We start from the raw sequence: 72,089 nt of genomic DNA on the forward strand, positions 1-72,089 counted from the left end.
TGAGATTTGCTCCTTCTACAAAAACTGGAAGGTATACCTTGGCACCTCTGCTAAGGTTTTTTATGTCACAATTTCCACCGTTTTCTCGTCCTGGTATTGTTCTTGCGGCTTCCTTTGCAATCTTATCCCATTCACTAGTGCCTTTTCGAATCTATAACCATGTCAAGAAAAGGGTTTTAAAATAACACAATGGAAATCTTGTTTTGATTTCTCAGCATGCCAACGAAGCATTGGTGAAATTCTTAAATAGCTTTTGTGAACTTGGATCAAGATTAGTGTGTTCTGTTGAGTATAAAAAATGTTATTATTTCTTGAACTACTCATTCCGTTTTGTTTTTTATTTTTATATTTAAGACTGTAATGTAAGAATTTTTTTTTACAGCATTTTAACAAAAGAATTAAAAATATAATAATTATTATTTTAAATTATTATCTAACTTTCTATTATGATTTTATTTGATAGATTATTGTTCTAACATTTATTGTTTTTTATTTCTCTCAATTTTGTAATAAATGTCTAAAATAATTAAAAATTAGGTCACGATAAGATTACAAATAACAAAATCATAATTAGATTATCTTAAATTTTTAAACGATATTTTTTAAAACGATAAATAGAAAATAAAACAATATTTTTCTAAAAAAAATCAGCACCAGGCAGGTTACTATGCAAATATGCATGTCGAAAATCTAAAATAATGCTGGAATTTGGATTCAATGTGTGGTAAAGCTGAAGGAATATGACTTATGATCAGATTAAATTTAGAGACATTATCTTGATCAATAAATTATTACCTTTCCAAGGAGACAACTTTTTGTTAAGGGTAAGCTTGCCAAGGGTCGTGAATGCAAGACCTCACAAAGTTTGAAAGACTTAATGCCATTTTCTTCCACATCTCTCTCCCTTTCATTCCATATGTTCAGGAGTTCCATCGATGGTGCAGTTCCAATTATCCCGGGGTGTGTTAAACCTGGAAATCGTACTCCTATCCAGCATATATAAACAATTATGGGAGCAGCAAAACATGCATGTTGAAAATGCCTTGTATATGTATCCATCCCAAGCTTGTATATATTATAGGACAAAATTTAGATGCAGTATGTTTGGTATTTGGTTTCTGATTAGAATTGGTGTTTTACTTTGATAATTTGCATAATAGAGACATATGAATAAAAGTCAATGTAGATTATAAAAATAAAACTTCAATTTAATTGGAGAGCAACACAAAAATATGTATAAAATTGTATTATATTATTAGATTAAAATGATCCATTATTATGTTCACCTGGTATCTGAGGCGAATGAGCATATATTCCCTCAAAGTACCATATAGCTTTTGTGGCACAAGGAAAATGGTCTGTCAAGAAGCCACCACCATTTTCTCTGTCAAATGTTGCTGTAAAACCCCATTCATCTCCTGGTAGAGGACCTAAGTTGCATATTTCAACAGCAAGCAGATCTCCAGGCTGGGCTGGGACCCCATCATTATCCAGAATTCTGATTGGCCCACTAAGATAATGGACCTGGCCCATTTACCCCAGCATATTCAAAATTGATTAATTACATAAAATCATTTAGTGTTACTTGAAAAAAAAAACATACAAATATAATTCACTTCATATGCTATAAAGTGTTTGGTTTCTATAATTTTGTTGGGTCCTCTTTGTTCATTTCTATCCAACTAAAACCAGGTTTAAGAATTCAATTTCTTTTTTGACATCAAGAAGCTCATTATTTCATTCATAAATATAGTATGAATTCAATATGGAATGAAATCAAAGTAACATTGAGGAGGCTTAGTGGATAATATACGATATATTTGTGAGAGAAAATTTAAATTTGATTCTCGCAAAATATACTTTTAGAAAGCTGATAATTTTAGATGTGACTAAGTTTCAAACTAAGAAATTTCATAATCAGATAGAAACTTAAAAAATACACCAGGATCTTGTGGGAAAATTAAAGACCTTAATTATAGTTGCTAAAAAAATAACACAGAAACATAAAATTCAAAAATACTAAGAAGTAAAAGGACGACTTGATTAATTTGTGTACGAACAAAACTCATATAGGAGTTGTGTAAAGAATTCAATTTCTAGCATCCACATCACAGTGGTGATGACATTTATACTTACAGTTGAGAGGTCTAGAAATTTTATGTCTAGTGCTGAATCGTTGTCTTTAATAGCACCTCCTGTCCAATCTACCATCTCTACCCTGAAGACTTCACCGGTATTAACAGCCGCCACGTGCGGTATGTGAGGGTGCCATCGGTTATGGAGAGGAGCGTTTTGTTCCCATGGATTCTTCTTCAAGTCTATTGGCACAACAAATCTTGGAGTTGCTGGCGCCATGGGTCATGGATCGGACAAACACTCTAGATAGACAGTGTTAATTAGAGTAGCATTACTGTGAGGAAAGGGATCGGTTTTCCACTTGTGGATGGATCACACTTTGGTCACCGATGAAAGGCGTGCATTCATTTGGCTCATATAAGAAAACTACACTTTGGGATAGAATAAATAAAAGAGTTTAATGTTTATGTATTAATATTAAAAAATATATTTATTATTTTTAAGATAATTGTTTTAAAATTCTATAAACTTACTTATTATATCTTGAGGATTATGATTAAGATGTTATTAAATGATTGTATAAAGTTTTTTATAGTGTCAATTATAACCTTTTTTTTTCTTATAAATAAATAATTGGTCTAGATACTTTTTTATATATTGGAAGTGAAATATTCTATCCTTCTCTTTTATAAGCAAAACAATCTAAATTAGTTAATTTTAGAAAAATAGTTAATTTTATTAAATTATGTTATTTTTAATTAAAAAATAATTTTTTTCTTAAGTTATTTTTCATTGAAATTTGATATTAAGGAGGAGGTATTGAATTAGGATTTTAAAATATTTATAAAAAAAATCTTATAGTATTTAATTATAATTTTTAAATAGTATAAATAATTTTTATAATATTTAATTAAGACTTTCAAGATTTTTTATGGAAGATAACAAAATCTCTTGGTATTCAATTAAAATTTTTTATAATTTATAAAGAGTCTTTTGGTATTAAAAAATATACAAATTTTAATGAATTATTTTTTATGAAGAATTTCAATGAATTTCATTAAATTTTTTAGTCTAAAATATTTATCAAACAATCTTACTGGACTTTTTTCTTTTTTTTCATTGATTACCAAACTTTCTTTTTTCTCTCATCACACGTACTCTCTTCTCTCTTTAATATTCTACAAGATAATGTTTCACGTATATTTCCCTTATTCTTTTGGAATAAAATAATATTAAATTTACTTCTTTCCTTTACACTTTTTCCTTTATTTTTTAAATTAAATTCATGTTTGTCTTATGAATGAACACTAATCATATTTTCCTTATATTAACTATGTTCATTACCTACTCACACAATATTTGTGATTGTCACCCTTAATTTTGTCGTTCATATAACTCATTAACCCCCTACCACTTTTTCATTCTCAGTAGTATTCTCTTCTAGTACATGTTTATTATTGTATCTCATTTAAGAATGTCATTAGATTTATCATAAAATAATTGTAGTAATTAAAAAAATTAGAAAACCAACATATAATTTTATGTCTATTGTTCAAATACAAAAGTGAGGATGAGAAAACGTTATTGCAAGAAAGGTTAGTATAGGAAAGTTAGAATCAATATAGCTATTAAAAGATTAACAAAATTATATTGGTTTTATCATTTTTTTTAAACCTCGTCATTACTTATTATTTTTTTCACTAACTCTTATAATTTTCAATATATTTTTAAAAATTCAACGAATCCTTTCAAATCTTATAAATCTATAAACTCCTTTCAAATTCTTTAAATTCTTATGATACCAATTCACTAAAATCCAAATTATCATAAAAGTCTTTAAATAAATATGATAAGTCATAATATTCCTACATAATCTTTAAAATTCACAAGACCTTTTTTTGCTAAAATTATCTTTTAAAATCCTAATCCAATACACCCCTAAGAATAAATATTTTATTAAAAAAAAGGTATTTTAAACATAATTTCATTAAATGAAAAAAAATAGTAAAAAATGCTTATAAAAAAGAAAAAAATATTTTTTCTTATAAAAAGAGAATGGAGGAAGTAATAATTAAGTAAATATAATTTATATTTAATAGGTATAAATAATACATTAAATAAATAAATAAAAATGTGTAGATTTCTACTTAGAGAATGCATATAGTAAACAAATAAATTATAAAAGAATATTCACTATTCAGTAAGTTTGTATAAGAGATAGTATGAAATGAAGTGGACAACGTTGTACTAAAAAAATCATATAGAAAATAATAGATTTTGTTAATATAATAACATTGAAATACAAAATATATTGCTTTAAGTTTCTAAAAAAAACAAATATAATGAGTATAAGATATACGTAACAACTGTGAACATTTATATAACACAAAATTAAAGAACAAGAACTACAATTGATTAAACATGTTATAAAACAAAAAAAATGAACCAAAAAATAGTTAAGGAAATATTATATTACAATAACATATTTCAAATACAAGTGCACATATTTTTAATAATATTGTGATATTTAAAATATATTTTAAATTATTACAAAGTTATGGTCACACATTTTTTGTGAAAGATTAAATACAAATTTTTAAAGACTTTTCAATTATTGAAAGTAATTAGCGTTAAATTAATTATTATAAAGCCATGGTCACACAATTTTTTGTTAAAGGTTAAATACAAATTAATATTAGAAGACTTCTCAATTATTGAAATTCCTTAGTATTGAATAATTTAATATTAAAATAGAATCATTAATTACAACAATGAAGACTTTTTTTTTGAAGAAGCAATGAAGACTTTTTAGTAAATCATTAAACAATAAAATACATATTAATCATGGCATTTGAAAAAAAAATTAAAATAATTGTTTTTTACGGGATTAAAATAATTGTTGAAAATGGAATAAATTAATTGCAATCATGAAGACTTTCCAATGACCCATTAAACAACATGCCAAGAAATATTCAAACAATAATTTACTTGATTTTATTTTAATTTAACCAATTAAAACATTCCTTTTATTTTATTTTTTCATCAAATTTGATTATCTGAAGAAAAAAAACACAAATATCATAAATGAATTTATATATTTGAACATTATAATTATAAAAATATGTTTTTATTTGGATTTTTATTAATAAAGTTAGTAAAAAAAAGTATTTTTGTTTTATTGTATATGTTATCTTGATTTTTTTAAATAAAATATGTAAATATAATAAATGAAGGCATAATAGTAACTAATAAATGAATTCACAAATATAAAAAAAGAAACATTAAAATTTATGAATTTAATATTTATATATTGATAGTGTAAAATAATTTTATGGTATCATTTAATCACAAATCATATTTAAATTAATTTAAGATAATTATTGTAAAAGTTAACAAAATCCTACATCATAAATTATAATGGGACGATACAGTAAAACTTTTTCGATTGTTACTTCATGACACTTATTTTCAAAATGTATTATCCATCTCCCAATACATTTTTTAGAGACTCTCAATACTTAATAATGGGAAAAAATAAAAATAAAATATTTTACTCCATGTATAATGTATGCATTAAAAGATCATTATCTATTAAATGTCCTTGTAATTAATACATAACTAAACATGAAACGTTGAAAGTGTTTCTAATTTGACAAGATTTTTTTATTTTTACATTTAATGATAATAAAAATATTATTTTATTTTACTTTAACTTTAATTATTTTCAAAATTAAAGAATAAAAATATTTTTAATACGATACTATTTTTATATAAATTAAAAAAATAATAAATGAATACATGAATTTGAAATACTAGTAATTATAAAAAAAAAACATATTACTTTATTTTTAAAATTAAATTCATAAATATAATAGATAAATGCACAAATTCTAGTACTTATCATTAAATTAACTCTTCAAAAAAAATTAAATTAACAAAAAAATCATCTCAATATAATTATTATTTTAATACTATATAAAGTATATTGCCTTCGTCTCGTTATAAATGCACAAATTGTAGCTAAGAAGAACATATTTAGAACTATATAAAGTATACTCTCTCCGTTTAATTATATTTATGTGTAAGAAAAAAGTTCATAATTTCAGTCTTTTTTTATTGAGATATTTCATATCGAACTCTTAAAATTATTGTAATCAATTTTAAACGTTGATTCATATATTCTGTAAAACTGATATATGTCTATTTATTATTCACATGACAAATATTTTTACTTAATTATTAAGAAGCTTAATTTATTAAAAAAAATTAGAAAAGTATATAGTAAAATCTGAAATTGACAAAGAGAACTAAAATCATAGATATTTAAGAATGAGGAACGAGATGTCTCAGTTAAAAAATTGAGAGACTAAAATCATAATTTTTTTAAAAGTGAGAAATAAAATCCAAAATCGCATTTAAGTTTTTTTTTTAAGCAAAACAAAAATTTGTTCTCAATAGTTTATAATAATATATAAAAGGGATATCTCCTTTTGGTGTCCACCTTCACTTACCCGATTTTGCCCATAAGTTAATCAAAAAATTTAAATTTGGTAAATAATGAGTAACTACACATTGTTAAAGAAGTGGGATAACTGCAAAATCATTCTCTGAATATGATATTTGTAATTGTACACTTCATTATTTGTATTGTTTTTCATCTGGTTTAACATTTTTTTCTATATTTCCATCTCTCTCACTCTATCGTTTTCTTCCCTTCATTTTTTTTAATTCTATTTCCACAACATCTGGAGTCATTCTCACTATTTTTGTTTTCAATTCATAAAGGTTTTTCATGATGAATTCTGAAATGAAAATCCTATGTAAGTATTATTGTAGCATGTCAACATCTCCCTAATTTTGGTTTCCCTTTTCTTCTATAATTCTATTGCATGTCATTAAGGTGCTTAACATTATTAAACTTTATATGAAAAACCCTGAGGTGTGAATAAGGTTTTCACATGAAGCTTATACCTTGACTTTTGTATTCTCCTCTGTGTGTACGTGGTATTTAAGTATGAAATCTGCAAATATAAAGCTTATACTATGACTTTTGTTCTATTGTATTAAATATTACAGATTCATGTTCATCTTTTTCAATTGAACTAAAGTTTTAGGATTTTTTTTATCTACATTGTGATTCACCAAATTAAATATGATCTTTAGATTCATTGTTTATTCACGTTACTAGGTTTTCTATATCTTATTGTCTACTAATCTTTTGTTTTGTTTATATGAACTATATCAGCTTTTCCAACTCAAAAGAGATCAATCAAGGCAAAAGAAGTTAATTCGGATTCAAAGACCATGAAATCATACAAGTAATTCAAACAAATATGTTTATTCTTCCATAAGAGTATGAATGTTGAACATTTAGGCAGAAGAGTATTACCTGAATGTCTTTTTCTAATATTTTATTTTTCTGACTTTTCAGTATAATTAATTTCATTTTTTCTTTTAACTCCTCACATCGTGGTGATAGATTAATGCAAAAGGAAGTTTGAGACAGAAAGCTTGCTACAATCAGAGAATGTTTGATAGGCTCTGAATGCGTACTGGAGGTCCAACACCTCCAAGAGAAGCAGAGAAGACAAAAGGCAAGGAAGAGGAAGGTAATATGGATATTTGTATTATTATCTTGCTTGTCATTACATAGTATATTTATAGATATTCCTCCTACAATTTTGTGCTGGTGTGTGCCTCGAAGGAATATTTTCCTAACAGAATTTGGTTATCCTTATCCCCTAGGATCGACAATTGCAAAACCGAATTCAAGGGAATCAAGCAAGATTGCATTGCACTGTTGACTGGCTGGTTTGTCTTTTTCCTTTTTCCTTCAAACGTAATCTCCAAGATATGCAGGTTTGGTAATTTGTCTTTTGGGCCTATTTGTTGCTTGCACCTCCTTTTCTGCTTTTGTGTTTATTGCCTGAGTCATTTCCTTTGTTGCCCTTGTATCATCCCTCAGCCCTTGTAGAGTCACCTTGTCCTCAAGGTGAAAGTCCCGACACAATTGAGACCAATCCTCCCAAGAAGTGTCATCTGGGGATAAGCCTTGTCACTGCACCAAAACCTCCCACGGTGAGTTTGGCTCTGAAGATGTGCGTCGTCGGCCCAAAATTGCTAAAGGAGAAAGAAGGGGTTGCTCATCAGCAAAGTTTGGGGGTAGCTCCGCTGGTTTGATATTTTCCGGTGATCCTTTGAACGACTTGAGCATGAAACAATGAAAGATTGGGTGAATTCGCGCATTCTCTGGCAGCTGCAGGCGATAGGCGACTGGGCCTATCCTCTTCGTGATCTGAAATGGCTCGTAGAAACGCTTGGCCAACTTGCCGATAATTGCCTGACTTCCCTTAGCCGAGGTCTGTCGGTGAGGGCGAAGCTTGAGCAACACCCACTCTCCACATTCATAAGTGACTTCGCGTCGTTTCTTATCAGCATAAAGCTTCATGCGTTCCTGAGCCTTTATGAGTTTCTTTCGAATGGCTTGGAACGTGGTTTCCCTGTCTGAGATGCTCTCTTCAACAGCGTCGATCTTCAAAGTCCCGACAACATATTTTGGAAAATTGAAAGGCTTACGGCCAAAGGTAATCTCAAAAGGGGTGGTGCCGGAACCTCCATTCAACGAAGTGTTGTGAGACCACTCCACCCATGGCAGCAGCTTCCCCCATATGTTTGGCCGACGATGCACAAAGGCCCTGAGATACTATTCAATCACCCTGTTAAGGACTTCGGTCTGACCATCACTCTGTGAATGGTAGGCAAAGCCCATCCGTAATTGTGTGCCACTTGCCCGAAAAAGTTCTTGCCAAAATCGGCTGACGAACAGAGGATCCCTGTCAGAAACCAGAATTTGAGGGATTCCATGTAGTTTGACCACAATGTCAAAGAATAAAGAGGCTACTGTGAGAGCGGTATGTGACATAGGTAACATACCCAAATGGATTCCTTTAGAGAATTTGTCTACTACCACGAGGAGCACTGTTACCATGAAAAAGGGGCAAATCGACAATGAAGTCCAATGATAAATCCTCCCACGGGCGGGAAGGAACAGGAAGTGGGCACAACAACCCTGTGAGCCTCTTAGTTTCATATTTAGTGACCTGGCAATCCACGCACTTGGCGAAAAATTGAGCAACATCATTGTGTAACCCCTCCCAATAAAAATTTTCAGATACGCGGACAATGGTTTTAGCAACGCCAGCATGGCCTCCTGTGGGTGTTGCATGAAATTCAGTGAGTAGTGTGGAAATCAAGGGTAGTCCTCGTGGTAACCAAAGTCGACCCTTGTACATGACAAGGTCCTGGGAGATGGAGTATCCCTGGTGGTCATCTAGGCAGGCACGAATTTGTTGGGACAGAAGTTGGTACTTCTGATGGTCCAAGAGTTGGCGGCGCAATTCCTCAATGAAAGTCAAACATGGCATCGATAGGATCAAAAATGTCACGGATTCCTGCTCAGGTAAGCAAGACAGTGCGTATGTAGCTCGATTATAATTGCCAGAACGATATTGAATAGTGTAATCGTATCCCATTAGACGCGCCAAGTACATATGTTGTTCTAGAGTTTGGATGATTTTGGTTAAAAGCTCCTTTAAGTTGCGATGGTCTGTGATAATGGTGAAGCGGTGGCCGAGGAGGTATTGTCGCCATTTCTTGACCGCCGAGGTGATGGAAAAGAGCTCTCGAACATACGTGGAGGCTCGAAGAAGCTTTGGAGTAAAAGCTTTGATAAAGAAGGCGATGGGATGTCCCTATTGTGACAAAACCGCCCCCATTCCGACTCTCAACGCGTTTGTTTCCACTGTGAATGGAAGGTTGAACTCAGGCAAGGCCAGCACAGGCGCCGTCGACAAGGCATGTTTGAGATTGTCAAAGGCCAATTGAGCTTGTGGGGTCCAGTGGAAGGGATCAACAATGGTGAACTTGACTAACGGAGTTGCGATCGTGGCATATCCACGAATGAAGCGACGATAAAATCCTACCAGACTAAGGAAGCTTTGCAAAGCTTTGATGGAGCGTGGTTGGGGCCATTGGTGGATTGCAGCGATTTTCGAAGCAACAAGTTCTACTCCTTGGTGCGAGACCATGTGACCCAGGTACTCCACCTGAGATCGAGCAAACAAACACGTAGATAATTTCAAAACAAATTGGTTTGCGAGAAGCACCTGAAAAGTGGTTTGTAAGTGCTGGAGATGTTGCTCAATTGAACCGCTATAAACAAGGATGTCATAAAAAAAACAATGATGAATTGCCGGAGATATGGTCGAAAAATGAGGTTCATCGTCGCCTGAAAAGAAGAGGGTGCATTACACAACCCAAATGGCATTCCTTTGAATTCATAATGGCCATGATGGGTTCTAAAAGTTGTCTTAGGGATGCTCGCCGCATGCATTTGAATCTGGTGATAGCCCTGTAACAGGTCCAATTTGGAAAAGCAACGTGCTCCGCCCAGTTCGTCCAGAAGTTCATCAATAGTGGGGATGGGGAACCTGTCTTTAATGGTGAAGGCATTCAGGGTGCGATAATCCACGAAGAAATGCCATGAGCCGTCATGTTTCTTGGCCAACAGCACCGACGACAAGAACGGACTCGTGCTGGGCTGAATGAGGCCTTGTTGTAGCATAGAGTCCACCTGAATCTCAATTTTATGCTTCTGGTAGTACGGGTACCGATAAGGCCGTATGTTGACAAGGGTTGCTTGCGAAATAAGGTGGATATAGTGATCAGTATCCCTCACTGGCGGTAAACCTTGTGGAGGTTGAAACAAAGCATCGAACTGGATGAGGAGAGCTTGAAGTTCAGGGGAAAGGTGAGTGGTAGTGGTAGTAGGCGTGGTGGCCTCAGAGAGAACGAAAATGTGAAAGCAAAGGCCCTAGCTCTGTTTGCAACACAGTCGCCGGAACTGGGGAGAGGTTAACAATGCTGAATTCGTCGCATGGTTTCCTCAGAGTTCGATTAATTGACCATCATGAAAGAACTGCATGCGAAGTGTATTATAATCTGTAAGAACGGGTCCCAAGGACTGGAGCCATTGCACTCCCAAAACGACATCAGTGCCTACGATTGGTTAAACATGGAGGTCCATCGTAAATAAGGTCGCCTGAATGTCAATGGTAACTGCCTTGCAAAGATAGGAGCAGTCAAGGTGTTGACCGTTGCCTACCATGACTCTCAAAGGAGAAGTGGCTCGACAAGGAAGACCAAGCTGAGTGACGAGGGCCTGCTATATAAAATTATGAGTGCTCCCTCCGTCAATTAACAAGAGGATAGCATGGCCAGCGAGGGTTGCCACCAACCTGAGTGTTTCAGGTGCGACGTGGCCCGTGAGAGAATTAAACTTATCTGGGCCAGGTACGGGTCAGGCCCATCAGGGGAAACTGGAGCCGGGTCAGTGCCATCTATTTTAGAGGAGTCTGGGTCTGGCGGGTCATCATCCTCAACAATTAAGAGATGAACCCTAGGGGCACAACGATGGCCCCTATGGAACTTCTCATCGCAGGAGAAACAGAGCCCATGCTCACGGCGTGAGGCAAGTTCCTCGGGAGTCAAGCGTCTCACGGTCGGATCTGGGGAGGGTCGCGATGGAGAGGGTTACAGTGGCAGTAAGGGTGAGAGACGAGGGGAGGAAATCACGGGTGGCGGCGAGGGTGATGGGTTCACAGGGTGAGACCGTGGCGGCATGCGAGGATCGTGAAGCTTCTCCTCCTGCAAGCACGCGAGCCCGGCGGCCTGGACCAAGGTCATGGGCTGGAGGGCCTGTACCTCGCGACGAATATCAAGCGCAAGGCCAGACACGAAACAGCTCAAGAGGAACAGGGTCGGAAGTCCAACGATGCGATTAGCCAAATCTTTAAACTCCGACAGGTAATTGGCGACTGAACCTCTCTGTGTAAGTTTAAATAATGAGCCTGTTGGGTCCTCATATTGAAACGGGACAAACCTTATTTGCAAAGCTTGAAGAAAAACAGGCCAGGAAGTGAACTGGTCGTTGCTTGTCATCCATTGGAACCAAGCAAGGGCCCTTCCTTCCATGTAGAACCCGCAATGGTGAGTCTGTCGTGGTCACTGGTGCCATGATACTCAAAAAATCGGTTGATCTTAAAGATCCAACCAAGTGGGTCGGTGCCATCGAATCTTGGCACTTCTAATTTCATTTTGTGGTTGGGTGCAGGTGCAGGGTGACGGGGAGGGAAGGGTGGTGGGGGTGGTGTAGGGGAGAAAGCTGGTGTGACATGGGTGAGGAGTTCATCAATCTTGGAGGTGAGATGGAGTTGTTGTTGGGTGAGGCGAAGAAGAGCCTCCTCAAGGCGGTTAGGGGGAGGCATTGTGTGCAAGATCGGGCATAATGGCGACAACGAGAGCACCAAATGATAGGCTCTGAATGCCTACTGGATTCGAGATCCAGTACCTCCAAGAGAAGCAGAGAAGAGAAAAGGCAAGAGAAAGATCATATGAATATTTGTATTATTATCTGCTTGTTATTACATAGTATATTTATAGACATTCCTCCTATAATTCTGTGCTGGTGTGTGCCTCGAAGGAATATTTTCCTAACATAATTTCATAATTTGGTTATCCTTACTCGACAATTGCAAAATCGAATTCAAGGGAATCAAGCAAGATTGCATTGCACTCTGACGGGTTTGTCTTTTTCCTTCAAACGTAATCTCCCATATGCAGGTTTGGTAATTTGTCTTTTGGGCCTATTTGCTGCTTGCACCTCTTTTTCTGCTTTTGTGTTCATTGCCTGAGTCATTTCCTTTGCTGTCCCTGTATCAATCAATGTTAATTGGACTTTTTACAAGGCTGATCCACCATTATATTTAACAAGAGTATAACATAAATTAAAAATGGTTTATGTATTTCTATTTTGAAACCATCGTGACTATATCATTTATAATGCTTGATTCTCGGGAAAAAAAAATGTAATGTTTGATTTCAATCTCCATGGCTCGGCACCTTAATAAAATGAATTAAAATGTTCCGAAATTTAGAACAAAATATTTATTTATTTAAATTTCATTTTACAGGTTTTATTTTTTCTTATTGTGCTCATCTCTTTTAATTTATGTCATACTCTTTCTCTATTACGTTATACTCATCTACCTTATATTTAACAAGACAATATAATAATTGCATAAATCATATTTCATTTTATGTTATACTTTTCTATTGTTTTTATAAATTTTATTTTATTAATTTCTCTTCATCTATTTAATTTTATATTTCTTTATTCAATTTATAAGATTGTTATTGCAAATTGCTTGATTGGATAAAGAAGTTTTTTTTTCCACCATTTTTCAAGATCTATCACGTAAAATACTGTTTAATAATTGTCATTTTTTATTTTAAAATTCCAATCTACCTTGGTACTTTTTTGGCTTTTCTAAAAAAACCTCTATTATTTAAAAATTGTCATTTTTTTATTATTTTAAAATTCTAAACTACCGCCATTATTCTATTTATTTATTTAAAACAAATAAGAGGTTTTCTTTGGTTTATTTCTTTCTTTGAATAATGTTGTTTTTCTTCTGATGCAGCCTACCAATTAATGTGTACTACTATATTTTAAGGATCTACCACTTTCTAAGGATAAATAATGTAAACCACGATATTTAAAAATATTCTTTTATTTTTCTAATTTAAAATTCCAAGTTACTCCACTACTCTCTTTTTGACAAAATATTTTTTTTTTAATTTTAAAATTTTAAACTACCTCTCTCTAATTAGCATTTTTAAATAGAGCATATTAAGGTTTCTCCAATCATCCAATGTTGTTTTTTGAAAAAATACAACATTTTTTTTAGTTTTTTTAGGTGTAGTCATCTATGTCGTTGAAGATGCATATGTATATTTTGTCTTCATCAAGATATATGCTTCCTCAAAATGGTGAGAGACCATTAAAGGAATGAATGTACTGTTCAAACTAATTTTATGGTTACAGGACAAATTTCACTTATTTCCATCCATGAGCTATAATTCATTCTCATATGTGAGAGACCATTAAAGCAAGCCAGTTATCATCAACCTTCTCCACACAATAGGTAAATCATTTGAGTTGAACATTGTTAGACATTGTTGCACATTATTATAATCTCTCCCTTTTAATTGGAATACATTATATCTATTGCCGCAAAAAACAGGATGCTCATTGCAACCAAAAAATGAATAATTGGATACTCTGTCATGACAATATTTTAGGTTCATGTTTTAGTGTACACATGTAACTGATATACTCATATATAAGTGTATGTAGAAATTGCAAAACAAAATTCCCAATACATCTTTACTATTCCTTCTCCATTGCAACAATCATGATTAGTTTCTCATTTATTTATTGACTCTAATATTTTTCAAGTGAAACCATGCATATATTATTTTGTTATTAGTGTTGTGTTTTCTAAAATTCTCAATGGTTGTTTTTTTGCATGCTTTCTTTATGGAATGCTCAATTACCACAACAAATCACGTCTTGGAAAGGATGGACACATAATAAAATAATTCAAAGGAAAATTACCTCAGTTTCACTTCATGCGGGAATTCTAATACGTCCTTCATTTTTTTTCTTTGAAATTATGTAAACCAATATGAAATTACAATAAATTTAGTTGCCTCAACAACCATGATTTGGAAAGGGTGGACAACTCTAATATTTCATTCTCTTTGTTCTGTTTCTTTTCATCTATTTAATCATATATTATTTATTCATTTAGAACATAGAAGAGATTTTCTTCTTCAAAATTTATGTAAACCAATATAAAATTACAAACAATTTAGTTGCCTCAACAACCATGTTTTGGAAAGAGTGAACACACGTTATAAGAATGAATTCAAGAGAAGATTATAAAAAAAAAATTGGCTCACTTTTTGCTTCATTTTGATATTTTAATATTTCATTCACTTATAATCATTGTTTTTATAACTTTTGTTTTATTGTTTTATTTCCCTTCATCTATTTATATTAAACATTTATTAACACCTCTCAATTTCAATTTTTACATAAAATAAAAAAGCTCTAAATTTTTTTAATAATAAAATTCTAAACCACCCACTACCAAATAAAACTACCGCACGCTATTCTCTTCTGTTTATTTTTTATTAAACCACTGCTTTTCAAAAAAAAAAAAATATCAATTTTTTAAATTTTAAAAGTTTAAACTACCTCACTTTTCTCTTCGGCTTTTAAACTATTCAATGTTTTTAATTTTAAAACCTAACAGTTAACAATTTTTAAACTAGTTTCTTGACCAGTAGTTTTTCTCCCACCCTTTTAAAGATCAATAACATAAACTAACAAAAAAAACAACGTAAAATAAACTAGTTATTTAAAAAAACTATTTTTTAATTTAAGATTTCAAACTATCCCACTATTTTTTTAACTTTTTTTTAAATAAATCGGTATCACTTAACTATTGTCATTTTTTATTTTTTTTTAAAAAAAATTCCAAACTATCCCACTTACAATTTCCTTTAATTTTATTTTTATTCTAAAAAACTTGAAATGTATTTTTTGAAAGAGATGTGAAAATTATTTTTTCAACAATAAAACAAATATAGACAATGTCTGTGTTTTTTTTTTCCTTTAATTTATATCTAATTTAATACAATAAAAATCCGACACACATTTATGTTTCCGCTAGTTGAAATAAAAGGAAAACAAAAATATAAACTAAAAATATATATCGTGGAATTCTGTGTTCCAATTCGACTTTCTATATTTTATATTCGTTGAAGTTTGAATGACATGCCAACGCAGATGAAGCAAATGCAACATCTTCCTTTTAAGATAAAGTAAACATTAGCCAATCCCACAATGCCCCCCAAAAAAATCCCCAAGATAAAATAACGGTGCTCGTTCATTTATTGAAACGTACGTGGACTTGATTCTACCATTTGCGTAAGACAACATTTAATAAAGAATGGAATAAGTTAGAATTAGCACAAATTAGATCAAGGAATCTTAGAAATAATAAGCATGATAGTGAAACTAAATAGCGACAGCACGATAAGCTAAGCTCGGGTGACAAGATAGATGAAAGAGAGGTGAAGAGACACGACGGGACATAGGTGAGAGAACACGGGCAACAAAATGGGTTTGGCCCAAAACTTTCTTAAGCAGGTTGGGTGGGAGAGGGGATTTGAATCCTGCACCTCCTAATTCGTATTACCTATCTCTCATTTTATGTATGTAGATAAAAGTAGTCCTTTTATCAGCAACTTTCATTCTAAAAGGTAATTTTTTTTTAGAATAGTTTTGGAGCATTATTATCTTCTAGAATGATCATTCTAAAATAAAAATAAGTGATTCAAAACTATTATAAAATAGCTATTCCAAAAGGTAATTTTATGTTTCGAAATAGATATTATGAAATAGAAATTATGTGGCCAAAGAGAAGACTATTGAGTAAAGGGTAAGTGCATGAAGATGAGGATGAAGACGATGAAACAATATTTGTAAAATAATGAGGAAACTTAAACTTATGTCCAACCAAAATAACAACAAAAGAGTTGAAGAAGAAAAAGTGGAAGGCAGCAAAGTAGAATGTATTCAATCGTCTTGGCATAATTCCATTTTGTGCAAGTGTAAGTGTAAGGGTGCATAGAGGATAAACACAAGTGTGAGGAAGAGACACAGTTCTGCAAACCTCATATTTGATACAATGTAGCATATGCAAATGGTTTCCTCCTGTAAGTGAAAGGTGTGTTTCCCTCATCAATTGAAGTCATAGATGACACATGAACCTTTGCTAGTGTTGTGCTTACATGGTGGGGGCTTGGGGATTTGGTGGCGCACAAATGAAAAAGGGGGAAGGAGGTGTTAGGAATGGGAAAGGAAGGTGTTGAGACTTGGTGAGACATATAGTCACCAAGGGCAGTTTTGTCCACACATATAAAATGGGAGGTGCAGGATACAAATGTCGCGGTAGAGATATTCAACCAATTGTTAGCCCATTTGATTTAGACAATTACTATTTACATCCCCTTTTTATACCATTCCTTAAAGGGATACTGTTAGACAAATGGTCTCGATAACTTAAGAGGGGGTGAATTAAGTTTCAAAATTTTCCCATTAACAAACTTATATCATCTTTTAAATAATAGGCTTAGAATACAAAAGAAGAAGAAGAAGCAATCAATTTAACAATGTTCTTTCAAATACGTAAGACAAAGTAAACTGTAGTAAAATAACTGAGATAAGGAAAGAGAGAAATGCAAACTCAATTTATACTGGTTCGACCACTTCTCATGCCTACGTCCAATCCTCAAGCAACCCAATTGAGATTTTCCACTATCTTTGTAAAATCTTTTTTACAACTTCTGAATACCCAAGGAATCCCTTTCCCTTGTGTTCAGGAAACTCACAATTCAAGAGACAATCAGTCTCTTGATTACAATTGACTTTCTGAGAAGAATAGAAAGATTTCTCTCCTTTAGAGTGGATAATACAATTTGAAGTTTTTGGATGAACTCTCAATAAATTTGCAAGTGTTTGCCCAAGAGTTGTTGAGAGAGCATTTGACAATGAAGTTCTCTTGGAATATCTCTCTCTTGCTTTTTGAAATCAGACACACATATATATAGGTCCTTTGTGCCTTTTCAAAATAGTTTGAAGAGATGTGTCTTTTCAAAAAGTTTTTTTCTAAATTTTTTCACTGATAATCGATTATAGGTTTCTGGTAATCAATTATACAATTATATTTTGAAGGGTCATGACTTTTGAATTTGAATTTCAAAAGTTCTATTGCTGGTAATCGATTACAAGTTCAAAATTCAAATTCAAAACCCTTTTTAACAGTTATTTTTCAAAATTGTCTTCTGGTAATCGATTACACTGCCTGGTAATCGATTACCAGAGCCTTGGAAGTCTTGGAAACATTTTGTTTTGAGGCAAGACTTGATCTTGAGTTAATCTTGAAGCAAGACTTTGTTTGTTGAAGCAAACTTGTATTAATTTTGAAGCAATGCTTATTCTTTGAAGCAACCTTGTTTGATTCTTCTTTGGCATTATCAAAATCATGTATTCATACATTTCACAGATACATCCCTTGCAATTACTATTTAGCCAATTATTAGTCCATGACATGTTAATACCTAGTCTTGTAGCCTCGTTTGGCGTTTTAGTTATTTTAGTTGTTAAAAAAACAAAAAAGGTAAAATTAATAATAAAAGTATAACGCTTGTTCTTATCTTATTTCTCTCATTTAAGTTGTTCAACTTCACATCTCTTTTTCATCATTGATCTATTGTTTAAGTGTGATGACCCAAAAGAAACTCCTATACTCAAGTTAATAAGTGAATGATTAGAAATAATTTCGTGCCAATATGATGTTAAGAAAAAAAATTATAAATAATTTTAGAATTAAGGACTATGTATTAGCCTGCCTTTGTCGATGTGATTAGCTTTTTTTCACAAGAAAAATAATAAATCAATAATAAGCTTGCTTTATTTTCAATGTGATTAGCTTAGTTACCAACATTATACAACGAAACAATAGTTTGAGATTTGAACCGCACTAACAAAAATTCTCTCTTTCCTTTCATTTCTTTGTATATTTTTTTAGTTTTTCTTCTCTTGTCTTTATTTTTTGCTGCATTGGTTGTGATGCTCCAATGTGCTTTTAGGCTCGTGTTTATGAATACAAATATGTCATTGTATAAAACTTAAGATAATCAAATGAATATCAGATTTCACATAATATCCATCAAAATTTACTTTTAGTTTGTCTATTATCATTCCTACTACCCATATTGGTATGACTAGTACCAATTATCGGCTTTAATCAATAAACTCTCGTTTCCCTTTTTCAAAAAAAAAAAAAAATGCGTGTCTATCATCTATTTGAAAATATTTTTTTTTCAATGGCTCTAGACTATATATTATCATATGATGAATATCATAATTCATTCTTCTCTAACAAAAACACAATTCTTTCTAATTTAATAAAATTTTAGAACATAATTAAAATGGTCTTTTCTTACAAAAAATTATGATTAACAGATATCATTTTTATTATAAAAATTCATGAAAATTCTTTGTGACATATAAAACTGGTAATCAATATTTGTAATTTGGAATCTTTTTTTAAAAAAAAAGAGGTTTAATTTCTTGTCTTGTGATAATTGTAACGTTTATAATTGTAATAATTAACATTTTGGTTATTTCATGACATGTTAATACCGAGTCTTGTAGCCTAGTTTGATGTTTTAAAGTTATTTTAGTTGTTAAAAAAATAAGAAAGTAAAAATAATAATAAAAGTATAACGCTCATTCTTATCATATTTCTCTGGTTCAAGTTGTTCAACTTTACATCTCTTTTCCAATGTTGATCTCTTATTTAAGTGCGATGACACAAAAGAAACTTTTATACTCAAGTTAATAAGTGAATGATTAGAATTAACATGTAATTAGAAGATAAATTTTCTTACAATGTATCCCTTTATTTATAATAGTAAAGTTTGTGAGTTAGTAAGATAGGTGGTTGAGTGATTATTTTTCATTGATAACTCAATTAACAGAGTTATTGGTCCGATCAGTACAATGCTTAATGTGTTAAGATCTTAAAACAATTAGGTTTAGCATAGGTAGTACCACAAATTGTTGACATAAGAGATGTAGTACTTAAGTTCATTAACCAAAGTATGAGATTTGATTTTGAACTTGGAGATGGAGTTGTGACTAGAAGTATCACTTTACTCTAAAATAGACGACTCGATGGGAGGTAAAATATAAGTCTTGAATACTTTTGGAGGTAAAGTAACATTTTGTTCAGGTTCGCATTAGGTTAGTGGTGTATCTTTGCTTGGTCTGAGTCTCAAGGAAAACCACCATTTGGCATCTTAGTCATACAACTTTCATTGTGAATCATATGACTCTTAAGAGTGATTGACCACAAGTCTCAAGTGTGAGAAGGCATTTGTCGCATTTTACAATAGACCTAATAAAGGACAAGATAAGTTCTTGATGAAGTGCCACCGAGCCTTCCAACACTTCATCTATAAATATCCACTTTTGTTGATACAATCTCCATTTTTAATTCTACAGTGGTTTAACAAACTTTTGCTTTCATACCAAGAAACAATCATGGAGAACTCATAGCTATAGAATATCTTGATAGACTACTGCATCACACTTCTAAAACAATAGATGCTATGTATTTTTTTTGTCCTAGATCAAACATCATGAGTATCCACAAATCCATTGGGTTAGAGACTAATTTTGTGGTACTTAATTGTTCATGACCAATGAATTTTTACACACAGTGAGAATCGAACATAAGTTCTTATGCTAAATAGATTATTCTCACTCATATTAATGTAGTTGTGTCTTATTTCATTATGTTAATCCTTTGGGTCAAGAGATACTATGTATGTTTTATCAGGTAAAAAACATAAAATTATATACTAAATGACTTTTATATTTTTGTAATATTGTATTATAGAAATGAAAATGAAAGATGTTATATGATAATTAAGAGTTTAAATTTGATTTATTATTAATATAAAATATCAACAACTTAAATTTCTCTTGCAGAACTTTTAAAATAAGAGGATGTATTTAGTAAGAGAAAAGTAACATAATTAGTTACATGACATTATGTTTACCCCTTTAAAAAATAAGATATGTATGGATGCTGAAAAGTATTTTTATATTATCAATCAATCATAATTCATTATATATGATAAATATATTGACTTTGATATAATTATTTAAAAAATCATATTAAACATAAACATGACTTTTTATTAGACAACAATGTAAAAACTTTTGTATTAATGAATTCATATTCATTAAACTCTTGTAAACTTATGATTGTATAACTTTATACACCCTTCTTACTTACTCTCTTGTAAAAATGTATTTCTTACTCAAACCAATAAAATTCAACACAATTAATGGATGATTAGATTTTTTAAACGCGTTAATAAAAGTTTGATAATATGATTATTCATATGAAAAATATTTTACTTAAAAAGATAAAGTATATTTTAATAATATCTATATCTCAAAAATTAATCTCATAACTTTTGATTATAAAAATATCTTACTCCATAAAATAAAATGTCTCCTTCGGGGAATACCTAACTTTACAATAATGATAATAAAAATTACCAAATTCTATAATATTAAAAGATCTTTGAAATATGACTGTATTCCAACTAAGATTAAATTAAAAAATAATGGATATCTCGGCGGCTGAAGTTGAAATGTGTAGAATCCAACGGCGTAGGAAACATCCATGCGCGGAAACACGGAGCCGCTCACGCCAAAGACATTGGAATCTCACCCTTATGCAAACAGAAAAGGTCAGTACCCGCAGAATTAAACACACGCACTCTCCCACTATCTTAACCCAACCATAGTTAACCACCAACCACACTTCCCCCCTCCCCTTATTTATATCCCACCCAAACCACCATTTGCATCCTCTCTCTCTTTGTTAGCTAGCTTGCTAAATTCCCTTATAATTATTCCTTCTTGTGTTGAGTTGATTCAAACATAAACACACCACCCTGGGTTCATTAATTGATTTCATTTTGCAGTAATAACAAGAACAAAAAATAAGCATGAGTTGCAACGGGTGCCGCGTTCTTCGAAAGGGATGCAGCGAGTCCTGTATTTTGCGACCTTGTTTGCAGTGGATCGAAACCGCCGAAGCCCAAGGCCACGCCACTGTCTTCGTCGCCAAATTCTTTGGCCGCGCCGGCCTCATGTCCTTCATTTCCAACGTTCCAGAAAATCAAAGACCTGGTAAACTTAATTTCAATTTTTTTTTTCTGTCCACAAATATTGCTTCATTAGTTTTGTTCAAAATATCAAAGAGAGAAATTCGAACCTGAACCTGTGATCTTTCACTTCGGCCTTGAGCAAACCTTATATATATATATACTTAATTTAATTTGTTTTAACCTTCAATTTCTCCCTATATATCTCGTTTTTCTAGAATATTCTTAACTAATGCTTCTTTTCTTTGCGTGTTCTCTATGCAGCTCTGTTTCAGTCGCTGCTCTTCGAAGCGTGTGGCAGAACGGTGAACCCTGTGAACGGTGCCGTGGGGCTTCTCTGGACTGGGAACTGGCACGTGTGCCAGGCCGCGGTCGAGACGGTGCTCCGCGGCGGCACGCTGAGGCCCATGCCGGAGCTCATGGGCCTCGACGCTGCCGCTGCCGCCGCGGCCGCCGCCGACGAAACATCGGAGGCCGAAGTCGGATGCACCGACACGTGGAGGATCCGAAACCCGAACACGAATTGCCGGTTCACAAGCTCGCGATCCTCCTCCGGCGGCGGCGGTGGTAAACGCAAGCGGTCGGAGGAGCTGGCAAAGCTTCAGGAGCAGCAGCCGAATCTCGATCTCCGGCTGACGCCGGTTTTCTTGCAGAAGGAGGAGAGCCGCCGGCCAGAGTCTCCGTCGATGACCTCCGAGGAGTCCGGAACGACGACGGAGAACAGATTTGGGGATCAGTGGAGTCACTGGAAAGTTCTCAACCTTTTCATTTGAGAATTCTTCCTGTATGGTTCTTTGAGGGTTATGTTTTTGTGAATCTAATTAATTTACGAGTTATTATTAGTTTTGTTGATTTTTGTTGTATGGTGTAATTGTCCTTTTGGAGGGGTTGTTCCCGGATTTGAAAGTCCGGCGAGTTTTTGGCGAGACACTGGCACAGGATTTCTCTAGAGAGAAAAATGAGAGTTAGTCGGTGGTGATCTCTTTGTCTTTTTTTTTTTGTATAATTTCTGCCAAACATGGAAAATATGTAAACAGTCCCATGGTCGTGGGACTATGAATATTAGTATTATTAATTAAATATGAATAAAGAGTAAAGACTACATATATATCTTTGTTTTTCATTGCTGTTTTTAATTTTCTCGAAAACATTTATGAACCTGTGAGTTGGGTGAATATTCAATTGTTTTAGTTTGTCTTTATGGGAGGAATTATTAGATAATTTAAGATTATGATGACCTCGAGTCATAATTATGTATATCAGCTACTACTATTGCAATTGTAAGTAAATATCAGTCCTTTTAATTTTTGCATTTATTATGATTTTTCCTTCAGAATGAAACAAATTGAACATTAATTTAATACTCAACAAGGATAACTCAATTAATAATATACTTGAGATTATGACAAAATATACTCTTGGGATGAAATAAGAATTAAGAAATTAATTTTAAGTACGATTAAAATTTTAATCAATGATAAGTTTCATAATTAATTCAAAAGACCAAAGTATATAGAAATATTTCGGTCTAATTACATTGATTAAAAAAAATGGTGGTAGTGAGAAGTTCCGTTTATTCATTTAAGGAAAACCCAGATTAATTAATGAACAACCAGCTTAGTAAAATAAAATCAGGGGATAGCATATTAAGAATAGTTAAATCTTACCAAACCTTGATCGGGGACGTTATACTTGAAGCCGTCGAGACTCGAGAGGATTCAGTATTCTAAACAATGTTTGACCTATTGAACCAATAGGGTGAGGTGGGGTGATAAAAAATTGAGCATATTGGAACTTTGACATCGGAAATAATACAATACTGTAGCTAGTTGGAACAACTTTGTGGTAAGGTGTCAATCCCACCCAGCCTTGTTATGATGTATGAAGTGAATATTAAAAGTCAAATTTTTACTTAGAGTAAATTTATATGATAGCCGCGGATCCTGTGCATGGAGGTTTGTGAGGACACGTGTCTGGGTAAGTATTGGGTAAATAGTTGGAGTAAAAATAGTAGGAAGATAAAGACAGAAAGAAAGAGAGAGAGAGGAATTAGCTCTAAGCAGTAACATAGGCGATTTTGGAGAATGCAAAGTGGCGTACAAAGAAGGAGAAGGAATCAAGGAAGATGGATTTTTAAAATATTATTTATAAATAAATACAATAAATAAAAATATTGTTAAGTAATAATTTAGGGCCTACAATAAAGCTGCTGTTTGCCTCTTGCGTATGGGAAAGCCAAAGTATACGGCTCGCGTCAGCGTCGAGTTTTAGCTGTCCTGATTGTGTTGTCCAATTCTCTCTTGTGTTTGTGAAGGATGTGACTTATGTGTTGTCTCTCTTTATTTTTTTTTCCTTTAAAATTATATAATTTTAATAATATTTAAAATTAAATATTATTATTAAATATTAATATAATTATTATATAGTATTATTTTTATGAGATAATATAAAAACAATATGAAAAAAAACAGTAGAAAAATTAAATTCGTTGTGGAAAGTACTAGTACAGTACTACTAGTGTGAACTAGTTACATATTTTATCATAGTTTCATATATTCAATTTCCCATTTATTCTTATCTTATCTTGTAATGACTATAACCAGTACAAGATTAAAGTGACACGTGTTTTATTTCTTTTATATACGGTTTCCATTTTGGATTTTGCATGTGAAATTTTTAGTGACGGTTAACCCTGCTTCCATTTAAACAAGGTTACCTCTAATTACAAAATTATTACTATCTTGTAACGAGTTCCTACTAGCACTCTTGCATCAATAAGTAAATTTATACTCAAATTTGAAAGTGTGATGTAAATAAATTATAAATTTTATTCTTACGGTTTACTTTTTTTTATATTAATTCTTATGCATTTTTAAATTTGGGTTTTACAACTATAAATCAATTTTTATGTTTTTCTTACCGTTAATCTTTAGTGATTTTAAGCAAACGAAATTTGAAGGAATTTTTTTTTTCATTTGTTTCACATTATTTGTCAATTTAGCAATTTTATTTTGTCTCAAAATATTTGTTAAGAATATTTAATTTATAAAATATTAATTATTTTTAATTATATCTATGTTTATTGATATCTCACTTTAATACTTAATTAATATATAATTACTTTCTAACTCTATCAATAAAGATGTTTTAATAAAAAAAAACATCAAAGTAATTTGTATAATGCTTTTCGTAAGAGGTGCATTATTTTAAAATATATATATAGAATATTTTTTTATATAATCATGACTCATAAGATATTTAAGACTTTTGTTTGTCATCTCACTAAGTCAATCAACTTTAAAAGTAAAATAATACTTTCACTTGCAATTTTATATTCAAATTAAAAATTAAACTAATAATTTATAATTAGATGATAATATTTTATATTAATAGCATAGGAGTTAGGAAATGTTACTCATGATAGAATATTTTATATGTGAGAATAAGATGAATATAAATTATAAGTATTATAATTTAGGTTAAATTAGTTTTTTAGTCTTTTAATTTATTATTTATGTTCAATTTGAATTTTTAATTTTTAAAATCGATTCAATTTATTTTTTTAATTTTTTTGTTCAATTTAATACTCTAATTTTTAAAATTAATTTATTTTAAAAAATATATATATTTCATAACAGTTTAAAATTACTTAATGAACTATTATAAAATATAATTTGTTACAATTTAGTTTGAAGCATCAAATTGAATGAATTTAAGAAATTAAAAGATCAAATTAAACCTAAAAAAAAATTAAAAGACTACATTAAATCTAAAAAATAAATTAAAAATTAAAAAACTAATTTAATATATAATTTATAAACCTTTCTTGGCACTTCAAGTCTGTTATTATTAGAGTTTGAATCGATATCTTCTACTGAGGCTTGCATTGGTTTCTCCTCCGGGGAGGCGAGTGGGATCCACTTCATCACCACTTAGCCACAGAAATAAGCATTACAATATTTTGGGAATCCCGGATTATAATCCAATAAAAATGCGGAGATAAAAAAGCAAAAAACAGATCCCATTTGAAGTTGATGAGTTGAAAAGAAAGAAAGAAAGAAAGAAGGCAACGCAACTAAGCAAGTGCAGTGCAGAACATGGCTTATTATCTTTTCTTTTTTATTTCTGCGATGCTGCGTCTCGCCGCATTTGCCATGGACACCACGGAACCTTCCCCCACTTTACATTGTGGTCCCCACATATACCTCAGCTTCCACTAATTGTTCAATGTCTCAGCTGATACTCTCACACTAGCTAGTGGTTCTACCCACTCTCCTTGTCATGCGTCTCGTTTCCTCCTTCGTGCCAATGGCATTGCTCTCTAATTAACTATTCTTTTCTTTCTACTCTATACTCTATAGTCTTCTAATTAACAGTTGTTTACTACATGTTGGCCCTTACCTCATAATTGAGATTTGAGGGGATATTTTCCTCCTTTTTCCATTAGTTTTCATTTATAATATGCAAGGATTTAAATTTTTCACTCACCTATGCATGATTATATAAAATATTCATAACATAATCTTTATAAGATAATTTTATGAATATACAAAAAATATTAAATTTGTAAGAATTTGATTTATGCAGTAAAAAAAAAGGAATTAGATGAGTGATATTTTAATTGTTCAATGATTTAAGTTATATAGCATTTCCAAAAAAAATTACTTAGATTAATGATCAAAGAATTTGAATAATAATATTTATCATGAGATCTACTTCGGTTGGTTGGTTGAATAAAGTGAGCGTGACTTATTGTGAAATTTCTTATATTTTTATTCAATTCTAACAGATAAAAAATTATAAGTAGTAATAGTTTAATTGTTGAAAGATTTAAGTTATATAAATTTCCAAAGAATTGAAGATCAAACTCATGTTACTTTACATAATCAATAAATTAACTATATCAATGCCATTAATTTGAAACCCCGAAATAATAATAGTCGAGCTCTGACAATTTTTTCTCATTATTTACTTGACAAAATAATTATATACAAATTCCATGATTAAGTTTAACATACGAAGATAAAAAAATTTCAACGAAACTTAATTCTAAATAAACCATGTACATAAATAAGTATATAATTATTTAAACGACAGTCAATATTTTTTGCCAGATGTGAACGAAAAATGTAAACAAATAAAAATATTAACATATATTTGGTAAAAAAATTTTATATATTATCAATTCATAAGTTAATAATTGAGGTAGAAGTACATTAGAGGTACCAAAGAAAAGTAGTAAGTGCAATATGTGTTATAGAACATAGAAAGGGCAAAAGGGAAATATAATGGTGGGAGTTGGAGCAAAAACGGAATATACATGAAAAGTGGAGGTGGCCAGCACAATTATTCGAAAGGAGGACAAAGAGAGCAAAGCAAAGGTGTGACGCGGATTTCACCAACGCTCCCTTTCAATATATTTAGGTAAGCACGACAAATTCCAAGCTTCTTGGTGCGGATGCAGTCTCACTATTTAACAAAAGCACAATGTTTGTTCCAACTTCCAATTCTTCACTTTCTTTTCACTGCTCGTAAAATATCATTGTAGTTGAATGAAAATAATGGATAGTGTGATAATTATTTTGAAAACTATCACGCAGATAATAGTATATAAAAATTGAACATTTAAACTCATATACATTATATAAATTACTTCAAATTAAAAGTATAAATGAACTGAGATATTTGTAAATTATATGAGCTTGCCTCATTAAATTGATCAAAATCATTTGTTTTACTTAACTGATTTTATATTTGATTATATAAATGATTCAAATGTAAACTTTATAGGCATAGTAATTACTCCTATTATATAAATTTCACATTCAAATATTTTTAATTATTTATCTTCAAAGGAAAATAATAAAATTTTAATTTTTTTTCCGAATAAATATGATAAAAAGCTATGAAAAACTATAATTTAACCCAATAACAACTTCATACTTATTTGATCGGACTTCATATTTATTTGAATAAGTCAAGCTAGAGTTTTTAAGTTTGATTCCTTTAAATAATTGAGGTAAATCATCTTTATTTTATAAGTCACGTTTTATCTTAGTGTTTTTGGCTTGCATCTACTTAAGTACACCCGTATTAATTAGTCAGCTGATTCCTTTTATGTCATTTTAGAAACATTAATTGCTTCTTATTTAACAATTATTTTAATAGAGTAGTTAAAAAACATTAACTACAATAGTGGATGAATGTCAAGGACAGAAAGATATTATTTTAAACAAAAAAAAAGAGTAATTATGCAAAAAAAGAAGAAGAAGAAAAAATAGTATAATAAAAAATACTATAGTAGTATAGTTTAAGATAATTAAATAAAAATAAAAAATCTATATTTTAGTTTATATTTCATTAATACGTTATTTGTTTCGTGCTATTTCTCATATTGAGTAAAGATCAAACTCATTTATCTGATTGTTGAAGTCCCTAGTTTTTTTGTTTTCAATAAAAAATTATAATAGCGTTGTTAGACAACATGAAAAAGATTGTCAACTACATTCTTTGGATCGAGAACACTTCTCCACATGTTCTCTTTTATAATACTTTTTAACTTAACATTTATTGCTAAAAGTTTTTGACATTATTTAAAATTATTTTTAAATATAAATAAATATTAATAATAAATTTTTGTGACATTTTATTAAATATTGTGTATATTTCATGTGGCTTAATCCTAAACATAATATTTAATAAAATATCATAAAAATATATTAATAACCTTTATTTATATTTGATGATATTTTTTAAATGTTACGAAAACTTTTTAGTAATATTTTTATTAAGTGTTAAAATGTTATTAAAAATTATAAGTGTAATACTGATTAATCATTAATAAAATTAATAGATATTTTATACTTATGATATGATGGCAAATAAGAAAGTAAATTAGTAGTCTTTTAATTATTATATGAAGGCTTTAACGTTAATACTATGTTTATTAATGTTTGAGCTTTTGAAATTGATGAAATGAAAGAGAATAACATAAGCTGTCATGACTTGAATTTCTTAAAGTAAAGTGTCATTGAATGAAACTTTAATGAAACTCATTACTATCTTATTTACAGACGCAAATCAAGCTTTGGTTAGAGGTTTTAATTTTCGCGTGAACCTTTTTTTAAAAGGTGAGAATGATGATCATGAAGTTGAACGTTCTACAAGAAACATTTGCTTCAATATACTTTCTTGCCGTATATTTTGATGTGAAGTCATTGTACAAGATGAGTGATGATTTAGAGATAGGTAGTGGAAATTATATGGAGATCATGAGTATGAGTGCATCTAATCAATGCTCCATCTATCTCCGAGTCTTCACTCATAAGATTGCCTATTACTATCAGCAAGAATACGGGTCACTGGGGAAAGGTACGATCGATGGTCCTTTTTTAATGTTTTGGATTTTATGTTATTGCAAGTTGTCAAACAAGTTGCAACCTTTGTTGGGTCTACATGAAAGGGATTGCCGACGACGTTGCGCACGCTGATTTGCTCCTCATGTTGACCTTTTTCATATTCTTCCTTTTGATGCTTCTTACAAATACAATGCTGATCTTTGCACTTGCCAATTATTTTAATATTTTGCGTAGTACTATTATTTTGTTTCTTTAGACATTTCATTGCCTGCTATATATATATATATATATATATATATATATATATATATATATATATATATAGGTTTCCATTGGAAGCAAGAATATAATGTCCCTCCCACATACATCAGCCCCTTAAATGGTTTTATAATTATCTCCTCTATAATTGTTGTTAGGTTATGGAAGCTGGAGTCTGGAGACGGAATTTTTAATAGAGACCATTATTAAAATTCGGACTTGAATTGGACTATTGAGGTCCTACAAAAATGAATTGTTAATTAATATCATTACACATTTTGATATTTAGCTCAATTTATTGCATTGGAATAAGGATGATAATATGCGGGTAGTGTTTTTTCCGTATCTATTCTCTCTTATTTATGTCAGTGAGTACTCGTAATATTCACGATTTTATTTAAGAATTTAGAACTTTAATAAAATAAAAATATATATTATATTAACACCATGTCATAATTAATCTTTCAGAAACAAGAAGTTTTAGAAAATGTTACAAATATGTTCTGTAGGTTTAAAAGATTCTTACAAAATAATATTACAATGAATATGGCTAAAACTTTCTCTCCTTTATAATAATCTTTGATTTTTACCACCTCCATAAGAATGTTAGGTGGAGAAACACAGTCAAACTGTTTCTAACGATACAATGTATAAGCAATCAGTCATAGGTTTTGCTCTCGCATCTCTCTAAATGCAGTCATGGTAAAATTTTGATTCATTTTCAATGATATAAATGCAGTCATACTGTTTCTAATGATGCAATATATAAGCAAGTCAATTACTTTTCAAGATTGTTTAGAGCTTGTCAAAATCTCGGAATAAAGTTAATTTTTTAGGGCAACAAAACAAGGCATAGAGAAGAATCTCCAATCATGGTAAAAAAATACGTTGCACCCTTAACCTAGACAATGGGACGAGGTACTTCACGTGGCTCGCCAAAGATGACGAGCAAGTACCAAAGATAAAGTGCCAGTTTGATTTAAACTAAGAGACTCTTAAATCACACTTTCTAAATTTTTTACTTACAAAAATAATCATGAAAATATGTGTTAATTTAATCTAATATTAAATCAAATACATCTAAACTAATAATAACAATTAACATAACCTGACTAAATGATTTAAAATTTAAATCTTAATTAATGCTTAAAACTATGAAATAAATCTTATTATAAGAAACATACTCATATTATATAACGTAAATTAATCACCATTTCCAAAATTTCTTTTGAATATCATAATAAAAGAACATTCAAAATATCCTATCAAACTGTGCCGTTAATGTTGACCCAGTCAACACCCTCACCAAGGCCTGGGCTCCAAACTCTGTGTGCTAAGCTTCCCAAGCAGGGCTGACTCATGGAATGTCTCTCCCACGTGCTTTTGTCAGGGTTTGGTGTTTAGAGAACTCTTCTTATATTTCTATTACTTTCATTTTTATTTATTTTGTATAGTGTATAATAATCTAAATCGTCAACCATTCAAGATAAAATATAGAATGTGTTTGCTTTTCGCAACTCTCCATCCTACTCACACCCACGTCATTGGCCCGTGGAAATCAAGAGAAATAAATGCCTTCAACCACAATTATATGTAATAAAAATAGCAAGTAGTTTTCTCTTCTTTCGTCTACGTCAGTACGTCACACATATTCTCTGGAGAAAGTAATATTTGCAAGCCCAAAATATGTCCCATGATGAGAATAATTCTTTAAGTGAAGATTCTTTTCTTGCATGAGTCTTGAATTTAATCTTATTTATGGAGAACTAAGTATATGCCATTTAAAATAACTATCCATTGATCATAAAATAATAGTAACTACTTTGTGAATTTTATAAGTTTTAGTTGATTTACGTAAAGACAAATTTATAAATTAAGGTAATGAAAAATAAATATATAAGTAAATAATTAATTTAAACCAACAATATGTACGCAAACAAAAATGAAAAATATAATTTGCATAAAATTTATAGAGAAAATGGTAAATTAAAATCATAATTTAAGAGTACACGTAATCAAATTTTGGAACGAAAAATGAAACGTTATTAAATTGAGATTTGAGAGAAACAAGATATTGATGTAAAAAGAATTTTTAAAATAGTTAAAAATTCAAGAATGTAAAAAAAAGTGTTAAATAATGATGAAATTATAGGAAGATTTAAAGAATAAGTCTAACGTATTTTATTTATCAAATAGTATATATATATATATATATATATATAAAAGGGTCCTATAATTCTTCATCTATTAAAGGAATGACAATTGCATAAATTATCTTAGCTGTAATAAAGTCTAAAATATTTGATTGTCTAATATTAGCTAATAGAATATTTGACATATCTTAACACTCCCACCCAAGTTGATGCATGGATATCACACATTTCCAACTTGAATAAAAACTCATTAAACACTCTGCTTGACACTCCTTTGGTGAGAACATCAATCAATTGCAATTCAGATCTTACAAAGGAAAAGAAAATTATTCCAGGTTCAAACTTCTTTTTGATGAAATGTCTATCAATCTCCACATGCTTTGTTCTATCATGTTGGACAGGATTGTGAGCAATTGCTATAGCCAACTTATTGTCACATTACAACTCAACTCATAGTTTCATTTAGTTTAAAGTCCAAATCTGATAGTACATTTTTAACCCAGAGAAGTTCACATACACCGAGTGTCATGCCTCTGAATTCTGCTTCAGCACTAGATCTTGCTACTACGGGTTGTTTTTTACTCCTCCAAGTTACAAGATTCCCTCCTACAAAAGTAAAGTATCCAAAGGTAGATCTTCTATCATCTTTTGAACCTGTCCAATCTGTATCAGTACACCCTTCTACCTTTACGTTTCCATGATTTGAGACCAAAATTCCTTTTCAAAGGAATGGACTTCAAATATCTCAAAACCCTCTCGACAGTATCCATATGAAGGTTCCGTGGATCATGCATAAATTGACTAACGAATTTCATTGCATAGGTAATATGTGGATGTTTATGGGACAAATAAATTAATTTTCCTACCAGCCTTTAGTATCTCCCTCTGTCTATGCTTGCTGAATTTGAGCATTGAAAGAGTTTATGATTTTGTTCAATTGGTGTATAACTAGTTTACCTCCAAGCAGCCCAAGTTCCGATAGTAAGTCAAGAGTATATTTTATTTGGCATAGAAAAATACCATGTTTTGATCTAGCTACTTCAATACCCAAAAAATATTTGAGGTTTCCAAGTTGTTTCATCTCAAATTCAGATGCAAGGTATTGTTGCAAACTAGAAATCTCATCTTGGTCATTTCTTGTAACAATCATGTCATCTACATATATAATCAAAGCTATAATTTTTCCTTTCTCCAAACCATGGTCTTGGGGATTGTTTTGATCCATATAGAGCCTTCTTTAATTTGCAAACCTTCATTCCATTTGAATCTCTCATGCTTGGCGGGGGATCCATATTAATTTCTTCTAAAATTTCTCCATGTAGGAAAACATTCTTCACATAAAATTGTAGAAGAGACCAATCTTGGTTTGTTGCTAGTGACAAAAGTAGTCTCACAGTGTTGAGCTTGGCTATCGATGCGAACGTCTCTTGGTAATCTGCACCATAAGACTAAGTGTAACCTTTAGCCACAAGTCATGCTTTATACCTCTCAATAGTTTCATCAGTTTTGCGTTTAATTGTAAATATCCATTTGCAGCCCACAATTTTCTTCTCTCTTGGTAAGGACACAAGATTCCAAGTGTTGTTTTTTGTCTGAAGCTGCCATCTCATCAACCATTGCTTCGGTCCATCTAGGATTTGCCAAAGCTTCCTGTATATTACTAGGAATAGAAATTAAAGATAATGGAGATACAAATGATGCATATGACTGGGATAACTTGTGATATGACACATATTTACTAATGGGATACTTAACTTTGGCTTGGAGGTCTGGTTCATATTTAGCTGGAGGTTGACCACAATTAGAGCAGGGTGGAAGATTATATTGGACAATAGTAGACTCATTGTTTGGATTGCTGGTGATCTCACACAGACAAGGATCAATTTCATGATTGGTTCCATCTAAATTAGTATTATCAAGGGTAGGATCAAGAGAAACAATTTCACGATCAGTTTCATCTACATTAGTATTATCAGAGATAGGATCAGAAGATACCTCTGAAGAGTCAAGTCGAACCTGTGGAGAAGATTGAGCCAATTGGTTATGATCAGAAGACACTATATTATCCAAAAAAGAATTGTCCATCTTTGGGATTGGCTCACTTCCTACAGAATGATCCTCACACAATAATTTATTTTCACAATATAATTTTATATACGAGATATCAAACATACTAATATCATGATTATGCACTTCACTTTCATTTCCTCACTGAAGTGTAGAATCAACATAAAAAAATTATGGTCATTAAATGTCACATCCATAGAGATATAAAATATCTTTGATGGTGGATGGTAAGCACAATAACCTTTTTGAGTTGATCCATACCCAACAAAAATACATTTGATAGCTCGTTCTTTAAGCTTTATATGTTGATGTGGATGTAAGTGAACAAATATAACACATCCAAAAACATGAGGTGGTAAATAAACCATGGAAGGAAGGATACAATGATCAGACAACACATCTAGAGGCCTTCTAAAGTTAAGAACACTAGAAGGGGTTCAATTAATCAAATAAATTGCAGAGCGCACAGCCTCACCCCATAAATGAGATAGGACATTACCATCTATCAAAAGTGATCTTGTCACCTCTAATATATGTCTATTTTTCCTCTCAGCCACTTCATTTTGTTGTGGTGAATAAGGACATGTTGTTTGATGCAAGATTCCATTAGAGTTCATGAACTCTATTAATTCAATCTTAAAATATTCCCCTCCATTGTGTGATCTAATGACCTTAATATATGTGTTAAATTGTGTAGCTATCATATGATGAAAGGAACGAAACACAACACACACATCACTTTTATGTTTAAGCAAATACACCCAGGTTATCCGAGTACAATTATCAACAAAATTGATAAACCATTTTTTTCCATTATGCGTAGATTGTGGGACAAGGCCCCAAACATCTGTGTGAATTAATGAAAAAGGAAAATCAGTTTGTTTATTGCTTAAAGGAAACACAGCACGATGGCTTCTTTCCTTTACACAAGTTTTACAAAGAAAATTAGAAATATTGCATTTATGAAATAGCGATGGAAATAATTTTTTTAGATAACCAAAAGAGGGATGTCCCAATCGTCTATGACATAGCCATATTTCCTTTTTGTTTTTATCTTGTATGTGTTCATTCGCAAGACAAGCCAATGCTCCTTTATGGGTTTGTTGCGAGACATTTTTCAGATAATACAGTTTTTCATTCTCTCTACCATTGCCAATCTTCTCCTTGGAATGGATGGTATGAAAAAGACAATGGGTTGGATAAAAGGAGACAACATAAAAATGTGATTTGGTTAATTTGATAACAGAGAGAAGATTACAGTTTAATGTAGGAACAAATAAAAATAAGGAATCGATAAGGAGGGTGAGAGACATACAATACCTACACCATCAATAGGTGATAAGACCCCATTGGCATTAATAATAAAAGTTTTAGAATAGTCCAGGGAAAAACTAGTAAATTTATGAGGATCACAAGTCATATGATCAGTAGCACCTGAATCAATTATCCACTCACTACCTCTTGTAACAACATAAAGATTAAAAGCAGAGTTAGATATACCTGACTTGGTCACAAATCCAGCAACAATAGAAATATGGCTCTTGGAAGTAGCATCTACCTTGGTATTGGGAGTAGTTTTGCCTTTTGGATGCCAATTCGGATAGCCATGGAGTTTAAAACATGTCTCCACGACATGATTATCCCCATTGCAACGGGTACACTTGTGGATTCCTTTCTTAGAATACTTCTTAACATCAATGGCAGTTCCCATAGTAGACTCACTATCAAGCATAGGCTCTTGGCGATTTGCCTCGACACAAACAATTGCATGAACTGATTGGACATTTGGAAGGGGAGTGGTAGCAAGGATACGACCATGAACTGCAATCAAATGTGAATCCAGGCTAGCCAAAAAGACATAAACTCGTTAAGAATTAATCATGTTGTTATACTTCTCAACATCTTTAAGGCATTCCATGGTACAATTTGTGATAGTATCATACTCCAACCAAAATCTTTACAATTTACCAAAGTATGTAATAACAGAGCTTCCATTTTGCTGAGTAGAGATTACCTCACGATATGGTTGATACGATCTGGACACATCCTGGCTGACTGGGTATGTTTGTTGAATAGTGTCTCAGATGTCATTTGTCGTAGCTAAGCGAATAAAGAGGGATCTGATTTCCTTCATCATGGAGTCCAGAAGCCAAGACTTGACTAGGCAGTTTTCATCTTCCCATGCTTCATATTCATTAGATTTCTTGTTTTTTGGTGCAACCTTTGTTCCAGAGATGTAACCCCAACGTTTTCTGCCTCTGATCTTGTTTTGCGCATTCAACGACCACTCGACATAGTTGGTGCCATCAAGTCACTCAAGGGTGAGCGCTTCATGCATATGGGTAGCAGGGGAAGTCCCAGAATCATGTTTCGCTGATTGATTTTTATAAGAAGGAGCCATCAGAAATATTCAAAGAAATAAAGAAGCATTGATTCCTATATTGGAGAGGATGTCGGTGTTCGGCTCTTGATACCATATAGAAAGGTTTAAAGAATAAGTCTAATGTATTTTATTCATAGAATAGTGTAGTATATGTATATACAAGGGTCTCATAATTTCTCATCTATTAAAAGAATGACAGCTGCACAAATTACCTCAGCTGTAATAAAGCCTAAATTACAGCTAACATAATATTTGATTGCCTAATACTAGCGAATAGAATATTTGACATATCTTAATAGAAATTGTGTATAACAAGATAGAGAGTATAATAAAAAAAAGGAAAGAGATTTGGAATTTCTAAAATGAGTAAGAATAAAATAAGTAATCTCTTGACGAAAATAATTAATGATTGATATTTTATCTATGATTTTTATCACTATTAATTCAGTTTTTATAATCTTTTAATTACTGAAATTAAGTTTCTCATCCTAAATTTTATATAATGAATAAAAAATATATAATGAAATTATAATGTAGCATTAAGGAAAAATACATAAAATATTCAAATAATTTTTTTAGAAGTGTTAATTTTCAAGATTAAATTTTATTTAAATATTTTATACTTTTTGTTATCAATTTATTCAAATTAGTATCACATCATATCTCTATTATGATTTCATTAATTCTGACGCAGAGTTTGAGAATATCTAATCTTTTTTCAAAAAATAAAAATTATAAAATGTAATTAGATTGAAAGAATTAAAATTACACATAAATTAGACTATAATAACTCAAAATCAATTAAACCTTACTTTTATCTTTGATTTGATTTCAGGACTATTTGTCTTTTTGGGTGTGGGCGGGGTATGTTTTTATTAATGAACGGATCCAAAATCACTTAGTGTGTTGGACAAAACTTAACTAGTGTAAACTCATTTGACAACATAGTTGATTTTGTGCAAGAGAGATCTGGTTTAAATCATGTAGAATATATTTTTGGAAGAGGATAAGAATTAATTTGATAGTTAATGTAAAAGAACAAAACTTATATAAATACTTGAGATATAACAAGGACGTTTAAGACCCAAATAATGATGAATACACTAAAAAGGTGTGATAGACAAAGACAACACAAGTCGTCTTAAATAATTGTGCATTATTTGATATTCCATTGAATAATTATACATCATCCTACTTCATCTTTTTTACTTTATTCTCTAGAACTATGTATCTTAGTTTCAGAAATATATTTATGGAATAAAGTGTATGTTATTCTAAAATGTTATTTCTGATATTTTATTTCATCTTCATCATAACTTTATTTCTTTCCTAATTTTATATCATTATATGTGAGTATGAAATATCATGATAGTTAGATGTATGAAGAGATGAAGGGAGGTTCTAAGGGGGTTTGAAAGGGGTGTACTGATTTAAGGAAAAAGAATATGATGCGTAAATAAAATTAAGTAGTATAAATGTGAGTGTACTAAGAAAATTTGGAGGATGTAAATAGCAAGTGCCTACATTTATTTCAGCCCTAGTCAGAAAATTGAAATTGGCCAACCAAATCTGAAAAATCCAGGAAAGAAAATAGAAAAACTTGCTGGTACACCCACCAATGTCGATTTTACCCTTCCATGTGTCCTCATAAAGATTGTCAATCCATATGAGGCCCATAAATTTTTTTTTTCTTTCAAAAATATAGTTTTGGAATTAATTTAAAATTAATGGTCCAAACAAGAATCAAACTTACAACTTTCAACTTATTAAGACAATACTCTAACTAACTAACTGAGTTAATAGACCAATTATGTTATAGATTAATTAATGTCGTTATATATAATACTAAAATTACTAATTTATATTTAATGCAGATGTAAATTTACATAATAAATTTTATGATAATTAATTTTTATTTAATAATTAATTTGTTTACATATATAAATTGTAAATAAAAATCATAGATTTAATAAAAATTTACATATGTAAAAAATACCAAATTTATTTAATTATAAATTGTTATAATAAACATCTAAATACATCATTCAATTAAATATCATATTTGTTTAATTTTCAATCAGTATAATAAACAATCAAATACATCATTCAATTAAATATCAAATTTATTTAACTATTAATTATTGTGATAAACATCTAAATACAACATCAAATTAAATATCGAAATTTTTTAATTATCAAAATTTGTAAATAAAATAATGTACAAAAACTATAATTAAAAAAAAATTCAAAACATACGGATTGACAATCCGTATGGTTCATACAGTGAAGTTCAATAGTTTTTCATCGCCGGAGAAGAAAAAATGGGTATTAAAAAAATTCAAAACATACAGATTATCAATCCGCATGTTTTGAATTTTTTTAAAATTATAATTTTTTATACATTATTTTATTTACAAAATTTGATAATTATTATTTTTTATATTTAATTGGATGTTGTATTTAGATGTTTATTACAGTAATTAATATTAAAATAAATTTGATATTTAATTGAATGATGTATTTGTATGTTTATTACAAGTGATTGAAAAATAAACAAATATGATATTTAATTGAATGATGTATTTAGATATTTATTACAATAATTCATAATTAAATAAATTTGGGTTTTTTTACATATGTAAATTTTTATTAAATCTGTGATTTTTATTTACAATTTATATATGTAAACAAATTAATTATTAGATAAAAATTAATTATCACAAAATTTATTATGTAAATTTACATATGCATTCAATATACATTATAAATTTTAGTATTATATATAGTGATATTAATTAATTTATAACATAATTGATTTATTAGTTAAGTTGGTTAAAATGTTGCATTAATAATGCAAAAGTTACAAGTTTAATTCCTGCTTGAATCATTAATTTTAAATTAATTTCAAAATTATATTTTTTTTAAAAATAAATAAAAATATCCTATGATGCACCAACAAAACTATTGGGTGTGCCTAGCAGTTCCCAAAAACTTAAAATAAAAAATATTTGGGTTATATTTGGGGTGTGTCAAAATAATTGGTTTAACGAAGATGACTGAAACCCGAATTTCGACCACCACGAACCATCCACAAGGCCGAGCAAATCAAGCCACATGGGCTTGGGAGATGTTATTGGCACTACCACTTTTTTTATTGACACTATCTACGTGGGTGTGTTTTTGTTGTATTTCTAAATTGTCCCTTGGATGGAAACATAATAAAAACATGTTTTCGTTGCATAAATGAGGGTGAAAAAACAAAACACAACAAAAATTCCATAATGTTACATACTTGGATATTTATAAAACGAAATCATATTTTTGTTGTTTTATTTTTTAACCTTCATATATACAACGGGAAATATGATTTCATTGTTGATCTATGTAATTATGAAACAAAATCATGTTTTCCTTTTTTTTCCACATACATGGTACAAAGTTGAAACACATTTATGTGTGAACTTGCACAACATAAACATTTTTCATTTTGTAAAATGTATGTAGAAAAAACAACAAAAATATGATTTTGTTGTTTATTTTTGCCTTTCAGCCAAAATATTTAAATGTTTAAGGACCTCAACTTGATTAACAACACAATATGCATGCCTTACAACAATTAGCAGACTTTATAATTTATATTAAATGGAATCATGATTTTGTTGTACCATTGTGAGATAAAACTCAAACAACAAAAAAATCATAATTCTATTATGTGTCAAAACCCATACAATAGTGAAATCACAATTTCGTTGGGGGTTTTGAAAATAAAAAATGGAATCATGAAATCCGTTGTGTCATGATCCCACAGTGCCTTTGGCACAACAAAATCATAATTCTGTTATATATATATATATATATATATATATATATATATATATTTTAAAAATGAACCTAGTTTTGGATTAGGTCTAACAAGAGAGAAGAGAAGAAGAATTAGGAAGGGGGGAGTGTTGGGGCTGGTCTGAAAGAGGAAGGGAGAAGGGTTGGGATGTAAGAAAAAATTCGAAGGGTAAAGCAGATAATTTGGCTATGGTTGGTAGTATCGATAGAAATGATTGTTGTGCCAATAGCAATTCCCTTTTTCCATCTAGCAGTTTCGTGTATCATGGGGCTCAAATGACGCTTAGTTCACAATTTTTATTTTTGTTTTTCCTTTATTACGTTATTTTTTTTTTGCTAAATATACAAGGATTAACTCCCAAAACACCTAAAAACCACAAGGAGAAACTATGGATGGAAGAGTCAGCTACATGCTAAAAGAAAGGAGTTGTCAATTGGGTTTGACTGACCCCTTTTCCTCCTTTCAAACACGTTGGGCTAGGCACAATTTATTTTGTAGCTCATATTTAGATAATTGTTATTTGTACGACCCTTGTTTATTGATACCCCTCTTTTTTTTGTATATTTTGCATTTTGTTCCTTCTAAAATACCACTTTGGTCTTTCTATTTAATCTTCCTCTTATGCCTAATCTGCAATTTTGGATTCCACTATAAAATAAAGATATTTACTCCCTCAATTTTAAATTTTTTACAATTTTAGTCCAATACTCAAATTTGCCTACAATTATTTCTTTTTATTTTTTATATTTTAATTGAAACGGAGTGGACAATTCGTCTTTGTGTATTTTTAAAGTCCATGGCCAATTTTAGCCCAACTGATGGGATTTTCTTCCGGAAGAAAAATCTTTACACCCAACATTTCTGAAATTTTTTCAAAATTAACCCTATTAATAAATATATGGATTTATAATCCGTATATGAATTGTGAATCTGTATCACCCAAGATTTTTATAAAAGATTAAAAAAATTAATAAACTTAGTTATAGTTTTTTTATAATTATTACATTTAGTAGATTTCTATTTTTGATTTTATTATAATTAATTTTGATCTAATAATATATTTTTAAATAAAAATCACAAGTTTAATAAAAATAATTATTAGATTAAAATTAATTATCACAAAATATATTACGTAAACTTACATATACATTAAATATACATTAAAAAATTTAGTGTTATATATAAGGACATTAATTATTTTATAATATAATTGACCTATTAAATTAGTTGATTAAAAAGTTTACTAATAATGATAATTCAAGCTTTTATATATATATATATATATATATATATATATATATATATATATATATATATATATATATATATATATATATATATATATATATATATATATATATATCATGAAAGATTATCTTTGAGATTTTTAAGAACTTCTAGCTCATTTTCCTAGCTTCCTCTTGCAACTGAAAAAGAGATTCCATATACATCAAAAAGGTGGATCACTAAAATTTGATGAACAACCCAATATGTAAACTATATTAATTAGGGGAAGAATAATGTATGGGGTGCAGGTTTCTTAATAACAACTTTTTACTTTTCTTTCTTTAACTACTTTCCTTATCTTTAATTAAAAAAATATTACCATATCTTTTTGTACTTTATAAATAAAATATTAAATGAAAAATACACTTAATGTTTTGAAACTGTAAAATTTATTCTATATTTAACAAGTAGATGAATTGGTAAAAAGGTGATATAGGAAGATTTAAAATTAATCTTGCAGCTGGAACATTGACTGTTTGCGCTCTAGCAAGGAGTAAAGGGGCATGTTTTCTTTCTCTGCAGTTTCCAGTAAGATTAAACTACGTATTGCATAAGATACTTATAGTAAAATTTAAGTTTTGGGAACAAGATACTTCTATTTCTCGTTTTGGTTTTCAAGCTTTTCAACAGAAAACAAAAAAATGCAGATACAAACGAGAAACCTTACTCCGCCAAAATGTGGATTTTCAAAAGGCCCAGTTTTGTTTGCCGAGAGACGCAATTGTAGAGCTCAGTCTCACTACTGGAATGGTATAAAAGGAACCCATCTAAACCATGAGTGGAATAGCATCTATGCAATGGCATACCATATTAGCATATCGAGACTACAAGTACACTCAAGAAGAATATTGTGCAAAATTAACAATACAAAATTTGTTAAATCATATTAATCAACTTCGTCATTTGGCTATCAAATTTAACCACCATGACAAAACACACAAAAATTACTAAATTTGTTTTCCAGTTACACTTTAGAACATATTAAGATTCATATTAAGTGAAACGTTGTTTTCCAGTTACACTTTAGAACATATTAAGATTCATATGCATCATAAGCAATAGACATACACAAACTTGAGCTAGCCTAATTACTTGGTGCCAATGTTATTAATGGCGGATGGCGATTTATAGCGGAAAGCAAAAATCTGCCATAAAAATATGGTAGATGACGTAGCAAAAAAATGGCGGACAAAAAATAATATATATACATATATATAATTATAAATAACCAAGTATCAACATCAAATAAACTTATTCAAATTGAAAAAACAATGGATTGAATTAAAATAAACTAAAAAAATTAAAAAGTTTCATGAGTTCATATAATAATCAAGTGGTGTCAAAAAACAAAAATGGGTGTCAAAAATAAAAAGGGTGTCAAATAGAAAAAGAAAAAAAGCTCCAAACATCAAAAACAGGTGTCAAACAAAAAAAAAAACAACAAAAGAAATGCACCACTGAAGCTGTCGTTCGCCGTCGACGTCGCTATTCGTCGGTACTGTGCGTCATGGCTTATGTGTTGTCCTCGCGTGCGTCGCTATCGTTCATCGTCGTTGTGCTGTTGGTCAAGTGCGGGTGTGGGTGTTGTGTGCATCACCTTCGCCGTGGCTGCCATTCATCGTCGTTGTGCTGCTGGTCATGCAGGAGACTTTTCTGTTCGTGCTCTATTTTGTGGGTGCTTGCTATTGTGGGCTGCACTTTTGCAATAGAATATTGGATAGGGTTGGGTTGGGTCAGCCCAACACCTATCGCCCAAAAAACAGAAAAAGGCGCTATTATGCCATTTTCGCAATTCCGCCATGGCGTCGTCATACGCAACCCGCAACGCCACTTCTATTTGGTGGCGTTTTTTCAAAATTCCTCGATGCCATTCCGCCATGGCTGCTACTTAATAACACTGCTTGGTGCCTTAAGTTGATGAATACGTAGATACAATCAAGATTGTCAAACTCACAATTCTAGATAAACTCATGAAGGTCCCATAAATTCACAAGAGTTTACTCAATATAAAAAAAATATATTGATATTCCTACATATAAAATCATAACTAAATATTTCAACACTAAAACAAATCAAAATAACAAACTTTAAGTATAATTCAATAAACTAACATACTTTACACCCAATCAAATATAAATTCATACAATACAAAATATATATTGATATTCTATCAAATATTAAAATATTTTTTAGTTTAATGAATAAATTGATATTCTCTGAAATATCAATGATCATATTTATTTATTATTATATTTTCATTATATGCGTTGGAGAGGTAGTTTATTGTTACTCTCTCATGAAAATAAGCAAACAAAAAAAGGAGTTGCATGCGATTGAAAACCAAAATTATTGAAAATCTGATTAGATTTTTGAACCGGATAGAGTCAACTGAATGAGTTTCAAAATGAAACGACATGACATGAATGGTGGTAAAATGCAATTACGTAAGAGGAAGACTGTGATACGGTACAAGTTTATTATTTCTTTTGACATGATGAAGGATAAAAGTTGTAGGATCATGCCTTTGTTCAAACTAACACACGATGTTGCAGGACATGATAGAGGATAAAAATTACAGGATTGTGGGATCAATCAATTTAACACATGATTTTGATAACATTGCTTTCAATCTCTACATCTAAGATCAAGTTTAATACATGTTATCTATATAAAAAAAGTAGGAAAAAAATGAAAGTTTGTTATGACATCAAACTTGGTTATTATTTTATCAGCAACAAACAAACTCCTTATAAAACTTAATTCAATATAATATTTTTTTTAAAAACATAATAGTCAACGTACAATTAAGTCGTCTTGTTGCGCTCTTTTTTTTTTTGGGTGAATATATTGTTGTGGACTTTAGTATTGCTACAAACAAAAGCAGATTCCTCGTTTCCCACTCGCACTCAAACTTTAGTTTAGCTCTTGAGAAAAAAGAGCTTGAAATTGAGATTCACTCAACGAAACAAACTATATGCGGTACAACAATACAAATGCATTAGCAATAATTCGGAATACATTTAGAGTGCATTAAGCTCTTGAGAAAATTAAACCTAAAATTGAGAGTTGAGGCTCAGTATATGCTCGATCGGTGAATAGAAGAAAACGGAAACAATAATAAAATGTTAATGATAACTAAAATAGAGAGAGAAATAATATATTATTGGAATAAGAATATATAGAAAAGACTAAAATGCTTGCTGTTGTAGCATTTAGCTGAAGTTTTATATATAGAATAAAATTCACAAATCTAATGGCCAACGGTTTAAAACTCAAAAATAGTATTAATATCAATTAATAGTTATGAATAATATTGAATTTAAAAGCAGTTTCATTCTTAACTTTAATATAATTAAATAGTAATTTAATATAATTAAATATATTAAATCTGATTAGGTAATAAATTATTTAGTGTAATTTTGGTCTCATATATCAAATGTAAAATCTTATTTTATATATATATATATATATATATATTAAAATATGTAGCTCTAATTATGAATTATTTGTCATCAAAAAAATAAGTTATGGATTATTTGAAATTTAATTATATAATTATAAAATCATTTATGAAAATATTTTCATATACTCATCATCAGTAATAATAAAAAATTATTACTTGGTAAAAAATAATAAAATATTATTTTAATTATAAAATTCTTATTTTTAATCATTATTGTTCATGAACATAATTTCAGTTTACTCTCTCTCTCTCTAGAGAGATAAATAGATATAGACATAGATAATCTATAGGTATGTGTATTTTAATAATAAATGGAATTTAATTTACTCTATATTTTTAAAAATTATTTTTTAATTTAATAATTTTATTTTATTAGTTTTATCTATTCCTATTTAATAAACATACAAAAGATAACAATTATAACAATATTAAATCATTAGTTTAAAAATTAATAATCCTCCATTAATGTTAGATAAACAAATCAACTACTACTGTTAGATAAATAAATCAACGACTACTGTGAAATTAAAGTTTTGATCTTTCAACCATGTTACAATAAAAGTTACGTAATTGAATTAGATCAATCACTATTGAGAAGTAAAAATTTTGGTCCAATAAAAGTTACGTAATTGAATTAATTCTCAAAGATTTAAGTAAAGTTTACATATAGTATATAGATAGATATTATTTATATAAACAACAATTTATTTCATAAAATATTAATTACAATATATAAAATAAAACATTTACAATTTATTCACATACTTATAAAATCATTACTTCTAATAATCCAAATTATTATAACTTCTAAATTATTATAATATATAAATTATTTCTTTTAACAAATCATTTCTCCAATGATAAAATTTAAATTACTATAATGTTATATTAGAGTGAATTAAATCAAAGTCTAGTGTGAATCTGATGACTCTAATGAAATTTACATATATCAATAATTATTGTGAAATTAAAATTTCTAATTAACGGATTATCTCTCTCTATATATGAACCGTAAAACAGGTTTTAGGAATGCGAATTGGATTTCGCAATCTCATTGAACGCCGAACTGGGGGCACTCAACCGGGGGAGAAGTGCAAGTGTTTCACGTTCAGGTTGTCTGAGGAAGAGCAAATGTATCTATTTTTGAATGCTGAGTTTATATATCTTAATTGTTTTGTTTAATAATCATATTCTTTTATGGCCAACAAGCTAATTCATTCATTTTATGTTGGGTGGGGGTGAGAATTAACATGCCTAAGTCTTGTTTGGGTAAGTTTACGTAGAAAAAATTTTAAAAGAAAAAAAAACGAGTTCAAATAATTTTAATTTATGTATAAGTTAATTTATAGGAAATTTCTCATTAGAATAATTATATAAGAGAACTTGGTCAATTATTAGAAATACCTAAACGAAAATCATTGTTTTTAAAATACAGGGACTCATACTATGTTTAACAGTAAAATTAATAGACCTGGTCTAATTAGGATTTTACTAAGTGAGAATTTATTAACCGGGAAAGTGGGGAGGGTTTGTATTCCTTCTTAAATAAATGTCAGATTCAGAAAACCATCATTGAATAAAAGTAATTAAAATATAGTTATCACAGAATATTGGAATCCATGATACTTCAGCTGATAAGTTCTCAGAGCATAATAAACACGTCGTACATAGATGATTTGTGAAATTAAACAGATATTGTGTGAGATATGTGACGTTTCAAGAATCTAGTTCTGTCTTAGTTCAAGCCTAAATTCACTTGATTAATTTGAAACAATGTAAAAAGAAATAAGAAAGCATTTGTATTACTATGTGTGGATTAAAAAAACAAAGAATATGACGACAAAGATGTATTGAGTTGTACTAACACGAAAAGTGTCCCATAATCTATGCTTAAAGGGATTTCTTTATGCTCTAATGTCATGCTTTGATTTTAATTTCATATCTTTCCCATCCAAATCAAACATCGGTTACTTCGTTAGTTCTTTATAAGTGCTTTACGGAATTTTAGTATAATTTTTATATCATTTGGTTGGACTTTGTTTAATTTCTGACAAATGTAAGAAAAGCAAAAAATGCTGAGAATCATTGTTAAGATTCTGGCAAGTGTTAGAGATGAAATATAAAATTACTCCTGCCTTCCCTTAGCATGATACGCTTTTATCCCAAAATGGTTTGACATATCATTAATTAGAACCTTTGTGATCGATCGAATGATTTACAAATCTGTCACTTCTTTGCTTGGTATTCTTTTAATAAAAAGAATAAATTTTAGATCCTCCTCCCATGTTTTTTAACAAAAAGTTGAATTTCGACATATGATAGGTGCACCACCTATTCATAATTCTCTTATTACAGAATCAAGTTTACCTCGCTTGCTTGAATAATGTACACGATTTGTTGTCAAATTTGATTTTTGTTAATAAAAAAAAATCTCTTTGATAGAAGTATTAAAAATACATTTAAAAAAATTATTAAATAAGATGTGACACTTATATTATTTTTAAGATATAAAGAGAAGATTTATTTAAAATATATTTAAATATATTTTTAGTTCTTGTATTTAAACGTTTTTTATTTTATTTTTTTTCTTTATAAAATTATTTTTTTAATTTTAATCTTTGTAAATTATAGTTATTTTATTTTTAGTCCTGAAGACACTTTATACAATTCTTTGAATGGTGAAAAAAATATCATCTAAAATGTTTTAAAAACTAAAAACAAATCAAACATAATTTGTAAAGATTAATTTATTTTTACAAAGATGAAAAATAAAAATAAACCATTAAATTACAAACACTACTAAAAATGTATTTAAGAAAAAACTTAATATAAAATTATTCATGTGGGGTTACTTGACAGCTCAATTAAACTTTTGGGATAAATGCAAAGGGATAGTCCCGTTTTTCAACTTCTTATTTCTTCCTGTTTCTTTATTATTTTTCCAAGATATCCAAAACAATGACCAAAGCAAAAAAGCAAAATTCAATTTAGTTTATATAAGCAAAAATGAGACTTTATTGACAGGTTACAAAGTATATATGTTTCCTTCATATAAAATCATTTACTACCTCTAGTACACACTTTATGCAATAATAACTAATCCAAACTTCAAAGCTCCTGGCTTTTGGAGCCTTATGATGAAAGTATGACTTAGATTAGCTACCTAGGACTACTTTGCTTAACCAAAAAAACATTAACAGAAGGGAGCAACTAAATTGTATAGACCAAATCTGCTTGCTGCACTAGCCACACTGAAATTGCCATGAACATCATCTATGTTCCACAGACCATCCCACAAAACTTCTTCTGCAGAGGTCTCTGGTGCAGAAGAAGCAGAAGAGTTGTCATTGAGCATAGAGTACAAGTATCCTTGCTCTTCTGTGGTGTTTTGGTGCATGTTGATCATTTCTTGTCTTGATTGAGATTTATAAGGTGTTCTATGGATGTCGTCCTCAAGCATGGCCATGATGCCTTTCATGTCAAAGTTGAATTGCATTTGTTGTTGTTGTGCCCGATGCTGCTGCTGCAACTGTTGTTGTTGTTGTTGTTGCTGGTGAAATTGCTGCTTCCTCATGAGTCTATTTCTAGCCTTCTCTGCTGCATCAGAGGGACTTTTTGCCTTTTTCTTGAAATGAGTCCTCCAATAATTTTTTATCTCATTGTCAGTTCTCCCTGGCAAGCTCCTTGCAATTGTTGACCACCTGAAGTTTTTGGTTTAGCAATCAAGGCCTTGGAATAAGTATGTTGCCATTTATGGAAACATGCAAATTCAAGAGAATGAGAAAATAAATTTTACCTGTTTCCCCACCTTGCATGCAACTCTAGAATTATGCTCTCTTCTTGTGGTGTTATCTGTCCCCTCTTGAGATCAGGTCTCAGATAATTCACCCATCTCAATCTGCAGCTCTTCCCATTTCTTTTCAATCCTGTTAATGGACAACAACAATGATACATAATTAATCACTTTGATACATAATCACTTTACTATAAAACTAATCACAATAATACATATAATCACTTAATATTAAGAAAAAAATATGATTAATATAGGAAGAAAAAAGCCATAAAGGAAAGAGTGAAAGACCCTCCAGGCCATGAGAAATTTTTATATGGTCTGAGATTATAATGGTTCTAATTAATCTCCAAGTAATACCTAATTGAGTTTTATTATCTCTTTCTTGTGAATTGAAAAATTCAATTACGTATCACGAAAAGATTGACTGAGACCATACACACATATCAGATCATAGTATAATTTTTCAAATAAAAAACTTAAGCTACACATGAATTAATGTGGCCACCATGAAGAGTTGAAGTTGAAAACAATTTCACTTGTTTTTTCTTCTTTTATAGTTAGATAGTAACTTATTTATGTGAAATCCAATCATATATATATATATATTAAGAAAGAAAACAATGAAAAAATTTGGTGATTGTTACCTGCAAGCCTAGCAACAGAGTTCCATCTGCCTTCACAATGCAACCTAACATACTCAACAAGCAACCTGTCCTCTTCAGCAGTCCAAGGTCCCTTCCTCCATACCTCCTCCTCTAAGACACCTCTACCAACATGGCCAGCCATAACTTCCCCCCAATACATGGAATAAGGCTTCAAGTTTTGTGCTTGAATAAGATATTTTCTTCCAATTTCTGTGACACTGCTTTTAGTCTAGTGTTTGTTGCATATTTTGGGTCTAGTGTTGCATATTTATACCTGCAGTTTTGCTCCCCCACTTGATTCTATCGGTCAATCAAAGGTCACTTTCTTAACATCTTATGATCTCTATCCATTTTACTGTTAAGGTACTACGGGTAACACTTTTTTAAGAATATATATAAATAAATAAACCAAAGGGACTAAGTGACACTAAAAATGTTGCATGCTTGTCCGTCAAGTGTGAATTGACCAAAATACCTTTACCCTCTCTATATTATTTACATTTGGTTAATACTTAATGTTGGTCTTGTGCCCTTGTGATTGTCTCGCACTTCTGAGCAAAATCCATTTTCTTCCCAGGAAAATTTTGTGCCAATGAAGGGATTAGAAGATTGAGAGATCAATCAATAATGGAATAACGTGTTATGCTATTAGGTGACAAGACTAAAGTTCTAATTAAATAAAATAGATTATATTTATTAAGGTTGATACCAAAATGAGACAAGAGAAAGAAAAATGTGGTTGCCTGAGGACACCTTTAAATTAGGGCATTCCACCTGGACACAACTACAAGAGGCATAATCCAAAGGACGACACATAAAATATAATGGAGGGCATTTTTAAAAACTAAAACTTACAGGAGGACTAATGGTCTTTCCCCAGCTGTTGGATTTGCTTACTTCTCAAGGAGACTATAATCTCTAAAATTTCATTAAATTATAATATTGTTGGATACCATTTTGATTATTGTGTGATCTTTAAATATTAAGGCTATCATGCCTTGGACGTCATCTAAGGTGACAGGTGTTGTCTTGTGATCAATGATCATATTTATGGCAAGATGCTGCTGGTGGAATGCTGGAGCCTAGACGCTTCAAGTCTTTCATGCTATAATAAACAATTAATTAATTAATTTATATAAATCCAAGATCTGTCATGCAGTGACAAGAGAGTGTTAACCTTTTTTTCTTTTTTCTTTTCTTGTTATATAATAAACAATCAATTTATTAAGTGTTTGTTTTCCTATCTGCTGCAAGATGTGTATTTTATTCTGTACGTAGTTTGTGAAATTAAAAAGTTTTCTCTGTTTTGTCTTTCTTCTTTTTATGGCACTGATCTGTTATTTTTATTGTTGTTGCAATCCTTTTAACCTTTTTTTCTCACGTTTACAAAAGAAATCCCCTAAAAAATCCTAAGTGCCTATTATAATATATACTATGCGTCTATGCCTTAAGGTAAGATAATGTTCTGTTAAAATAAAAAGAGGTAAGGTAATGTTTCAAAAGTGATATTGGATCTTCTGCTGTTTCTGTTTATAAGGTAACTGCATGATAATGTGTAATTTCTAACTCAACGAGTCATATTTATTGAGTTGTGCTTTTATTTTATTTTTGTGTTATAAAATAAATTATTTTTCATTGTTGAGATTTTTGCAAAATTCTTAAAGAGTTACGCCTCAAAATATCTTTTTCTAGCAACACTATCACTATATATATTTTCTTTTCAACACTTTTTTATCAACTAAAATTTATTAAAAATTATCAAATCTTTTCAACACTTTTTTATCAACTAAAATTTATTAAATTATCAAATTTGATAGGTCTCACTCCTTATTTAATTAAACTTTTTACTTATTTAAAAGTAAGACACACCAAATATAATAATTTTAATAAATTTCAATCATTCATAAAGAATACATTAGAAATAGTGTCAAAAAGACTCACTAACATTCTTCATACCTCAAATATATGATAAAATAAAAATAGAGAAAATTAAGATTCAAGAGGTAGGCATACATTAACAACAGTAGTTGTTTAAAAGTAGAGATAAACGTGATTATGAATTTTTTTTTGTTATCACTACGTTATTCATATAAAATATTTACTGACTTAAAAAAATTATCTCTATTGAGAAATTCAGTTACATACCATTAAAAAACTTTATTTATCAATTATATATTTTTTTTCTCTCCTAACTACGAGACTTGAACCTTACTCAAAGGATTGAGTCTAATTTCACCTGACCAAGGGATAAATGTGATTATGATATTGTTTACATTTGTATTATATTAAGTTTTTTAATATACATTTTCAACAAATAATATGTATTTTTTTCAACTTAATTATAAATTGGTTATGCAATTTTATAATTGAAATTTTAAGTTAATTTTAAAATTTAATTCAAAATATAATTTTTAAAATTTACTTTCCAACTTCAATTAACTTGCCATTTAATTTTGTCAAGGATAAACTAATTTTAATTTCCTTGCAGAACTCTAGAAGCTCACGAATCATACTCTCTGTAAATTAACTCAAGGAGAAGGGCGATGAGGATTATTATATATTAGTTTTTTTTAATGAAATACTATATAATATAGATATACACTTGTAAACTCTAAATGTAACTTCGTGAGTGAAATCTCAATTAAAATTAAGGTTAAATTGTAATTTTGATCTATAATTTTGGTTTTTTTAATTTTTAAGTGTAACATTTACTTTTTTTGGTTTTATAAATTAATAATTTTGGTCGCATCATAGATTATTAATTAATAATTGTGATTATTAGAGATATTAAATTAATTATAAATTAAATAAAAATTATAGTCATGTGTAATAATAGAGATAGAAGAGGTATTTAATTAGGGATAAGAGGAGCAAAATATTATGAAAAGTTATGATTAATAATTTTTATTTAATTTTTTAATAATTAATTATTTTGATTAATTTAATAACTCAATTAATAAGAATTATTTATTAATAATCTATCAGGATGATCAAAATTATTAATTTATTAGATTAGAAGGACCAAATATTAAAATTAAAATTTAGAAAGATTAAAATCATGAATTAAAAAAATCAAAATTATAATTTAGATTAAAAGTAATTTTTCATGGGCAGTCAATTTTTGCACACGAATTGCAACTGTGCACTGGAATTTCATACAGGCCATTTACATTCATCGTCGATCTTGTGCCATTTTCTAAATGTTTAATAGCATAAATACAATAAAACAAAATGAAAAAAGAAAACAATAATTAAAAAAAATACTACAGTATTTTAAAAAAAGAAAAAGAAAGAAACCTTGAGCGCATAACCCCATTATATCTCCCCCGCTACCTTTTATTTAATTAATTACATAACTAAATCTGGTAGATTCTACAAGTAATCCGTAATTATTATTAGTGTGGAACTAAAGTAAAAACTCTGACATATATACAAGCAAATATGATCAATCCAATTTTATGCTAATTAAAACTTTAAACGGTTTCAAAAGGAAGACTACATGTATACCAGTTCTACTAAAACAAGTAGTTTAACACCTAGCGTGTATGTGCACTAAAAGAAGTATTAATGTAAAATAAAAGTTGAAAAAGGATCACATATGATTCCTTGTGCTGTTAACAATATGATATGATATGTAAATATATAATGTTTTGTTCCTTTTGGGTGTCTTTTCAATATAGATTATGATCAAGGTTTTAGGATGTTGTGGGGTCACGTTAAGAGTATTTAAATTAAACTAATTTGTCTTTCGGCTTAAATTGTTTAACATGGATAGAGTGACGATGTTCTGGCATGCCTAGTGTTTCTAGAAAACAATTTCTTATTAAGAAACTTTGACAATTATCCGCTAAACTTAATTTGAGCTTTACTGAAATGAAGTTTAAAATTATGTTTTTTAGATGGGATTTTTTGATGAATAGTATGTGAATTCTTCCATCATCAACTCAACGCTTACTAGACGGAGTTAAATCCACGACACAACCCACTAAAATTTACTTGATATTTATGTTGAGTTGGATTCTCACTAAAGTGCATGAAGCCAATAATTAAATGTTTTAGCTAGCTTTTAGTTGATTACATAGGTGATAGTACTCGAAAAGTGACGCAAGATGTTAATTATATGATTGTATCCACATAGAAGATTTTCTTGAATGGAAAATCATCGGTAGATATGGGAATTCTTTGAGTTGCTTCTTCTGCTTGAATATTTTTTCACAAGATAAGGTTGAAGAAGATCCACATATATTGCATATCATGTCTGAATTTGATCTTTTGGTTTTTAGGATTTGGTCGGATCAAGCGAAGTTTTCTAATGTAAATTTAAACAAAGTAAAAGATCCATTATAATAATTTAACATATGTGATAATAGATAAACATAAAATCCTTCTCTCTCCCTGTTTCATATGTTTTTAGAATCTCCTGATTTTTATTTTTCTCTCAATATATTATGACATCAACAAAAACAACACATAATTTTACATAATTTTACTGGTGACATTAATTTTACATTGCCATCTAATAACAATTTTTTTTATATAACTTTATACACCCTAAGAAAATCAGAATTAGTGACAAAAATTAGCAATGAAAAAGTTCTATTGCTACTCCCCCACTAAATAGCAGCGGATTAGCGAGGACAAAACTTCGCTTGCAAGATTAGAGAGGAAGAGTTGAAACCTCACTAATCCTGGGCTGATTTGGTTAATTGTTTTGCAAGAGATGGCTTCATAAAATTTATAAATTTTTCTAAGTTACGAGACAAAAGTTTTGTTGCAAATTAGTGGCCCACAAGGTCATTAAAGGTGGAAAATAATTCCCTCATAAATTCATCACAAAAACATCATAGAAAAAGAAAAAAATAGTTTATCGAGGGAACTAATTCCTCGTAAATCCATCATAAAACTATAATTTCAATGAACTCAATATTATAAAAACATCAAATATATAACATACGAAGTAGTTATATATATATATATATATATATATATATATATATATATAATGTTAATTTTTATTACTATTAATTATTATCTTGTTATATTTTACATATTGCTTAGAAGTGTTTTAATTTAAGAGATAAGTCCAAATTGAAATTGACTAAAGAGACCTAATTAAATTTAGTTTGTACTCCAAATTTAATATCCCAATTGGGGTGTTTTAAGGATTTGGATTGGATTTTCATTTGTATACGATATCTAGTTCCTTTTGGATATTTTTAGATTGATAGGATTAGAGATGAAAAAATTGACTTGATCGAATGGATCAATCCAATTAACCCACAAATAGAGTTAGGCTAAAGTTTTAAAAAAATAATTTAAATAAGAATAAGTCTTTTTCCACCTAGTTCATTTAGTCTAATCAAGTTGACCTAGTAAACAATACAAAAATAAAATCAAAGATATAATTATTTGTCTTATACTACCTTCCTTTTATGAGTTGCACCCTTGATCTAAATTTCTAATTTTGTAAACTCAAAACATTCCTAAACTCACAATGTAAGAATTAAGAAGGCACAACCCATCTGTCGGTTTTGTGGGCTATACTCTGCTTTATTTTGGTTCTTTGAATTTTGTTAGTTTTATAGTATTGCTAGTATGCTGCTATGTTACTATGATATTCCCTTGTGCTATACTCTGATATGTTCATAGTTTGTTGCTAGTTTTGATAATGTTGAGACATATTTATTCTACGTATTTTTACCTGAAAACATTTGCTTGCCAAATTGTGGTTTTCCCGATCCCTAACATATTTTCTTCTTATCTAACTATATGACTCTTTAATTTTATTTATTCATTTTTATAAGACTCTTTATAAGTTATCTTTTGCATTAATTATTTTTCAACCCTAATGTCCTTAATCACTTTATAATAAACGTTATGCACTAAAAATAAATAGATTATCTCTCTTATAAGATTGAATAAGAAAACTAACATACATTATTTAATTAGGTGAAAAAGTAATTAAGTTCAAAAAAGAGATTATGATGCTCAATAATTTTATGTCCAATTTTAGTAAAATAATATAAATTGTTGACAAATTTAATGTTACTAACTATATCAATAAACTTTATTAAAGGGTGTGAATTAGTTAAAAAAGTCTTATAGTTAGAAACGAGAAATTATTATATTAGGCCAAAATGGGTCAATGATGAAAGATAGAATAACTTCCAACCTTATATAGTAAAACAATTCTTCATTATTTGTAACTGTATCTACACATCACATATTTTTATTTTTTGTTTGAACTTAAATTTAATTTGATCTTAAATTTTGATGTGAGGATCTCTACTCAATACATAATTTACAGAATAAAAATTAGACATAATGTCTAGGAGGAAAAGTGTAATGGTCTTGTTCTTTATGGTGAATATTGTACAACAAATAGTTCATATTTAAAAGATAAGATGATCAATATGTCTCTAAACAAATCAAAATTATTCATGGTAAGTATATATTTTAAATGTAAGATTAAACTTTGTTAATCTGTTGCTATATTACTAAATTATGGATTTGTTGTAAGAATCATATGAAAATGCTATGGTAGAAAAATATGGGAAATACATTGAATCATCCTTTAGTTGACTTTGATGTTTGGTTAAAGATTTGAAATGAAAATAAGAAAGGTAGAATCCAAAACATCAATCATAGCTTCGATCTTGCAATTGCTAAACATGATTCATCTTCTATAGTTGTAGGTCTCTCTTCCACAAATTCAAATCCTACTGCACCTCCAACAAAAGGCATCACTAGAATAAATAACTACACAAATGACTCAAATGCAAGAGAAGATGTAAACATAGTTGCATCTATAGACATAATTTGGAATGCAATTTTAGACACAACTACAGGCCCAAGTGCAACATATGCAGACACAATTAAAGGTGCAAGTGAACATACAAATGAAGGTGCAAATGCGGACGGAGGCACAAGCAAAAAAGTATACACTTTTGAAGCAGTAGATGCATGCACTAATGCAAGCACAAATACAATTTTTGAGGACAAAGATATTTCATTCATAGATTTGATATCAGCCATGGGAGAGAAATGCAAGCTTGGAAAGCTTGACATGTTATTGAAGTGTAAATATTAATTGGTTACATGTTGTTATGGCATCAATATATACACAAGTTACTTGGAATAACTAACTTTTAACTAACTAAATAACAACTAACTAGCTAACTATAGTTCTAACCATTAACCATGATCAAGCTAAACTAAGCATCTAACTATGCTAAGATCCCCCCCTCAAGCTAGGAATGGATGTTGGACATTCCTAGCTTGGAGTATAAGAACTGAAAAACACTAGGCATGAGTTCTTTGGTGTGTATATCTGCAAGTTGATTGGCAGAAGTTATTGGAAGCAATTTGACAAGCCCAACAAAGATCTTCTCTCGAACGATATGACAATCAATTTTGATATGTTGGGTCCTTTCATGAAACACAAGATTTGTAGCAATATGTAAAGTTGACTTGCTATCATAGTACAAAATAACAACTTTCAATTCTTCTAATAGAAAGTTTAGCCACCGCAGCTCGCAAGTGGCACTGGCTAGAGCTTTGTATGCAGCTTCTGAAAAGCTTCTAAAAATAGTAGCTCACTTATTAGATTTCCATGAAACTAAAGAAGAACAAAATAAACAGTGAATACTATAATAGATCTTATAGTGTCAATGAAGTCAGCCTAGTCTGAATTACTAAAGCCTTTCAATTGGATAGAACTATTTGTTGAAAAGAAAATGTGTGCATCTGAAGACCTTTTGATGTATCTTAGAATTCGGGAAGCAGCTTGCTGATGAGCCAAAGTTGGCTGAGCCACAAACTGACTTAAATGTTGAACAACAAATGTTATATCAGGCCTTGTGTTTGTTAAGTAGATTAATCTACCTATCAATCTCTTGTAAGAAGAGGCATATTCAGTTGAGAAAGGAGAACCAAAATGTTAATGCAATCTGGTAGTCTAATCAGAGGGAGTGGATACTGGTTTAGAACCCAACATGCCAGTATCAGTAAGAATATCTAATGCATACTTTCTCTGGCAAAGATTGATACCAGTAGAAGTACGATCCACTTCAAGGCGTAGAAAGAACCTTAGATCACCCAAATCCTTTGAAAGCATTATCCAATAGGTGTGTAATATTCTGAATCTCAGTAAAATTGTTTCTAGATAAGACTATATCATCCACATAAACTAGCAAAGTAGTGATAGAATTGTGTTGATGTTTTATAAATAAAGAATAGTTAGAAGCACATTGTTTGTAACCGTGAGATATCAGAAAAGAGGACAACCTGACATACCATTTCCTACTGGCCTGTTTCAACCTATACAAAGACCTTTGAATTCTGCACACTAAACCTAGCTTTTTTGGATTCATACCTTGAGGAATCACCATGTAAACTTCTTCATTTAAATCTCCATGTAAGAACGCATAGTTTACATCCATCTGCCTTAAGTTCCATTTACTAATAACAGCTAAAGCAAGTAATAGTCTGACTGTAGTCAATTTAGCCATTGGAGAAAAAGTGTCTAGATAGTCCTTACCCTTCACTTGAGTGTATCCCTTGGCAACTAATTTTGCCTTGTATCTTTCTATTGAACCATTTGATTTATGTTTGATTTTATAGATCTACTTACAACCAATGGGAGTCTTATGTGGGGGAAGATTAGTAAGTATCCATGTATGATTGGCTTCTAATGCCTGAATCTCAACATTCATGGCTTGAATCAATTAGTATCTTTGGATGCCTCAGTGTATGACTTAGGTTCAACTTGTTGAGTGACAGATAAAATTACACTATGATAAGATGGAGATAATTAGCTATAAGAAAGTACAGAGCTTAAGGGATAAAAACTACCTGTAGAGTGACTGGCAACAATTGATGGTAAATAACTAACATGAAAATCTTTATATTTGCCTGGTCTTTGAATTTTTCTTTCTGATCTTCTAAGAGTTTGTGGTATTTATGTGGGTATAGAGGCTGTAGGAAATGAATCAGGTGAGACAAATGGTAATATGGAAAAAGGGGAGGTAGAAACTTCAATGTCATCATGAAAAGAAGAAATTGGTATAGGCAAAACAATAATGGAATCATGAGAATCCTAAACATTTAAAGGAAAACAATCTTCATAAAAGATCAAAAGTGACATAACCTTTTGTATATGACTTGAAGCCTAGAAAAACAAAAATTGCAGCCCTAAGATCAAGCTTCTTCCTATTTGCAGAAAGTGTGCTAGGGAAACAAAGACAACCAAAGACTCTTATAATGGTAATGTCATAGGGATGTCCATAGAGTTCCTCATAAGGAGCTTTGTTGTCAAGGAAGGGAGTAAGCATACAGTTTATACGAGTAGCGGAATGAATAAGAGCATAGGACCAAAAGACAAGAGGCGAGTTAGACTAACAGAGTAGAGATCTAGTGACATTAAGTAAATGTTAATGTTTTCATTCGACAATCACATTCTGTTGGGGAGTTTCAACACAAGAAGTTTGATCTATGATACCAGATTCATTATAAAATTGTTTCATGATGAACTCTAAACCATTATCTGAGCGAATCATTTTTACTTTTGTATCAAATTGCCTTTCAACAAATGCAACAAAAGACTTTAATAACAAGATGTTAAATAAAAACATATAACAATTTATGAAATAATATTATTTAGTTTGTATAAAAGAATTTATTATTAACAACATCTAACAATTTAGTAATAAAAGTAGTTGTTAAATTAAAAAGAACTGAATACATGAATATAAAATGAACAACACAAATTAAAGAGAAACATAAAAAGTGAAAATTACATTGGTTGTCCACTTGTTTGTATGGATAATTATTATAATTATGTTAAATATACAAAATTAAAAATATTTTTTTAATAACAAGTAAAATTTAAAACATTTATTTAATAATTAAATAAATAAAATTATTTACATTTAAAAGAAAATTAAAAACAAAACAAAAGAAAATAAAAGTAAATAAAAAATGCAAAAACAAAAATATTTATAGGTATAAAAAATAAAAAAATACAACTTCAAAGTCGTAAAAAAAAAGCTTGTTCGACTTTGAAGTTGTAAATAAAATAAAAAATTAAATCGAAGTCGTAAAAAAAGTAAAAAAAAAAAAGTCGTAACACCTGTCATGACTTATCCCATTTTTTATAATAATTTAAAATCGACCCCCAAATGGAAAAATCGACCTAGGCCACACATGATAGTATGGAGCTTTCAACTGTAGAGTATTTTGACCTAGCCAAAGTTTGGTTTGGTTGGATCAGAGTGTGACAAAATTGGCTTTTAGCTACAACATTTTTTTAGCTTGGTTAAAGTTCTTTCAGTTTGCCCAAAAAAGTGCCAGAATAGGCTTTTAGCTCCAAGGTGGTTCAACCCAACTAGAGTTTTGTTTGGCTGGGTAAAAAAAGTGCAGAGGTATTTTGGCCTAGCCATTTCTTGATAAACAAAACTTCCAATAGGTTGTGAGACACTGGTAATTTTTGAATCAAGATAAAAAATAAAAAGACCCTTAGAACATTAATTAACAAAAGCCTTTAATTAAACATTGTGTGCATTGATATTAATTTAAATGAAATCTTCATGCATAAATAAATAAATGGTTGTCTTGTAAATCAAGGAAGTCTAACTCATTTGGTTGTACAAGATGTGTGTGTATTATAAATCCTTTATTATCGTATTTAATTCCTTATGAATACAAAAGAAGTGGTTGTATATATAGGAAAAAAAAAAAGAAGAGTGAAAATTAAGATGTGTCTTGGTGATAAAGATTTGATCACACTACAACTATTATATAGTTGGATACTTTGAATCAGATAATTAAGATTCATAATGAAAGTGAAGAATTTTTTTTAATGAGAACCAATATGATGAGTTTCTATGCATACACCATCACACTTGGGTACATAAGTCTAGAATACATTATTTGCTGTCAAGTATATTGTATTCTTCTTCTTTAAATGATAAACACGAATTTTACAATTTTGGAAAGATATTATGATCTTTATAAACCTCACAGAATTACGTCCGTCTAACCAGAAATATCATTATTATTATTATTATTATTATTATTATGTACACAATAAGTTAGTTGACTAGAAAAAAAAGAAAGCATAACCTAGGTTCCTTCCGTCCTTGGGTGTTGCCCAGTGGCTTGGCCACTGACGGAGTGGGTCTTTGCTCTCTACAAACGATGGGGTTCCTTCTTCGATCCTAGGGAGTTCTAACTACCTCGGTCTCTAAAGTTTTTCCTTGTTTTTCCCAATCGCATGCCCTATCACTTTTTCTCATCTTGGGCTATGAAATAGTTGTCAGTTTGAACTGCTCTTGATGGGGAAGGACAAGGGTCGTCAATCGCACTCAGCTGCAAAGCAAATTATGGTGAAGGGTACTACCTCAGGTTCAGGTAAATCCCAAACATTTGCTACTTCTGGTCTGGCTGGTTGCTTGGATGTTGTCCAAGCAAATCAAAATGCTTATATTGCTTCACAGGATAATCTTGTAGGCAAGGTGCTCATAAAAAAGGTAGGGACAAGTTTTTCAAAAACTGATGATGTCGCACACCAAGTGTTTGATAATTTGTCGGAATGCAGTGCTGAATCTGAATCTTCCCTAGAGGTTTCTTGCACCTTAGGGGACAATGATTCAACCACTGATGATGATTCATCTCACTCCTGTGGCTATAAGTCATCACCACTGCTAGACGACAATAAGGCTCCCACTCCTTGGGTCAATCTATTCAAAGATAACAGAAGCCCTTCCAAAGGTTTTGGAATGAAGTTCTCCCCTCCACCCTCTGATGATGAAGTGTTGTTGGAAGAAACTGATTTGCAACCCCAAGAAGAGGCTTGGGGACATAGCCTTATTGGTTATGTGGCTGGTCGATTCCCAGGAAAGAAAGCTCTGCTGGATTGTTGCCAAAAATGGGGAGTCAAGTTTTCATACTCAACTCATGAAAGTGGTTGGCTGGTGTTTAAATTTGAGTCTGAGGATGATCTAAACCAAGTCCTCTCTGCAGGCCCTTACTTCATATTTCAAAGACCCCTACTGCTGAAGGTTATGCCAGCATTCTTTGACTTTGGCAATGAGGAGCTCAACAAGATCCCTATCTGGGTTAAACTCAGAAATCTACCTCTAGAGCTTTGGAATCCTCAAGCCTTAGGGAAAATCCTGTCCATGATTGGTTCGCCCATTCGATCTGACCATCTTACTGCTTCTAAGGGTCTATTTCTTTTGCTAGAGCTTTAGTTGAGGTTGATGCTTCTTTGGAGCTCATCGATGAAGTGCAATTTAGAATTCCTATAGGGAAGACTTTTGTGCAAAAGATTGAGTATGAAAATAGACCTTCTTTTTGCACTCACTGCAAGATGATTGGGCACCGCCTCACTAATTGTAAAACTGTCACTGCAAATAAGCCTGTTCTCATCACAGCCTGCCCCACCTCGGATCAGCCACAAGTGGGTGATTCAGCAATGCCCCCACATACCAATACAGCAGGCCCCTCTGATAACCCAAAGAATGTCCAGACTAATTTGTTTGTCCCTCCTCACAGAAAACATGTTCTGGTTGCAAATCATGTTCCTGTCCTTCAGAATTCTTCTGACCTCAAAGAAACAGGGAACACTGAGTTGGATGATCCTATAGAAGAGGGGTTTGTTCAGGTGAAAACAAAACACCAGAAAAAAAGGTAAAAAAGTGAAACTCATAAAGACAACCCGTATTGAGGATATGCAAGCTGATGTCCAAAGAGGAAGAAATCTTAAAGCTGTAACTAGGGTCGAGGAGGCTTCCTCCCGTCCGAATCCATGATCATTGCCTCTTGGAACATCAGAGGCTTTAATTTGCCTATGAAGCATCATGCGATGCAGAGCTTCCTTCGCTGCAAGGAAATTAACGTCATGGATGTGTTGGAAACTAAATTGAATAAGGCTTCAGTTGAGGAAATCATGAGAAGAAAGTTTGGTGACTGGCACTTCACCCATAACTTTGCTTCTCATAATGCTGGCAGAATTCTTATCCTCTAGAAGCAGGATAAGATTCATCTTTCTGTTTTGGAGACAAATGCCCAATTGATTCATTGTGCTATTGATTGTAAAACCACTGCCAAGCGCTTTCAGGTTTCATTCATCTATGGTCTTCACTCCATTATGGCAAGAAGAACTCTTTGGATAAATCTGAATAGTATCAATGCTAATATGAATTTCCCCTGGCTCCTCATTGGTGACTTCAACTCCATTCTGTCTCCCACTGACTGTTTCAATGGAGCTGAGCCCAATGCTTATGAGTTGCAAGATTTTGTTGATTGCTATTCTGACTTGGGGTTGGGGAGCATCAACACTCATGGCCCCTTGTACACGTGGACTAATGGCAGGGTGTGGAGCAAACTGGACAGAACTTTATGTAACCAGGCCTGGTTCAATTCCTTTGGAAATTCTGCTTGTGAAGTTATGGAGTTTATTTCTATTTCAGACCATACTCCTCTAGTTGTCACCACTGAGTTGGTAGTGCGTAGAGGTAATTCTCCATTTAAATTCAACAATGCTATTGTGGATCATCCAAATTTCTTAAGAATTGTTACAGATGGCTGGAAGCAAAATATTCATGGCTGTAGCATGTTCAAGGTCTGTAAGAAATTGAAAGCTCTTAAAGCTCCCTTGAAGAATCTTTTTAAGAAGGAGTTCAGCAACATCTCCAACCGAGTGGAGCTAGCTGAGGCTGAATATAATAGTGTGCTTAATTCTCTAAAGCAAAATCCTCAGGATCCTTCCCTTCTTGCTCTGGCAAACCGCACTAGAGGACAAACCACTATGCTTAGAAAAGCGGAGTCTAAGAAATTTTCTCAGCTCAGCAAAAACAAATATCTCCTGCAGGCTGATAAATGCTCCAAATTCTTTCATGCTTTAATCAAGCGCAACAAACACAGTCGGTTTATTGCTGCCATAAGGCTAGAGGATGGGCATAACACTTCCTCCCAAGATGAAATTGCCCTTGCTTTTGTGAATCACTTTAGAAATTTGTTTAGTGCCCATGAGCTGACCCAAACTCCTTCCATTTTGATCTGCAATAGGGGTCCTAAGGTTCCTACCGATTGCTTTGCGGCCTTACTTTGTCCTAATTCTAAGCAAGAGGTTTGGAACGTTATTTCTGTGATGGATAACAATAAAGCTCCTGGGCCAGATGGTTTCAATGTTTTATTCTTCAAGAAGGCTTGGAATATCATTGGTGATGATATCTTTGCAGCGGTTAATGAATTCTTTACAATTGGAAAAATTCTAAAGCAGCTCAACCATGCTATTATTGCGCTTATTCCTAAGCATGATCAGACCTCCCAGGTTAACCATTTTAGACCCATATCTTGTTGTAATTTGTTATACAATTCTGGCCAACCGCATAGCCCTAGTGCTTGAGACTATTACTGGGGAAACTCAAACTGCTTTCATTAAGAACAGAAAGATGATGGACAACATCTTCCTAGTTCAAGAGATTTTGTGCAAATATGCCCGAAAAAGATCTTCTCCGAGATGCCTCCTGAAAATTGACTTACATAAAGCTTATGATTCCATTTCCTGGGAATTCTTGGATTGGATGCTTAAGTCCATTGGCTTCCCAGCCCAGTTCTATACTTGTATCATGGAATGTGTTTCTTCCACTTCCTTTAGTGTGGCAGTCAATGGATCCATTTATGGTCACTTCAAAGGGCAGCGAGGTCTTAGACAAGGGGATCCTCTCTCCCCTTATCTGTTTGTGCTCTATTTGGAGTACTTTTCCAGAGATATGAGCAGCCTCAAGGATGATGCCAATTTTAAATTTCATCCCAACTGTGCAGGTATTCAGTTATCTCATTTGGCTTTTGCAGATGATATTATGCTTCTATCTAGAGGAGATATCCCTTCTGTGTCAACTATGTTTGCCAAGCTTCAGCACTTCTGTAGGGTTTCAGGGCTTTCCATAAGCTCTGATAAATCTGCCATATACTCAGCCAGTATTAGGCCTCATGAGCTTTCGCATATTCAGCAGCTTATTGGATTTAGCTTGGGTGACTTCCCTTTTAGATACTTGGGTGTTCCCCTTTTATCATCTAGATTAAATGTATGTCATTATGCTCCCTTGCTTTCCAAGATTACTGGCCTGATTCAGGGATGGAGCAAGAAGTCTTTATCTTATGCAGGTAAGTTAGAGTTGATCAGAGCAGTTATTCAAGGAATTGTGAATTTCTGGATGGGGATTTTCCTTTGCCGCAATTTGTTCTGGACCGGATCAACGCTTCATGCCGTAATTTTCTGTGGGGCAAAGCGGATATTGGCAAAAACAAGCCCTTGGTTGCTTGGTCAGTAGTTTGTTCTCCAAAAAAAGAAGGGGGTTTAGGCCTTTTTAATCTCAAGGACTGGAACCTTGCGCTTCTTTCTCGTATCCTGTGGGACTTTCATTGTAAGAAAGATTCTCTATGGGTTCGGTGGGTTCACCATTACTATTTCAGAGGGAGCGATGTGTGGAATTACAATACTTCTTCATCAGATTCAGTTTTGATAAAGAAAATCATTCAAATAAAGGACTTTATTATCTCCAAAGAGCTAAGTACAGAAGAGACCAAAAAGATGATTCAATCTTGGAGCACCAATGACCAATTGCTTGTTGGCAAAGTGTATGAATATATTAGAGGTGTCAAGCCTACTGTTAGTTGGTGTTATGTTATATGGAACCCAGCAATCCCCCCTAAGATGTCTTTCATTCTGTGGCTTGCTAAAAGGAACCGACTGCTTACTCTTGACAAAGTTGCTTTTTTGAACAAGGGTTCCCTCTGCCCTTTATGTTCAAATGAGGCTGAGTCAAATGCTCATTTGTTCTTTTCTTGCAGGAAATCTCTCCAAGTTTGGGTTCACATTCGTGATTTGGCTCCTTTCCACAGGCGTTTCACTTCTTTACAGCGAATTACTTACTCTTTAATTAGGGGCAGATCCACATCAGGTGTTCAAGGAAAATTACGTTGTCTGGCTATAGCAATTACAGTCTACTGCATCTGGCTGTCTAGGAACAAGCTGATTTTTGAAGATTATCAATTTTTTGTAATAGAGGTTATTAGCAAGATTAAGTTTCTTATGTATAGGCAAGCGCACCTGTTGCATTTGTTTTAGCATCTTGATATAGGCCTTCTTTTATTAGGGAGGCTTTTGATTTTCTCTAGCTGCGGGGTATGCCCCGTTTATTGTTGTATCATTTTGAGTTTAATATAATTTACATTTTTCCCGAAAAAAAAGAAATAGCATTATGTGATATCCGTGATCCACTAATTAAGCCACTGACGCTGTCCAGCTTTATGCATTTGGGAACATGAAGATTAAATATTTCATTTCCCTTTGTGTTGCGATTTACTTTTTCTTACATTTTGCCACTATTTTACCAAGACAAAATAAATTAATGACGACAGACATTATAAGTATAAATTTACTCGGCTGATTCCTTGAATTTTTATCAAATTTTTAATAAGGTCATTGATTTTTTTTCCGTTTTAATTGAGTCCTTCAATTTTTTTTAATTGGATCCTATTTTTTAATTAAGTCAGATCTAATTAAAAAACCAAATATAATTTGAGAGAGAAAACCAAAACTCTACGGCTAGATTACATAGAAAAATAAAAAAAATAGAAGTACTATTTTAAGTCTAATTGACTTAATCAACTAAAACTACCTAGTTATTTGCAACAAATAACATAGGGTAAGAAAAATAATTAAGTTGAAAAAATAAAGAGAAATTAATGATTGTTAATGAACCATCATACAAAAATTCTCCATCTTGATTCAATAGCAAAAAATTAACAAAAAGAAAATAGTGGCTACGAAAACAAGAATCAATCACGCTTCAGTTGAATTAAATCCAAACAATGAAATAATTTGTTGCTTGGAAGAGCCTTTGTGATTATATAAGAAGGATTGTAATTAGTGGACATCTTCTTGACTATAATTGATCCCTGACCAATAACTTCTCTAACAAAATTTAGCTTAATACCAATGTGCTATTTCCTCTCATGATACACAAATTTTTTGGATAAATCAATGACACTTTGGTTGTCATAGTGTACTACGATCACTTTATCTTGTATCTTCGGCCTCTTTGCAATGCCTTCAAGCCATAGAGATTCTTTCATAGCTTTCGTAAGAGCCATATACTCAGCTTCAGTGGTTGATAAAGCCAGTACCTTTTGAAGGCTAGCTTTCCAACTAAATGCAGTGCTAAAAGCAGTGAGCACAAATCTTATGAGGGATTTCCTTAAATCTAAAAAACCAACATAATTAGAGTCTACAAAACCTTCAATATCAGTTGTTCCTCTGCTATATCTAGCTCCACCATAAACCAAAACTCTCGCAAGTGATCCTCTGATATAACTGAGTATCCATTTCAGGGCTTGCTAGTGTGCTTTGCCATGAACCTAATAACTAGTGTAATACCCCATTTTTCGTCAAATAAAAAAAGTCTTTTTTAAAAATTAATAGTTTTTAGACATTAAATAAATGAGAGAAAATGATTTTTGTTAATTAAAATAAGGGTTTCATAATATTAGAAAATAAATAGAGTAAAATGATGTTTTAAAAAATAAAAAAATGTTTTAATTAGTTATTTATTCAATAAAAGAGTAAAATAGAGTTTCTTTTTATAAAATAATAAAATAAAGAAAAATATAGTAAATGATAGACTGAGAATAAGAGACATATTAAGTCAGTTTTTTCATCTATGATACGTCTCTACGCTCTCTCTTCCTCTCTAATTTGTTTTCCTTTTCTTCCTTTCCCAAAACCTTATCTTTTTCCTGCATGCAACCAAACATGTCCCAGTAAAAATATAATCATAGACTTGTTAACCGTTGGGTCATCGTGAAATTTGGACACCACCTTCGGAACTCATTTTTGCACATTCCCAGCATTGGGATTGATAAAGACAATGAAATTGAGACTCCAATCCCTTCCCTTCTCCTTATGTCTAACGCTTGGAAACCCTAGTAGAGCAACCAAAAGAAAAGCTTGAGGAATCTTAAGGAACCACTACAGATGTCAATATCACTACTGGACTACACTCGTAAGCCCGCTTAGAGGTAAAAGATGAATTTATTGCAATTGGGATTACAATGAATATGCGTAGGGATCGTTAGAGGATTAAATTAGGGTTTATTTCGAGATATTTATTGTATTGTAATTCTTCCTTTATGATTATAATTAGGAGATTGTTGTGTTTGATGGACCAATTGATGCCTGAATGTGAATTGGTAGATAAAATTAATTGCTCTTGGTGTTTTTGTGTTTTGACCTATGATTTTGATTCCTTTGATTTTGATATGATTATTGTCGCAACCTACCCTTCGGCGGGAGGGCGACGCGTGACTCGCGGGATGCGTGTTCCACGAAAGGAATACGCGCGGAGTGAAAGGTTCGGGAGTTGTATTTACGCGATCTACGAACTTTTAAGTGAAAGGTTCGGGAGTTGTATTTACGCACGGGGAAGGTATTAGCACCCCACACGTCCGCCCCAAGGGACGGCAGCCTTTAATCGAATGTGCAAACATGACTTTGATTTTTTATGTTCCCTTTTTATGTCTCTATATCCTTTATACCCTTTTTATATTTTCTCTTTTTGTGGTCGACAAGGGTGTTTCCCTTTGCTCCTACGTATTCCTCAATTTGGGATGAGAAAATCAGACCTACGTAGTTCTTTTTTATCAAGTGATTCTTTTTTACTTAAGTGGTGATCATTTTAAGGCGTTTGGACCTTAAAAATGATCCATTTTTACTTAGTGAGAAATTGAGATGACAAACTTCAAAAGCCTATTTTTGTGGACGAGCTTGACTAGGCGAATTTGATTTTAGCCTTTAGTTTCACTTTAGTTATTAATCAATTCGATTAAGAATGAGAAATCCCAAAGAGAAAACGTCCGATTGATTTTCCGCTTTATTTTACTAAAAGATGTTTTTTATTATTATTATATTATTTTTTACCTCTTTTTTGATTTCCAACGTGGTTACGGCACGACCGAACGGTCGGAATTTATTTTAACCGAAGTTAACGGATAATACAATTCAAACGTTCGGTGGAAATTTATTTTATTTTTAAGTTAAGCGAGAAATGACTTAAGTAAAATGGCTTAAGCACGTCAAGAGGGGGTATAAAAAGTAAACAAAACGAGAATAAAAATGCACGAAACACAATGTGGACCACTACGGGTACATAGAATGAATCGAAAGGCTTGGTTCGAGGTACTTACCCGTTGAAGATCGAAGAACGATGAAGAACGAATGAAGAACGTCGAAGAACGGTTGAAACCTTTGCGAAATTCTTCACGGAAAACGTTACGGAAACGTTTCGGAAGCGCCTCGGCTTAGATTTCCTTCACGGAAACAATTTTTCCAAGCAAATTCGAAAGAGAGAGAAGTGCCTCAGGGGCTGAACCCCTTCCTTCTTGCCTTCCTCCCCTATTTATAGCAAAATAGGGGAGGTGGTTGCCGCCCAGCTCGCCCAGGCGAGCAGGGTTGCTTCCTCCAGAAGCAACCGCCTTCTGGAGGAATATTCCGGAGGGCCCAAGTGGGCCTGGGTGCTATTTGCACCCCCATTTTTACTAAGTACACCCCCCTATGCTGTTTTTTTGGTGATTCTTTTTTCGTAAAGTTACGGAAACTTACGAATTTCGTAACGATACTTGTTTTCTTTCTGTAACGTTACGGAACCTTGCGGATTACATAATCATCCCCTTTTTGACTTACGGAATGTTACGGAACCTCACTTAATTATGCAACGATGCTTCCATTTGATTTCCGGTGTGTCACGAAAACTTACGGATTGTGCATCAATATTTTTTTGGTTTTTCGGCATGTCCTGGAATTTCACAAATTGCCTAATGATGGGTGCCAAGCACCTCACGAGGACCAAAGAATGGTCGCACGTCATCGAGCAAAGGTCCCCGGACGAAATTAGGGTATGACAGTTGCCCCTCTTTACTTGTCTTTTATTGGAGATAAAAGGAAAGTAAAGATAAGACACTAATTTCGTTCCTCTCGATTTGGCGAGAGTCGCGGGTGACCATAAAATCTCCACATGCAAATGACTTGTTGTTCCCAAAATTTCACAAATTGCCTAATGATGGGTGCCAAGCACCTCACAAGGACCAAAGAATGGTCGCATGTCATCAAGCAAAGGTCCCCGAAAATCAGTGTATGACACTAATTTCGCTCCTCTCGGTTGACGAGAGTCGCGGGTGACCATGACTTGTCGTTCCTAGAATTTCACAAATTGCCTAATGATAGATGCCAAGCATCTCACAAGGACCAAAGAATGGTCGCATGTCATCAAGCAAAGGTCCCCGAAAATTAGTGTATGACACTAATTTGGCTCCTCTCGGTTGACGAGAGTCGCGGGCGACCATGAAATTTCCGCATGTAAATGACTTGTTGTTCCCGGAGGAACAAAAGGTGCAGAAGACTATGTCAGTCTCTGCATGCTATCAAGCGTTCTGTCTTACAGATAGCAAAAGAATGTTTATACGGATAACCACTCGGGTATTTCCGCGTATCATCGGGCCCGCCGCCTCTGGATGATACAAGGGTGCAGAATGACCAAACTTGGTCTCTGCTTGTCATCGGGCCCGCCGCCTCTGGATGACAAAAGGGTGCGGATAACCGTAAGGTATCTCCGTGTATCATCGGGCCCGCCGCCTCTGGATGATACAAGGGTGCAGAATGACCAAACTTGGTCTCTGCTTGTCATCGGGCCCGCCGCCTCTGGATGATACAAGGGTGCAGAATGACCAAACTTGGTCTCTGCTTGTCATCGGGCCCGCCGCCTCTGGATGACAAAAGGGTGCGAATAACCGTAAGGTATCTCCGCGTATCATCGGGCCCGCCGCCTCTGGATGATACAAGGGTGCAGAATGACCAAACTTGGTCTCTGCTTGTCATCGGGCCCGCCGCCTCTGGATGACAAAAGGGTGCGAATAACCGTAAGGTATCTCCGCGTATCATCGGGCCCGCCGCCTCTGGATGATACAAGGGTGCAGAATGACCAAACTTGGTCTCTGCTTGTCATCGGGCCCGCCGCCTCTGGATGACAAAAGGGTGCGGATAACCGTAAGGTATCTCCGCGTATCATCGGGCCCGCCGCCTCTGGATGATACAAGGGTGCAGAATGACCAAACTTGGTCTCTGCTTGTCATCGGGCCCGCCGCCTCTGGATGATACAAGGGTGCAGAATGACCAAACTTGGTCTCTGCTTGTCATCGGGCCCGCCGCCTCTGGATGACAAAAGGGTGCGGATAACCGTAAGGTATCTCCGCGTATCATCGGGCCCGCCGCCTCTGGATGATACAAGGGTGCATGTCACACGACCTCAGGGTCAGTATGACAAAGATTATGGGGCGGCCGAAAAAAGCAAGGCTCTTGCTCCTACGTATCCTCCAATGAGGAATTCAGACCTACGTAGTTCTTGATAACTTGTGAGACTTGAAAAGTCTCCATCGGAAAATGCTGACATCTCCGGAAAGGGCGCAGATGACCATATTGGTCTCTGCTCGTCAATCACACTTGGGATCACTGAATGACGAGGTGCGGATAACCGTAAGGTGTCTCCGCGGGCTACCAGCTCTTGAGTCATGGCAACAAAAGGCGGTGTGGTCGACAAAAGCGAGGCTCTTGCTCCTACGTATCCTCCAATGAGGAACTCAGACCTACGTAGTTCTGGATAACTTGTGAGACTTGAAAAAGTCTCGGTGTTTTCTCCACTAAAATGCAAACATGCTTTAGCAAAGAGACAAATATTCCAACTGATTTAGAGCAGCATATGCTTTTTTGAGTGAAAAACAATGCGTCTACCGGGGAAGGAGAGTCTGCTGATGAAATCTCCCATAACCATAAATGAGATTTTGGATGTTAGCATTTCGTTTCTAAATGACCATTTAGAGGAAACACTGGGTTCGACAAAAATAGAAGAAATCTACTCAAAGTGTATCAATCTCGCACAGGTAAGTGTTTCATCCTAATTCCGAACCATAGATATGTCATGACTTGAATTTGCAAATTATTTCCTATCAAATCAAAAATTACATGCGTGATCATGGATCAATAGGGCTTCCCTTGGGAATGGGTTCTTTTGGTGGTTTTTTTTTTCGGCTTTTGTGTGTTTTTGGCTTTTGATTTTTCTGGCTTTTTCTTTTTCTTTTTTTTTTGTTTAGTGCGGGGCGAAAAAAAGGTCGCTAGTGCACGGGATTTTGGTTGGTAATCAAAGGGAGAAGACCATTTTAGGTCGTGGTTTCCTTTCCTTCTTTTTTTGTTCATTTGGTGACAATTCTGTATTGTTCAGATATTGTCCGGTCCAAAGACCTTTCTGCATATTATTTTTTTTGATCGGGAACTTTCTTCCCTTTCTTCTTCTCTTTTTTCTTTCTCCCATTCTTTGATTGGGAATTTTCTTTCTTTTCTTTTTGCTTTCTCCCACTCTTTGATTGGGAATTCCCTTTCCTCTCTTTTTTTCCTTTGATTGGAAATTTTCCTTCTCTCCTTTTTTGCTTCCTCTTTGATTGGAAATTTTCCCTCTCCCCTTTTTTTTTGCTTCCGAGGGTAAGAATTGACATTCTCACCCTGGGTCAAGGTTTATGGTGAGTCAGGATTTTGGCTCAAAGCTTGTAGAATGGCTAGACATGATACATGTCAGGGTTTGGTTTGGTTCAAGGATAAAAGGGATGCCCCACATTATTTCCATGACACAAATGCAAAAATGATGATTTGGAAATTTTATGCAAAACTGGTCATGCATGCACCTATGTGGACGCTCAAGTGTCAAATTTTTATGGTCATGTGATGCTAGGGCTCAGGATTCATTTCCTCTATTTTAAATCAACCCAATGTTTCCAAAATATGTTCTTTTATCAATTTGTGCATTCATCCGAGTCCATTTTGGGCGTCTGGGAAAATCTTCACAGCATTCACCCTTCAGGTGTATACACATTTTTTCAAAAACTAGTTATGATCAGTGAATTTTTCCAAAGAAAAGTTGGAAGTCATCTC

General features: G+C 31.8%; 3 protein-coding genes across 3 annotated transcripts in view; 1 reads left to right on the forward strand and 2 right to left on the reverse strand.

The window, feature by feature from the left end:
* The window catches only part of LOC100527923 (acetamidase/formamidase family protein), a 5,175-nt gene extending 2,673 nt beyond the window's left edge, over positions 1 to 2,502 (reverse strand). Inside the window, exons 1-4 of the mRNA NM_001248762.2 lie at positions 2,137 to 2,502; positions 1,287 to 1,524; positions 796 to 986; positions 1 to 151 (exon numbers count right to left, since the gene is read on the reverse strand). The exon at positions 1 to 151 is cut by the window's left edge and continues 85 nt beyond it. Of these exons, the coding sequence (NP_001235691.2) occupies positions 1 to 151; positions 796 to 986; positions 1,287 to 1,524; positions 2,137 to 2,355 (799 nt within the window). The 5' untranslated portion in view covers positions 2,356 to 2,502. The remainder of the gene's footprint in view (positions 152 to 795; positions 987 to 1,286; positions 1,525 to 2,136) is intronic.
* Positions 2,503 to 21,491: 18,989 nt separating this feature from the next.
* On the forward strand, positions 21,492 to 22,909 carry LOC100818328 (LOB domain-containing protein 38). The gene is made up of 2 exons (XM_003549967.5): positions 21,492 to 21,826; positions 22,066 to 22,909. Exons 1-2 carry the CDS (start codon positions 21,643 to 21,645, stop codon positions 22,572 to 22,574), a joined length of 693 nt encoding a protein of 230 aa, XP_003550015.1. The 5' UTR covers positions 21,492 to 21,642; the 3' UTR covers positions 22,575 to 22,909.
* Positions 22,910 to 47,608: 24,699 nt separating this feature from the next.
* Positions 47,609 to 49,292, reverse strand: LOC100819404 (transcription factor MYB48-like). Its single transcript, NM_001254424.2, is given in 3 exon segments — positions 47,609 to 48,312; positions 48,408 to 48,537; positions 49,052 to 49,292. Coding segments are annotated over 3 exon segments (798 nt in total). The 5' UTR covers positions 49,212 to 49,292; the 3' UTR covers positions 47,609 to 47,804.
* Between the last annotated feature and the right edge of the window lie 22,797 nt (positions 49,293 to 72,089).

This window comes from Glycine max, chromosome 17 (assembly GCF_000004515.6).
Source record: "Glycine max cultivar Williams 82 chromosome 17, Glycine_max_v4.0, whole genome shotgun sequence".
NCBI classification, from domain to species: Eukaryota; Viridiplantae; Streptophyta; class Magnoliopsida; order Fabales; family Fabaceae; genus Glycine; species Glycine max.

Coding starts and splice junctions, on each gene's coding strand:
- LOC100818328 (XM_003549967.5), top strand. CDS start 21,643: ATGAGTTGCAACGGGTGCCGCGTTCTTCGAAAGGGATGCAGCGAGTCC. Junction 21,827..22,065: donor TCCAGAAAATCAAAGACCTG/GTAAACTTAATT, acceptor TTCTCTATGCAG/CTCTGTTTCAGTCGCTGCTC.